Raw genomic sequence first — 72,089 nt, 5'->3', positions numbered from 1 at the left:
TTAATTCAATGAAGTTCCTTACCTGCTGATCATCCTCAAAAACTTGCCAATTTGTGATATTATCCGGTATAACTGGTCTATGGCGAACCTCCACTTCATAGCTTTCAGAAGAATGCTGAGGAATAATAAAGAGACTGGCTGAAACAACAAGAGAATCTGCAATAGAGTTTTGATCTCTAGTTTTGATGCTGAAGGAATAGGATTGAAATTTTTCCAACATCTCCAACACTAAATTTCTGTATGCTCTCATCCTAGCATCCTTAGTTTGATATGTACCTTCTACTTGTTTAATTACCAATTCAGAATCTCCACAAACAACAATGTTTTTAGCTTTCAACTTTATCAAGGTTTCCAAACCTAAAACCAGAGATTCGTACTCAGCCATATTGTTGGTACAATCAAAGTTTAATTTGTATGAGAGAAACTTACTTTCTTCAGTTGGACTAGTGATCCAAATCCCAGCTCCTGCCCCTTCTTTTCCTGCTGATCCATCAAAGTATAATGACCAGCAGCCCATGATATCTCTTTCATCTCCTTGCTGCCCTTCTTGACATTGATTTTCTGCAGGTTCATCTTGTGATTCTTTTCCAACTGATTCATTGAAAAGGATAGCTGATCCAAGGCCAGTATCACATGAGTAAATAGGAAAATTCTGAGGCTTGTCTTTGCTGCTTACCATATAGGCCATCCTTGTTTCGCGATACAACCTTCTCTGTTCCCCAAACACTGGGATGGTAGCATATGTAAGATCCATCTGCATTGTGCCCTTGATTTTTGCTGCCCATGACCTTGAAAGAAGCATCCCAAACTTTGGTGGAATGTCTGCAACAACAATGTCCATAACAGTTGTTTTTGCTGGAATTTGTGTGAGCCCCACAACAACATCTTTTATCAAACCAATGCAATGGACTCTTTTTGAATCAAAGGAAAATAAATCCTTATATGGCCTAGTTACCTCTAACCCCAACCTTTCCATGATTACCTTAGGCATGAGATTATGTGATGCCCCTGAGTCTAACATAGCATTATGTAGAGTCATCTCATGAATGCTAATGCTTATGTAAAAAGGGGGAAACTCTTCATTTTGTTCATCCTCTAGTCTTGGACCCAAACAGATAATAGGATTATCCTCTTGTACATTTAGGATATCAGCCACTCCTGGTTGTGAATTAAGCATCTCCACAATTTTGCTTCTGTATTTATCTACCTTGAGAATTTCATTAAAAGGGACTGATATCTTAATTTTTGCAATCTCATTCTCAAGATTAAAAACAGAAGTAGTCTTGTCAATTTCTTTAGGAGGAGGAAGAATTTGAATATCCTTTTTGACAAGAGGAGACTCATCCTTACCTTCAACCGCCTTTGATTTTTCCTTTTTATCTTCAGCTGTCTTTGAGATATTCTTCTTGGGCTGTGGTTTATTTGCTGTAATAGGAACATCTCTGTTCCTAAGATTGTACTGCTTTTGCATCTCAAAGATAGCGTGCTGATAGCCCTTTAAAAAATCTGAAGGTTCTTCTCCTGATTTCATCATGCTGGACTCATCGTGTTCCTCCTTATTCAAGAAAATTCCTGACATTTCTTCATCAAAACAATGAATTGATTCCTCAGGGACTTCAGGCTCATCTTCTTCCTCTTCATCTACCAAATTTTGTTGGAAGGGAGGTCTCACTAGAGGATCTGCCTGCTGATTTCTGTTGTCTCTTGGCCTTTGCTGATTCTGAGGTCTTCTGAACTGAGGGTTCCTGAATTGAGGTCCTTGTTGTGCTGGAGGGGCAGAAGCATTCCCAAGAGCTAGTCAGTCCATCAATTTCTCCATGGTTTTCATCATTGTTTCAAACTTGTCTTCTTGAGCAGAAGTAGAAGGTTTCTCTTCTTCCTTTAGCTTAGTCTTTGCCATCTTTGATTTCTTAGCAGCAAGCATGTTCACCTCCACTTTAATTGCATCATTTTGCATGTCAGCAAGAGAGGCAGACTCTCTCTCTGAGTAAAAGTGAAAAATCTGAATCAAATGATTCAGCATATCTCAACTGTGCCAAAGCTCCAGGAGGTTTCAAATGAGCTGGAATGGAATTGTATATTTTAGTAAACCTCTTAGAGAAGTTTTGGACAGTTTCCTCTGGAGCTCTCCTAAGATTGTTGTATTTAGTAAGGGCTTGGACATGGTTGGTTCTGTTTCCCCATTTCCTTAGAAAGCTGTCTTCAAATTCAGCCCAACTATGAATGCTTCCGACTCTAAGGGCTTTAAACCATTTTCTGACTTCCCCAATGAAAGTTTGAGCAAACAATCTTAGTTTTACATCTTCGTCATCCACTTCTTCCCTGTCAACAAAATCATTGAACCTATCCACGTGTTCCTCTGCTGTAATATCTTCATCTCCTCCCCATGTTGGAATTCTGGCAGCATATTTGCTAGGAAGATCATGTAAAACAACAGGAAGAGCTAGAGGAGCATACCTAACAGGTATAGCCATAATGAATGGAGGAGCAGTAACAACAGGTATTGTATGACCGGTGGAACCAGAACTAGTATGAGATAGTGTCTGAGGACTATTAGGACTAGCAGAGGCAGAAGATAAAGTATTGGTCCGAAAAGGACTATTTGGACTTTGCAAACCACTGACAAAGGAACTCCAATTTGGGAGAGGTAAACCAGTTTTGGACTTGAGCAAAACCTCAAAAGGATCAAGTTCTTTGAGTTGATTCAAGTCTTCTTCCTCTAATAATAATTCTGAAGTAACAACCTCCCAAAACTCTTCCTTATCCTTTTGTGACACTAAAGATGAAGTATCAATGCCTCTTTTTTGTAAATCTAAAATAATTCCAATAAGCTCTTCTTCGTTTTCAGACCTCAACAATACCTCATGAATTTTATCATCAACAATTTTATCTTCAGGACTTCTAGAAAATTCAGGGAACAAAGATTTTGATACAGATGAAGTACCTAGTATATCAGGAAATCTTTGCTTGCTCCTTGAGATGGTGTTCGGATTATCCACAGGAGTAGGTGGATTTGGGTCAGGATTACTCCTTGTATATCTTCCTCTCGAAGCCACTTTTTTTAACTTTAAGATTGTATGGAGTCACCAAGGTAGAATGCAGCCTCGAAAACCATCTGAGCTCCTGCTACCTTCAGAAGTTCAGCTTCATATTTTCGGGAATGAGTAATCTTCAGACTCCCGGCAGACGCACCAAAATGTTATCTCAAAATCAGACCCTGATAGGCTGCTGGTCAGGTTGACTCTAAGTAACTATTTCAAACCTACTTTAGGCTGAGGCTTAGCCTCCTCAACCTGAGAGGGCTCTCTCTAGATGGGTTAATGATTTTGATTAAGATAAGATGGCTAACTCTTGTAGAACAACTATGACAAATATGAATGCTGGAAACATATTAAACAACTATCCATTGGGCCTATGGAGTCAACAACACCTCAACATAACAAAGATCTTGACCTTACATGGAAGTCAGGGCATTCAACATTTGAATATTCAGAACATACATTCATATAGAACCACACAGTTTATAGATGCATATAGGAAATCAGAGCACATTCAGTGAATTCTGAGTGATTATACATCAATACCACTGCAAACAAAACTAAGGAAAGGACAGCATCACACATTCTGAATATAAGAAATCCTTCATGAATCGTGAGAAGTAAAATCAAAATTATATTACTGAAATGAGTCTTTACATAAGCCAAATACAAGCTGTGTCATAAAATTTTCCAACCCTCATTACATTACTGTTTCAGCTATATATAGAATTCTTATTCTAACTAATCGAGATTCCTCCTCCAGCATGAGGGGAATTCGATAACTACCTCTAATGACACCTATCAACTATTTAACTAACTAATAAATACAACAAAGTGCTGACTGGAGTTTTTTAGAGTTCTAAATCCACTATGACTCTAACTCCATTTTACATGCATGATGGCTTTAATTACAATGATCCTCGTTCTTTGACATCTGCTCCCCTTTAGTTTGGCTGTAATGGATGTTCAAAGCTCCATGTTTGATCTTTAATGACACATCCTTTCCAATACCCTGAAATGTATGAAACTGTCCCTGTGTATCGGTCTTTAGTCTGCCTTAACATGTCCGGATCCAACGAAGTATATCCTTTATCTTTTAATTACCCCAAAATGGAGCAAACTGCCACGTCTTTGATGTGCTGTCCACCGTTTGCATACGTGAAAGCCAAAACTTTTGCAAACTGTAACTGTTTCACATATCCTGAAGTGTGATAAATATGAAGTTGGATTCGAATACATATTATCTCCATGTGTCTTGACCTGGTTAACTATTAGATAGCTTCAGATGATGCCTTGCATTCCCTTTAGGCGTTTCCTTTTCAAAATTCCCGCTCATAATTCAAACTGTTCGATTTACATTAAAATCATCACTTTCAGCAGTTTCGTAGCGCGCTACGAAACTGCTGAGTTATTTAAAACAGTTTGCCTTTGACCTGAGATCTTTATCAACCGAATATTTGATTGCCAAAAACTCCCTTCGACTTTCCACATGTTGAACAGGGATTTATATTTCCTCAGAAAGATAAGATTAAGCAAATTTGTCAAAATTTTGGAAACAAAACCTTACTTGAAATAAAAACTTATTTAGCAGGTAGCTGGCTTAGCTGTGCCTTCAGGTCTTCAATTTGTTTCCTCATAGCCTTATTCCCAGCTCTCAATTGCATATTGATTCTTCTTATGTACTTGGCTTCTTTGATTGCTGGTACTGTCCATGTGTGAAATTGTGAATGGCCATCAACCACTGAATTCAGCTGAGCTTCTACAACAGCATTCCCTTTCCATAGGGTTTTATAATATTTTGCATGTATGGCTGCATGTTTTCTAGCGACTTTCCTCAATTTAGCAATTTCATACTTAGCTGATTCCAATTGTCTCTGTATGGCTGCTATATTATCTTCTTGAGATGCAATGACTGTTTTGCCCGTGTCTTTTTGTATCTCTTCCCCTGTTTCCTCTGTTCTTGGCAGTGTCTCCTGTACTTGCTGGAATCTCCTTGTCATAGGTCTTCTAGGTTTGAAAACGAACTCTTCAGCTGGCACATCAAATCTAAGCCTTTTTGAGGCCTTGGATTTCTTGGTGCTTTCCTGTTCTGACTGCATCAATTCGATTTGAATTGGTAGAGACTGCTCAATTTCAATAGCCTGCAATAAATCATTTAAACTTGCCTTGGACAATGGACTTTCTTCAACTGCTATAGCTTTACCTTTTTCCTTCATTATTTGACTTCTTGTTCTTACCCTTGAGACTGCTTCAGATGTGCTTGTTTCAGGTACATTCTTTTTACCCTGAGCCTTTTCCTTAATTGATTGCTGAGCTTGATCTTGGATGATGAGTGGCTTCAGTGGCTTCACTGGTTTTCTTACTTGTGATCTTACTTGTGACTTTGTAACTCTTTTAGCTCTTGCTTCTGTTTGAAGCTCAGCTATTGTAAAATCCCTGGAAGGTTGGGGAGTGAGGCCAGTCTGGCTTTCGAAACCAGCCATAAAAATGAATGAACTCCAATCCCTGTCTATCTTTTGAAGCGCATCTAAAACCAGTAATTTGATCAAACCATGATGAAACAAAGAGGTTTTAGAATCCTCTTTCCTCAGCTGTACCTTATCACACATCTTACTCAAACTACGGAAAAGATAAAACGGCAAGTCTATGGAGACCTTCCCGGTGAAATGCAAAAGTAGTTTGAAATGGTAAGAATAAACCTTGTTATACCTTCCTTCACAAGTCAAATATTTCTGTATGCAGGTGAGTAAGAGAGCATAATGTTCTTTGACATAATTCCTGGGCACTCCCCTACTTAAATCTTCATTTACATAATCATCCTTCAAAAACTCCTTACAAGGATTCATGTCAAATTTGAAGTTTTTGAACCATTCCACTTGTCCCCTTGAGATCTCTGTCACAGCAGATATCACCTCTGGAGAAACCTGCACTTCTAACATAGCTACCTTTGAATTCAAACCAGTGAAGTTAAGTGCAAATTCCTTAGTTACCTGTGCATGTCCTCCTTGTAACTTTTTGCAAAAGTTCCAGCACCCAACATTTTTAAATGCTTTCTTCACCTCTTCATTTCTCAGCGTTATATCCAGTCCTTCAGGTTCAGTCCTTAGAGGTTTACCGGATTTGTGCTCTTTTTTCTCCATTGATTCTTTCAGATCTTCATAAACAATGACTACCAGCTCCGGTTGGAATTGTGACTCGGCCTCGCTTGATTATCAGCCTTGCTTGAATTTTGAAATTTTCCGTTTAAAACCGTTCAAGATATAATCTTGCGGATTTGTCATTCATGCAAGACTTAAGGCCATCATTAAGGTTTATGCACGGTGAAATTTCTTGGGAATGATAATACATGCGTATCAATAGATCTAGTGGTGGTAATAGTGGCAATGAGCGTTAAAATGTGATAAGAGAGATATATGAACTGACATGAGAAGACATGGCTGATGACTCACCTAACGGACTTGACATTTCGGGAAAGATTCGCTGCGGAAGTACGAATCCATGATTTCGCAGCGCTGTTAGTTTTAAATTTTAATGATGCGCTGCGAAACTGCCTAATCATGATGCGTTGCGAAACTGCTTAATCATGATTGCGCTGCGAAACTGGCGAATTGGAATTGTGCTGCGAAATTACTAAAGACATGGTGGCTCACATAAGACACAGAGGTGGCTACAAAACAATGATGGGTAGAGGGGAACCAATGGGAGTTGAGAATGACTTGAGTTAAAAACTCTTTAAAACTCCAAATCCTAAGGGAAGAAAATTAAAACTAAATTAAACTAACACAGACCTTTGTCATCGGGCTAGGATAGAAAATTATATGCATCAAATTTTTAGTTCTAAGTGATAACAGAGGTGACAAATTATGACCTAAAAAACTCAAAGTTGTAGAATACCAAGGGCCAGTTCCATTGATGGCTGCATCCATACTTTGTTGTCTATTGACATGGATCTTCAGATGTATTTCCATACTGTTCTTTGAAACATTTATGTTCTGAGTATGGGAATTCCTACCTCAGTGATGATATTATATATTGCATTGTAAAATTTGTCTAATTGTTTCAGGTCTCCGACTGTAGTCTCTAATCCAAACCTTAACATGATAAAGCACTCTAGTCATTAAAATATGTCTTATGACTTTGCACTTTAAGGGGCAATTTGTTACACATCATTTTGTCACATTAGGAAAATGGCCATCGATTTGTATCTCTTGCTATCCACACATGTGTTTCGGAGCATTACCTTGCAAAGTTTGAAACTAAATCATCCCAAAGAAAGTGGAATTTCTAGATCCTATGGTACAAAATCTTGATTTTGACTATGTTCATAGTTACCTAGTTGATTCATGTGCATACGCAGGGAAGACCATTATTATCTGCGTAGAAGTATGTACTGTCTTCCACTATGACCTACGAACATGACTTAAAGTACGTAAAAATAAAAAGTAAAGTCTAGAAGCATTGTTAGTAGAATCTATCCCAACCAACAAGCTTCGAATGAGTGCCTATTCAGTGTTGATCCCTCCCATCATGGAGTAACTCCCCTTCCTTTGTGGAACCTCTATCCCACTAATAGTGGATCTCATCCCTTGGAGAATGGATCCATAAATTCTCATCCTTGGCCTATAAATCCATTACAGGTCTGAGGATTGAAGGAGGACTGTTGGAAGTAGGTTTATGCTATTGAGATTAGATTGGAAGGCTTGTCTTGTAAGGGAGAGGGTTGGAGATTGCATAAATGTCTTGCTATATCAAGGCTACATGGTTGTAAGGATTTTCTCTAGTTTTATGAATATAAGCAATTTTATTTCTTAGTTACATCTCTATTGATTTGATTTGCAGGATTACTTGATCAACTACATGAGTTTTGGTTGCATAATTGATCAATTTGCATGTATTATTGGTTAATTAGTTCATTATATTTTTGATTATATGTCATATGCTTTGATCTCTTGTTTGTATCTGTCTTTGTAGATCTCTTTCAAAATATTGAGGAGAAGTTGTTGGGAGTGACGAGAGGACATTTTGAGCATCAAAGAGCGAGTGATCAAAAGCTTTGAGGGACTTCATCAATCAGTTTGCTAAACCGGTAAGAGGCCTCTTTCATTCCATTGCTTTCAAACGATCAAAACTTAGAGAAATGTAGAAATTACTATGTGTTTGTTACTATAGTTCTTAGAAGTCTAGGGAGATCACTCTTGTCTGCAAGAGGGATTTTTCCTCATAAAAAGTTGGTGACTCTACTGGGGACTCATTTCAATGTTTGACTTTTTCCTTGTTTGATCTTTTACACCTGCTGCACAAGCCTTACTTGAGTGTCTGGAAAGTTTAAAAGTTTGGATTTTGGGCTGGATTTGCTTTATTTTTATTTTTTCTTGAATTTCCCTGTTGTACACACTTTTACTTAGGCACAGTGCGTAGATCTGTTCACTTACCTCTTAGCAATAGAGCGCATGTGCATTGGTTTACTCCACAGCCCGCGCACATGCCTGGAACTTTTGAATAACTCACTTGTTTCCTTTTCAAATCCATTTTTTTGTTTTTTATTGTTGTTTTACACCCGTTAGAACCTTTTGTGTGTATTTTTCAATCTAATTGAATGTTATTTTGGTTTTTTGCTTGTGATTGGTCTTATTTTGCAAATTAGGGTTGAGTCTTGCCTTATGAATGATTGACCTATCAAGAGAGATATTTGTTGGTCCTATTGAATTGACTGTCTATCTTTCTTCTATCAATTAAATCAAGTTTTAGGTCCATATTGCTCTTTTGAAAAAGTTTATTCTGAGTGTCAAAGTGAACGATTTACAAGATTAGGTTTATTTTACGAAAATCCTTCGTATACTAGTTTTGGAATGAAAAATCATTTTTTGTCTATTTGTTGGAAGTGTTCATGAACTGAATTAGTTACTGCAAGAAAAGTAGTAGTATTCAATTAGGGAAAAAAACATTTTTAGTCATCTTTGGTTTCTTGTTGCATTGTTCGAATTTTTTAGTGCTTGTATGAAAAGAGATATTTTTTTGTTTACTTGTATTATTGGGCAAAGTGAAGATTTGAAATTGTTTTCAATATTTGGGTGATTTGAAATTGGTTAGTTGCATTTTAGGGAAAATGTTATAATGGGGTTTTGAGTTTATGTTTATATTTTAGTTGAAAAAGTGAAAAAACTCTTTCCCTACCTTAGATATATTTTCATTGAAACAAGAAGATCATATCATCATTTTCGATTGCATTAGGATTGCGTCAAGTCATAATTTCATCAAGTTTCACATCCATTACCTTTGTGTAACAACAACTATTAAAATAAAATCTAATTAAAATCAATTTACAAAGTTTTATTCTTAGGGATATTTTCCACCTACAATAGATTAAGTGTAGGGCTTTGGAATAGGGAAGTGAGTAAACTTTCCAAAGCTGCAAACAAACACTAGAATCTTGCAATAGGTTGATAAATCTACTTATTTCAGTTTTGCTCTGGGAAGCTCTCCTTACAAAGGATTCAAGCACGAGATTATATCAAACCCGGTGAAGTGACCGTACCCACTTCATTGGCTATGGTAGAGTGATTTACACGTATTTCAATGTTGGAAATAATACTGAGAGGGGGGTGAATCAGTATTATCTAGCAATTTACCAAATCTTCCTTATTTGATCTTTTGAAATATTCTTGCATATCAGTACCATAAAACAATGAGCATGAATAAAGAAAATAGACAGTCACACCAAAGAACACAAGATGTAAGGTGGAAACCCAATGCGGGAGAAAAACCACCTGCTGCAATATGTCTCTATCTTCTTTCAAGAAATTCTTTTTACAATGATTTTGTACTGGTGCAGTCCTTTACCAGCACGCAGGCTGCAACCTGCAAAGAGCTACAACTCTTTCTCGTTTTCCAGTTTCTCCTGGAAGGGAGCTACAACCCCCTACTTCTTTTCATGAAGAATCAAATGATCAACAAGTATACAACAGATACAGTCTACTACAGATATCAGATCAGTAATTACATAAACAACCCAGAACACCTTATGAACAGAAATATACAGTCAACAGATCATCTTAAGACAGGGACGCATATTTTCTTTCTGTGGCCTGCGACTGGACGCAGTATACCTTATGCTGTTCTGCGTGCCGACGCACTGTTCCTCTTTGCTTTTCTGCGACCGACGCTCCCAGAAACACTATCGCGCCGCGTCTTTCGCTTCAGAGACGCACCCAATACCACAGTCGCGCCGCGTCCTTTGCCTCAGAGACGCACCTGAGTCTTTACTGTACTGCGTCCCGGCGCACTTTCCCTTCACTGAATCTGCGTCCCTTCAGATATAGAAGATAAGAGGACTTCAGAACCAACCCAAATACTCAGATCCACAGATCTGATCATGCGCCATATAGATCGTAGTCCATTAGAAGATTTGCCCTTATAGATTTGGACTAGATCTCACCAAGAGATGTTCAACCAAGATGATGCTTAATCCAAATGAACTCCTTTGCTTTATATAGGCAAGCTTCTCCCCAAAGCGTGGAACAAAACCACGAGCCGACACCATAGAAACACAAAACCGTTGGCTAGATACCACACAAGAAACCCCCACGTGCTTTTCTCTGCCTTGAAATGAGTGCACTGGGCGGACGCACCTCCTGAACGGCTGGCCTGCGTCCCTGGACGCGGGTTCTGTAGGGTATACCTGCGGGGACGCACTTGCTGAACATATTTCCTGCGTCCTTCTTGATTTACCACCTGAATGAGTTTGCCATCAAGGACAACACCTGAATCATAATGCCAACAAACTCCCCCTTTGGACTTGATGGCAACCACATAATCTTCAGCTTCATCATTCTCCCCCTTTGACATCAAGGGCAAAGGGTATGCCCCCCCTATGCTCATACTTCTCCAGATCTGTAACCAGAAATCCATCATGAAGGAGACAGAGACATATTGCAGCTTATTTCCAAGATCTCCTTCTCCATAATGCCAACAATGCATTATGTGCTCCCCCTGAGCCTATACCATCAATAGGAAGATGATCAACAGTGAGATGATGCATCAACAACCCCCAGCTTTTGCCTGAGGTATTCAAAAGTGTCCCTGGGCAATGGTTTGGTGAAAATATCAGCAACTTGTTCCTTAGAAGGAACATACTCCAGCTTGACCTTCTGTTCAAGTACTTGTTCCCGGAGAAAATGGTACTTGATTGGTATGTGCTTGGTTTTTGAATGCATAACCGGATTCTTTGAGATGCTGATTGCACTTGTGTTGTCACATAAGATAGGAATAGGAGGTGTACAAGTGATTTGATAATCCTGCAAAGTCTGCATCATCCAAAGAAGTTGGGTGCAACAAGATGCAGCAGCAACATATTCCGCTTCAGCTGTAGACAAGGCAATTGAACTCTGTTTCTTGCTGAACCAAGATACCAGTCTGGGACCCATAAAGAATGCACCACCACTTGTGCTTTTCCTGTCATCCACGCTTCCGGCCCAATCTGCATCTGTATAAGCATGAAGAGTGAGATCTGTATCTCTAGGATACCATAGGCCATAATTTTGAGTCCCTTGAAGATATTTGAAGATTCTCTTCACTGCTTGAAGATGAGTCTCCTTTGGATTTGCCTGAAACCTTCCAACTATTCCAACTGCATGCATGATGTCTGGTCGGGTACCTGTCAAATATAGTAGACTTCCAATCATAGATCTGTAGGTTGGTTGATGTACTGCTGCAGATTCGTCATTTGCACTGAGACTACATCCTGTGACCATGGGTGTACATACTGGTTTTGCATCTTCCATGCCATATTTCTTCAAAATCTGCTTGAGATACTTGGTTTGAGATAAAAGGATTCCTCCTTTCTTTTGTTGGATTTGCAAACCAAGGAAGTATGTCAGTTCTCCTAGCAAGGACATCTCAAATTCTTTCTGCATGACCGAGGCAAAGCTTTGACTCATAGCTTCTTCATTACTGCCAAAAATAATGTCATCTACATACACAACAAGTATTAGTAATTTGTCATTTTCAACTTTTATATAAAGATTGCTATCTGCTGAACCTTTTGAAAAACCTTGTTGATGAAGATATTTGTCCAACCGGTAGTACCAAGCCCTTGGAGCTTGTTTGAGACCATAGAGAGCCTTTTTTAATCGGCATACAAGATTTGGATCGTTTCCAAGAATGAAACCATCTGGCTATTCAATGTACACTTCTTCATCCAAGTCTCCATTCAGAAAGGCTGATTTCACATCCATTTGAAATACTTTGAAGTTCTGACAACTTGAGAGAGCAAGAAACATTCGGATGGCCTCGAGTCTTGCAACAGGAGCAAAAGTTTCTTCAAAGTCTATTCCTTCTTGCTGTGCATACCCTTTACAAACAAGTCTGGCTTTGTTTCTAATTACTTCTCCATTTTCATTCAATTTATTTTTGAAAACCCATTTTGTTCCGATAACATTCTTATCCTTTGGTCTAGGAACCAGCTCCCAAGTGTTGTTCTTTTCGATTTGCTCAAGTTCTTCATCCATTGCTTTCACCCAACATTCATCTTTGCATGCCTCTTTCACATTTTGTGGTTCAGTAGAGGAGAGTAATGCCAAATAACTTGAAGCTTCTGCAACTGTTCTTCTAGTTTGTATACCTGCTTCTTTTTGTCCCATGATCTGAGATTCTGGATGATTCTTTTGAACATATCTGGATGGAGTCTTTTCTTCTATTCTTGTTCTTTCTTCTGCTTCTTCGTGAGGTCCTTCTTGAGATTGTTCTTGCGGTTCTTCTTCTTCATCATTCTGTCTTTGAGGGTAGCTTTCATCTTCTTCAATGTCTTCACGATGTATTTGCCTAGGAATGTATCCCTTCTCATCAACCACTACATCAATGCTGTCAACAATTCTGCCAAGTCTTTTATTGTAGCATTTGTATGCTTTGCTATGTGGAGAGTAGCCAAGAAGAATTCCTTCATCTGCTCTAGGATCAAGTTTGCCAAGCTGCTCCTCAGTATTCTTGATATAGCATTTGCTCCCAAAGATTTTGAAGTGCTTTACCGAAGGAGTTTTACCACTCCAGAGCTCATGAGGAGTTTGAGTGCTGTTCACTCGGACATTTGTCTTGTTGAGAATAATAACTGCCGCATGTGCAGCTTCACCCCAGAAGGTTGCAGGAGTTCCTGATTCATCAAGCATAGCACGAGCCATTTGCTGGATTGTTCTGTTCATTCTTTCCACTACTCCATTTTGCTGAGGAGTTCTAGCTGTAGAAAATTCTCTCCTTATCCCATGTTCATCACAGAAATCGAAAAATTCATTTGAAGTAAATTCTCCACCTCTATCGGATCTGAGGCACTTAATCTTGTGACCTGATTCATTTTCAACCAAGGCTTTGAAGGATTTGAATTTTTCGAAAGCTTCATCTTTGTGCTTCATAAGTCCTAACCAAACAAACCTGGAGAAATCGTCAATAAATAATATCAAGTATTCCTCTCCTCTAGGTGTTCTTTTTCTGAATGGTCCACATACATCTGTATGTACTAGCTCAAGAGGCATGCTGGCTGATCCTTCTTTCTCTGGAAAGTTAGTTTTGGTCTGTTTTCCAAACTGACATGATCTGCATATGGTGTTGTCAGGAATTTTGATATCTGGAAGATCGCGAACTGCCTGATATTTGCAAGCTTTCCTTATTTGTGAGAAGCTTAGATGTCCCAACCTTCGATGCCATAACCAGTGCTCTTCATCCTTGCTTAGATAGCATTGTTGTTGTTCTTCATCAAAAATGTATAGATTATTTGGAGTTCTTTTTCCTTTGAGAACTGTTTTACCTGTATCAAGATCACGAACAAGACATCCATTTGATCTGAATATAACCTCGGTTCTTTGATCACACATCTGGCTTACACTTAGAAGATTATGCTTTAGTCCATCAACAAACAAAACATTTCCAGCCTTAACATCTTCTTTTAAAGGAGCAATACCTTTTCCTTTTATAGTTGCAGGAGTATCATTTCCAAAAGAGACTTTCTTTCCCTTTTCTAAATTAGAATAAGATTCAAGTTTTTCTTTATCACCTGTCATATGCTTTGAACATCCACTGTCAATGTACCATAGATTTTCTTGTCCTTCTGCATAGAATGCTATCCCACATCTTTCTGTTTGAGGTTCCTTTATTTTCCATGTTTTGGTGCCTGAGGTTTGTTCCCTTTTTTGTTCTTGTACCTTTCTTTCAGGAAACCTGCTTCTGCATTCAAAATCTTCATGTCCAAAATTATTGCAAATAGAGCATTCAACTTCATTTTCAAGAGCTGAAAAATTGTTATAGGTCCTTTTTGTAATCCCTGTCATACTTCTTTGTTTTTGAGCTTCCCTAGTCATGATTGTTTTATACGCAACACATTGAGCTGCTTTGTGACCAAAGTTATGGCAAGAAAAGCATTGTCCATTGAAGAAGTTTCTGCGATTATTGAATCTACCAGCCAACTGATTGTAATTTCTATTTTCATCTATTCTTGAACCAAATTGGGAAGATTTTACCTGTGGCTGGTTGTGGCTTTTGTTCACCCTTAAGCTGGATTGCCCCTGATAGTTTCTGTTTGACGTTTGTCCCTGCTTTACCTGATGATCTTCCTTGTGCTCTTGCTCATTTCTTCTCGCTGCATCAAGATAACTTTTTGAAGTGGATGCTTGAGAAGTTTCTCCATTATAGCCCAGACCTGTCTTATTTAGTGGAGACCGCTGCACACTGATAATCTCATTCAACGTTTCAGATCCTTTGACAAACTTGAGATTAATAGTTTTTGTTTTCTCAATTTCTTTTCTAAGACCAACAATTTCACCTTCTAATTTTTCAAGATGTTTTTCCTTTTCATCAATCTGAAATTGTAGAGTATCAATAATCATGTTCTTTTCTTCTATACATCTCTTGAGTCTAGTAATTTCATCATAAAGGTTATCCACATCTACAGCATCCTCATAATCATCATCTTCAAATGCCATTAACAATCTATATTTGTTACCTTGTTCATCTTCATCACTGTTTGATAAGCCATCACTATCTTCATGGGTGTAGTAGCTTTTCTTATTTGTACCCTGTTTCTTGTTCCATCTAACTGGTTCCTTTCCTTTATCCTTATAAGAGCATTTTGCAGCATAATGACCTACTCTTCCACAAGCAAAACATTTGAAAGGTAGCTTACCTCTGAACCTTCCAGAACCCCTTTGAAGATTTCTGACAAAATTTGATTCTTCTTCCTCTTCTTCTGGAACATGACTTGCTTCATAGTGATCTTCTTTGCCTGATGCTTTAAAAGCAGCTTCCCTTCTATCTGATGGACCTCCCTTTCTCATTTCATAAGCAGTTAGAATTCCATGCAGCTGAGACATAGTGAGAACACGGAGATTTTCCTTTTCTTCTACTGCAGATACTTTAGATTCAAACTTGGGGGATAAAGATCTTAGAATCTTTTGAACTACTATAGTCTCTTTTATTTCTTCACCCAAATTTTTCATACAATTAACAATCTCATCTACCCGAAGAAAATAATTAGCCACACTTTCATCATTATACATCTTGAGAGTCTCATATTGAATCCTGAGAGTTTGAAGTTTAGCTTCTTTTACCTGTTCATCTCCTTCATAGCTAGTGATCATTTTGTCCCATATCTCTTTTGCTGATTTGAAGTGCATGACCTTCATGAACTCTGTTTGAGATATACTTCCTAATAGAGTACTGACTGCTTTTGCATTTGTTTCATACTGCTTTTTCTCAGCTGGATCTGTAGGAGTAACTGAAGGAAAGGCATAGCCTGATTCTACAATGTTCCAAACTTCTGTACCAAGAGATTGAAGATATGCAGTAACTCTTACCTTCCAATAATTGAAGTTTGTCCCATCGAAGACGGGTGGCCTGATTGATGCTTCTCTCTCGTAGTTGCTCATGATGAACGATCTACCTTCAAGCGATCAAGCTGTTCTGAAGGACCTGCTCTGATACCAATTGTTGGAAATAATACTGAGAGGGGGGTGAATCAGTATTATCTAGCAATTTACCAAATCTTCCTTATTTGATCTTTTGAAATATTCTTGCATATCAGTACCATAAAACAATGAGCATGAATAAAGAAAATAGACAGTCACACCAAAGAACACAAGATGTAAGGTGGAAACCCAATGCGGGAGAAAAACCACCTGCTGCAATATGTCTCTATCTTCTTTCAAGAAATTCTTTTTACATTGATTTTGTACTGGTGCAGTCCTTTACCAGCACGCAGGCTGCAACCTGCAAAGAGCTACAACTCTTTCTCGTTTTCCAGTTTCTCCTGGAAGGGATCTACAACCCCCTACTTCTTTTCATGAAGAATCAAATGATCAACAAGTATACAACAGATACAGTCTACTACAGATATCAGATCAGTAATTACATAAACAACCCAGAACACCTTATGAACAGAAATATACAGTCAACAGATCATCTTAAGACAGGGATGCATATTTTCTTTCTGTGGCCTGCGACTGGACGCAGTATACCTTATGCTGTTCTGCGTGCCGACGCACTGTTCCTCTTTGCTTTTCTGGGACCGACGCTCCCAGAAACACTATCGCGCCGCGTCTTTCGCTTCAGAGACGCACCCAATACCACAGTCGCGCCGCGTCCTTTGCCTCAGAGACGCACCCGAGTCTTTACTGTACTGCGTCCCGGCGCACTTTCCCTTCACTGAATCTGCGTCCCTTCAGATATAGAAGATAAGAGGACTTCAGAACCAACCCAAATACTCAGATCCACAGATCTGATCATGCGCCATATAGATCGTAGTCCATTAGAAGATTTGCCCTTATAGATTTGGACTAGATCTCACCAAGAGATGTTCAACCAAGATGATGCTTAATCCAAATGAACTCCTTTGCTTTATATAGGCAAGCTTCTCCCCAAAGCGTGGAACAAAACCACGAGCCGACACCATAGAAACACAAAACCGTCGGCTAGATACCACACAAGAAACCCCCACGTGCTTTTCTCTACCTTGAAATGAGTGCACTGGGCGGACGCACCTCCTGAACGGCTGGCCTGCGTCCCTGGACGCGGGTTCTGTAGGGTATACCTGCGGGGACGCACTTGCTGAACATATTTCCTGCGTCCTTCTTGATTTACCACCTGAATGAGTTTGCCATCAAGGACAACACCTGAATCATAATGCCAACATTCAATAGTGCCAAAAGGTACTTGGGGTCACTTGAAAGTAAACCTCCAATTAAACTTATTGAGGAGATTTCAAGGGGATTGAGATTTGCTACTCTGACCTTGCGTGTACATCTTATGAATATCCCCCTAGGTATAATTGTTGTAGTTTGTAACCTCAGCAACCATAATCCTAGGGCTATTACTCGAGGTGACGATAGAGGGAAGGTCCTGCTATACCTAGAACAAACATTGACTAGATCCACTTGGATTTTTCGAGGGTAATCTTCGCTAGAGATGGCATAAGTGAAGTTACTTGCACTAGATCGTTTCATTAAGCAGGTTGTCAGTGTAACTGGTTCCAATCGCTCATATCTACAACCACTTTTCACTTTAATTTATATGATGTTGGATTTCATTACTAACTAGTGATTTCATTGTGAAAAGCTTATTTGCATGGTTTGAATCCTTAGATTTTTTAGCGTGTGTTAATTGTTTGATCTTACTTTTTAAATACCTTAGGAATGGATTGTGAATATTGTTTAATTTTGTGATAAATTTTAATCTTGGCTGAATCACCAAGTTAATGACATAGAAATCGAGGTCAACCACCATCTCTCGATCCATAGTACGAATCTAGCTATGCTAGTGAATGTCTCAAAGTCGAACATGTTAGAAACCACTTGATTACTAGTCAATGATGAGAACTGTTAACAAGCGCGAGATAAACCACCAATAATGACAATGGATATCAAGGTAATTCCAGTACAATCTATTAAGTGTGAATATATGATTTGATGTCGAACACTCATAGAATGATGAGACCTGTAGTCGAAGGCAAGAAACCTACCATTAAGGCATGCAGGCCTCAAGGTACTGAAGGTCTCTAGATCAACTTCCTAGATAATGAGCTGAAGTAGATAGGAAGCGACCTGTCGCAGGAGGGCCTACGAAACGAAACTCATGTCAAGTTTTTAAGAACAACAATTTAGAGTAATTCAAGACTGACTTAGGGATGGTCGATGCAACTAAAGGTGAAGACTGGCAAAGTAATTTTGATTGAGGTTGAACTTCTCTTGAACATATAAGAGGCACGACATGATGACTTGGAAAATTTTGACTTTAAAAATAAAACCCAACCCAACTGAAGACTTTCAATGAGGTATGGTCAATTGAGTAACAAATGGATTTCCCAACCTGGACACAAAAGTGATGGAGTGTCATGTTCAAGAGCGACATATTGCCTTTTACAAATGCAAAACAAAGATTCTTTCTCACTTTTCCCCCACCATTACTGGAAATTACCTCTTTATTTTTTACAAGCTTGAGGAGGATAACATATGTTTGTCTTGTAAGCTCATCCTTCAGACGAGTCCTCCAAAGTATTTTTAACGAACCCTAAGAAGGAGCGATTCAGTCTCGTCATGCTTAATGAGTCCTATAATGTTTACTTTTTAAGAGTCCAGTAGATGGGTAACTCGATGTTGTTTTCATGTTTAAAGAGTTTGAAAAGACACGAAAAGAAAACTCCTTCAGTTCTTTTATTGTAAAATTTTAACGAGCCTGAAGAAAGTAAAGATAAATGTTTTTCAGTTTTAGGGAGTTAGAAGAAAAACGTAAGTAAAATCCACAATGTTCTTTTTCATAAATTTAGTCCCTCAAGCCCAAAAAGGATAAAATAATGCAAGAGAGAACTCTTTTTACCATGATTGGTCAAAGTATACCTTTTTCGTAAATAGTCCGGTTCAATCCGTAAAAGGGGTGAACTTATAGTAAAAGGATGATTGTTCATTTACTTTTACGAGTTTGAACAACAAAGTACTCGACAATCTTCTTGTTTTTAAGGAGTCTAAAAAGGGCATAAAGAGGGCTCCATGGTTTCAATTTTTCACAAGTTTTAATGAGTTTGAAAAAGTGATGAAATGTACTCAGTACCAAAATGATTTGTTTATGTAATTATCCTATAACTTGCACACTTAAACTCGAAATAATTATCTCTGCTGAAAATAAAATTAAAACATTTATAAAATTAGACTAAAAAAAGTTCATAGGTACAAAATGATATTCAATTAGCCCTAAAAACTTATAAAAAGTCCAAAAAAATAAAAACTTTTCACCATTTGAATTTTTACACTTTTGAGAGAGATAAAAGTAATTTTTTACTAGAAACTTACGAACTTGATTCTGGGCCAACTATTGGATGAAATTGCAAGTTGCTTTCACTAGGTAAATGCTGTATCTGAGCTATTCATTTTCATGTTAATTTTTAGCTTTTAATAGCAAATTTTGGTTTTTTGGGGAGGGTTTTTTAAAATGTTTTTTGCCCTCGTTGTCCACAGGTACCCTTCATCAAGCCTGCACACACCAACATAATTTCTAATTCTATGTGCGCAATTTCAAGGAAATAAACTACGCACGTGTGCACTGTGCATTAAAGCTGGCTACACACAGTGCTGAGGGCAAGAAAAAACAAATGAAAACGCCCCAATTTTTTTCTAAATCTCTCCATATTTGTTTCTAATGATATCTAATGTTTAATTGCATGCTTTTGAAACATAAACATGGAATGGAGAGAGTGTGAGCATGAAGAACAAGATATACTTGCTCTCAATGACCAAGCAACCATACAAACCGTGGAAAATTATGGATTATACAAGTTTTTCACCATTTTGGGCATGAGGGCCCAATTAGACTTGCTTGAATGGATGGTAGGCAAGTTGAATAACTATGAAGAATGTTTCATAGTCGAAGATCACAGACTTTCCATCAATGCTGATGATATTTAATTCCAGAGTGGGCTTCCACATTGTGGCGACCAAATCAACTTGTATGGCCATAGGCGTGGTGGCGAGACCAATGCTACCTATTTGATACAATATAGTACTGATGGGGCTACTCTAAAAGATGGCCAAATTGATATCAAGACCATATCTTAGATTCCTTTGAAAGCCATCGGGTTTACTACTGCACGGTTATGTGGTAGTGCAACTTTACATTTTCTCACTAAGGCTCAGATGCAGACTACTATGGATGCCTTAATGGTACCATATTTAAGTGGTGTGAGTATGTAGTTTCCAACTTGAAGGGGAAACTAACCAAGGTCAGAACGAGCATATTAAAAAGCTTTTGGTATGGTGCCTTCGTTGTTTTGTTTGCTTTGGATAAGATTCCTCTTCTGGATCCATAGGTATCTATAAAGAGAGGAGGGCCTCATGACACTCACATGCTAAAAAGGGGTACACTTATGGCATGCCATGGAGGTGGCGAAGGACCAATAGTCAGGTTTACTGCTGACTTCTTTGAGTGGCGGGAAAGCTAGATGATCATGATTGAGGACTTTCCATATGTAGGGATGGACTACACAGGAGATCTAAACATGCCACTGCCTCATGGGATGTAGTGGGGTGCTATAGGTAAAACTTCACATTTTGGATGATTTTAATATTTTCATTTTTTTTGTTATTTTTGGCATCCAAATAATTATTAGAAATGATCACGCAGATGTGGCCCCAGTGAGACCAACTGGATTACGCAGATATAACTGGAATGGTGAGCAGCCAGTTGCCCCCATAGTACAGAAACCGGATGTGGCAGAGACATTGACATAGATATATAAAAACCTTAAGAGGTTGACTCTAAACATTCCAAATGATGCTATAAATGACTCGCCTCTCCGCTACCAGAGGCATACTGTAGGATTTCCCGGTCCTATTAGCCATTTGCTATGACGAGTAGCACCTTCTATTGTATGCTACAATTATCACCATCATGCGTATTGAATAGTCTGAGGGATAAATTTTTTATTTTTGATGATGTATCAACATGTTTGGAAAATAAAAGCCATGGGACCTCATGTCATTGGATGAGATTTTTGTAAAAGCCACACTTATTTACAAATTTTTTCTAATGAAAAACCTACTACTTCTGTTTCTAATTATCTCGTACAATATGTGAATGAATATTGCATTGATTTCTTTACAAATGTTTTACAAGTTCTAATTTAACACATAATTAGCTAATGCATCTATTAATGTGTTTAAATTTCTCAGAATATGTTGATACTTAATGTAATCAAATTCTCATTCCAAGAGATGAAACCACAAAAACATCCTTAACATAGAAGCACTTCTAACTTAATAAAAACCATTCAAATGTAATAACATGAGTTGTGGATCTAACCTAACTATCATTCGACGAATGAAAAATGTAATGGCATCAAATAATAGCTCAATCACTGTGCTATATTTTGTAATATGGTTTGTTGTTCGACCAAGGCATATCCCATGAATAGAAACTAACTCATTTACGGGCAAATATATGACTCAAGCTACGGAAGACAAATTCCGAGTACTATGACTAGCACCATCAACAAAGCCAATGTACTTATTTACAATTTTTTTCTAATGAAAAACCTACTACTTCTGTTTCTAATTATCTCGTACAATATGTGAATGAATATTGCATTGATTTCTTTACAAATGTTTTACAAGTTCTAATTTAACACATAATTAGCTAATGCATCTATTAATGTGTTTAAATTTCTCAGAATATGTTGATACTTAATGTAATCAAATTCTCATTCCAAGAGATGAAACCACAAAAACATCCTTAACATAGAAGCACTTCTAACTTAATAAAAACCATTCAAATGTAATAACATGAGTTGTGGATCTAACCTAACTATCATTCGACGAATGAAAAATGTAATGGCATCAAATAATAGCTCAATCACTGTGATATATTTTGTAATATGGTTTGTTGTTCGACCAAGGCATATCCCATGAATAGAAACTAACTCATTTACGGGAAAATATATGACTCAAGCTACGGAAGACAAATTCCGAGTACTATGACTAGCACCATCAACAAAGCCAATGTAAGTCTGGGGGAATATCGACATCTGCAAATTAGGTGTAACACAAGATAAGTAGGAGAAGTAGCGAAAAACCGCAAAATCGCTAAAAGTTGTCATATGAAAAATTATGGTATAGTAATATACAAATGTTTCACCAATAAATATAAGCATAATATTTCTTTAGGTAAAGACTATTTCTGGGCTTTCCCAAAGGAATTACATTATAATCCACTAGTTCATAGGCCCCTTTTTCCAGTGCACGTTTTACAATATAAGAGCCATGCCACATAGGCCCGAATTTTCCAGCGTCTAACTTATTGTGATCTTGATCATAGAACAAGACTAAATCACTTTTTGTATATGAATGGGGTTTGACATTTTGATCATACTGTGCATTAAATCGTTTCTTTTGGGCCTCGCTAGCTAATGCAACATCATGACGAGTCTCATCGAGATGTGCTATGTACAGAAACTGTTCCTCTTTAGTAGAAGTAGCTAGTAATAATTAAATTTCCAGTTTCAAAGATATCTCACATTCAATCAGTAGAACTGGTTCCATGCCATAGACAAGCTAGAAAGGAGTAAAACCAGTTGATTTTTTTGTTGTAGTGCAATATGCCCACAAGGATGGATATAAAATTAGATTCCATTCCTGTTTATGCATCCCGATAATCTGTTTAATCATGGTGGTTAAAACCTTGTTAACAACTTCCACTTGGCCATTTTCCTGCGAGTAATATGGGGTAGAACTGTCATGACGCAGGCCTAGCTTGGTGGTAAGATCAATCATCATATGGTTTCGAAAATGGCTACCATGGTCCATGATGATAGCTTGAGGTACTATGAACCGAGCAATTACATGATTGAACACAAAAATGGATGTTGTTTCACTGTCATCCTTGTATGTAGGCATCACCTCGACCCAGTTGGTAAAATAATCTACCGCAATGATAATATACCCATGCCCCCTGTCTGAGTGAGGGTTACTTGTAAGAAAGTCAATGCCCCATTTAGCGAAAGGACTGAAAACAATGATTGGGTGAAGAGGAGCCAGATGTGCACAATTTTTTCGATCATAAATTTGACAATTATGGCATGTCCGTACCATAGTTATATAATCTTTAAACATAGAAGGCTAGAAATTCCCTACATGCATGATCTTTTGAGTAGTGAAAAATCCTTACACATGACCGCCACAAGCTCCATAATGGAAGTCATTTAATTCATTTTCGGCTTTTTCTTGAGTTTAACATCATTGGGAAATAGAATCGGCACCACAGCGATAAAGCGTGCCGCCAACAATATTGTATTGTTGTGATTGATACCGAATTCAACGATGATCAGTTCGACTCAGTTCAGGATGAAATGTCATGGTATGGAGATAAATGATGATATCTTTGTACGGGGGATATAAAGTACTGATTAGAAAAAGAGATTCACCAGGAAGATAATCCTCTGCCACGTCTTCATTTTCAGTACAAGGAAAGTCACACAATAAATCAGCGAAAACTAATGATTTCCTAGATTTGGATTTAATGAATGCCAATCGAATTCCTGTCGGATTACTATCCATTTGGAATACTTGCCCCCCAAACAATTGTCTAGTAATAATGTAGATCATGGGGTTGAAATAAAAAATTACAGTGGTTTTGCGCAATAAAATGTAGTGACGGAAACATTGTAAAACTTGAACAACTGCCAAGGCCAGTTTCTCCACATGTGCATATTTTGATTAAGTTTTGGTCAAATTATGACATAGGTAATATATCACATGCTCTTCATTCGATTCATCTTCCTGAACTAGGACCATACCAATGGTGGCATCGAACGCTGCTAAGTATAAAAAGTAATCTCGGTGATAATCGGGAGGATGCAACAACGGTGTATGGGTCAACGCATATTTAAGTGCATCAAAGGATTTTTGAGCCACTTCATCCTAGATAAATGGGATGCCCTTTTTAAAAAGTTGAGTAAAACCCTTAGTCAACTCTGTATAGTTCTGGATAAATCGATGTAGAAAATTTTCTTTCCCTTACAAACTTTGGAGTTGGCATAGATTGGAAGGAGGACGTAAATTCAAGATAGCCTCAACCTTCAATGGATCGACAAGAATGACTTCCTTTGACACAAGGAACCATAACAATCAACTAGATTGCACACAGAAAACACACTTATGTGGATTCAAGCGAATATTGTAATGACGACATCTGATGAAAATTGCTCTCAAATGCATTGGATGGTCTTCCCATCTCAGTGAATGAGCTAACAAGTCATCCAAATACGGTTGCACAATATGCTTCATATCATGAAATGCATAAGACATAGCCCGTTGAAAATTTCACCTACACTCTTTAGAGCGAATGGGAGCTTTCAATAGGAAAAAGTACCCCATGGGCAAATGAATGCGGTTTTATGTTGATTGGCTGGGAGTATGTTGATTTTATTGTAGCTAGAAAATCTGTCCATAAATGAAAATATTTCATTTCCGGCACATTTGTTGATGATTTGATTAATATAGGGAGTAGGATAATTGTATTTTGGACAATCCTTATTGATGTCCCTATATTCGACACATACTCTAATGGTTCCCTATTTCTTGTTAACAGACATGATATTGGATACCCAATTAGTTAAGGGAATCGGGTAGATGAAACCTGCTTTGGGTAGTTTCTTGACCTTAGCTTTAATTGCAACAACATTTCATGGATGCACTAGACGTAATCTTTGTCTGACAGGATTGGCATCCGTGTAATTCTTGATTTCATGTATTAGAATGATTCAATCAATTCCTAGCATTTCCTCATAGGACCAGGAAAAATGTCGCGAAATTATTGAAATAGGGCCTTAAATGTTCGAATTTCTTCGATTGAGCATGGGGCACCTATGTGAATATTTTCAACGATCCGAGTTTTAACTGAGATGTCAATGGAGATGGTCGTAGATATATTCCCCAAATTTATTTTAGATTCAGATTTAAATACTGAAATGGGTGATTCTGGACTATTTACTATCTCAGATGAAAATATATTCGAAAAATCATTCTTGATTTTATCAGGGCTAGGTAGAAAAGATGAACGATGATGGTGATCATTCAATGGAATTTCATCAAAAGTCATAACCTCCAGGATACTTTCGTTAGTTGGAAACGTATGATTGAAAGGATTAGAGAATGAAACTGGTTCTAACCAAGGAAAAGGATAATAATATTCACTGATTGTATCCACTCGATCAATATCTGAAGATGCTATGTTGAAAAATGATTGTACTGCCTCATAAGTCGATTCAAAAGGGCTGAAAGGCATCTCACTACCATAGGAGGATAACTCAGACTCTAAAGACACTATCATGTTTAGAAGGAAAATTTAGTGGAGGCATCATAAAGGTTCCCATCAATGATGAGTATTTGAGTAAACAAACACCAATATCTCCATAAGAAGAATTCATTTTTCTGACAAAAGGTATGCTACCCGCAGAGTTAGGGTCTAAAGTGTAGTAAGACAACTAGTTTACTTTGACAATTTTTTCCTTATGAGGAAATTGTATCATTCGAAATAGTGATGAGACCACTACTGACATAACATAGGTCCAAATTCGACAAAATAAAAGGTTGTAATCTAGCTGAGCATCCACAACTTCAACTTCGATTGTGACCATTTTTCCCTCTATCTCTATTGGAAAATTGTTCAGGATCCCATATGGATGAAAACCTCTTCCATCAAAGGCTTTTAGAGTGGTAGGAGATTGATTAATGGTTGGAGAACCTAAATCTTTCCAACAATAAATCGACATAATGCACATAGAAGCTCCTTGATCAACAACTGTATGAAAAACTCATCTAGTTTTAACAAAAAATGGGATCTGGATATAGGACACCTAATGGTCCCTAGGGTGAATAATGGAGAACCTCCTCACACTAGTGAAGGCTCCAAGTCTGGCACTGAGAGTGAAATTGAAAGAAATGCTAACCGAATAATATTTCACACCCCTCAGGGCTAACCATAGAAATCCCCTAGACTGTATGGTCCAATCTCCCTTGGGTATCTGAGGTCCGCTTCATGACATGCCTCGACACCCTGAGAAACATATTCCAAAATTTGACCCTAAGAAAGGAACCATAGCCAAAGACCATATCAGTAATTTTTACCTAGCCTTGCAAATGATGAGGGTGCAACATGATGATGTCACTTGTAGGCTTTTCCCTTACACCCTTGAGAATAAAGCAACCACATGGTATCACTCCTTTCCTACGGATTTCATACGGAATTGGGATGAGTTCTGAAAGACTCTTCTTGAAAAGTTCGCTGAAGATAAGACACCGTCTATGCTCCTCACTGAATTAAGTACGTTAAAGTTCCATAAGAAAGAAAAGGTTAAATATTTCAACCAGTTATGCCCCAACATCTTGAACAATTTCCCAGCTGATGTGGCCCTTGATGATTCAATTACTGTTAACTATTATACCAAGACTCTACCACATAATATCACTGTGTTTGTGAAGTGGGAAGAAAAGGCTACTCTAGTTGAAAACTTTGCAGAAGATGTCGATGCAGAAAAAAATTTAATTTTTATAGGAGCACTTGAGCATGACACCCGTGAAATCTATTGCTCAAATCCCACTTCTACAAAGTAAGAAAGCCATGCAACCTTTCCTAGGCAAAATCAACTTTATTCACAAGTTTATTTCTGATTTTTCTTAGATAGTCAAACCATTGAAAAATATGATAAAGAAGGACACAGATTAAAATGGAAACAAAAAGAGAAGGAACTGTTTGACCGTATCAACAAGGCCATTACTGAAGCTCCCTCTCTTTACAACCTTGACTTCAGCAAGGATTTCATTTTGTGTACCTTCGCTTCAGATTTTTCCTTAGTAGTTGTGCTGACACAAAAAGATAATAACAGTGACAAGAGTCCCATATCCTTGATGAGTATCAATTTGCAAGGCATAGAGCTCAACTACCCAAACATGGACAAACATGCATACGCAATCTACAAAGTTATTAAACACATATGGTCATATATCTTGAATAATCATGTGACAATGTTTGTACCTCACCCAATGATTAGATAGTTATTCATCCAATAGGAATTAGGAGAAAGAAGAGCTAACTGGATGAACTACCTCTAGGAATATGAATTGGAGTTCGAGCCTGCTCAAATGGTCAAAGGAGACAGGTTATGTAAACTGGCCACTGAAGCTACTGACCATCCGAACGAGAAATTTGAAGGATGTAATCATGAGATCGAAATGTACCAGAATGTCTTCACATCAGCACATGAATCCTCATCTTGGTATATAGATATGAAGTAGTATTTAGGACAAGGGGCCTTGCCTCCTACCTTTTCCATGAAATAGAAAAGAGTTGTAAGGCTTAAAGCTACATCTTATCAGTTGGTACAAGGTAATCCATTTCGTAAACACCACAATGGTGTATTTCTCATGTGATTAGAACCTGAGGAAGCAAAAACGGTGTTGAAGGAAATATATGATAGGCCAATAGGTGGCCATTATGCTAGTGATAATACAACACATAAAATCACGAGGGCTAGTTTCTATTGGCCCACCCTGTTTAAAGACACCCATGCATATGCGCCAAAATGCTCAATTTTTCAGAAATGTGCCGGAAGGGAATCTCGGTCAGATACACCACACCAGTCTATCACAGTAGAAGAACCTTTTCAATAGTGGGGACTAGATGTCATTGGATGTATCATGCCACGTTCATTAACATAACATAGGTACATACTCACAACTATAAACTAGTTCACAAGGTGGGTGGAAGTTGTTCCTTTACATCAAATCAATGACCAAGAGGTAATTTGTTTCATTAATCAGAACATCATAACGAGGTTCGGTGTTAATATTTCAAGTTGTATGATTTTGCTGTGGAAAATAGTATTGTTTTAAAACATTTAGCTAATTATTACCCCCAAGGAAATGGCTTAGCAGAGTCTACCAACAAGAACCTAATCCGTATTATTAAGAAAACCTTACTGTCACACCAAAGGAACTGGCACAACACCTTAACCAATGCCCTGTGGGTTGACTGTGTCACTCCTAAACCATCTCTCAGGACTTCCCCTTATTTCCTGGCATACGGGAAAGTAGCAATATTGCCGCCAAACTTTTACTTACCTGCCCTCCAATTGTCGCAAGAGTCTCAGGGTACACCCTGTCCTACTATACAAAACCGAATTAACACACTGCTCAAATTTAAGGAAGAGAGATAAAAGGGTAGAGATAATTTTTTCATAGACCAAAACCGAATAGGGAGATGGCTCGATAAGAAATCAGTAGGCATTAATGAATTTAATGTTGGTGATCTAGTCCTTAAATGGGACAAAGCACATGAGTACAAATGCAAGCACACAAAATTTCAAGCCTTGTGGATTGGACTATTTCAAGTTAAAGAGAAAATTGGCCAACACACCTACCATTTACAAACTCTAGAGGGAAGGGTTGAGCCCCTTCCCATGAATGGCCATGAACTTAAGTTTTACTTCACCTAACATCTCTCATAGTTCTCCCCTACCCCTGAAACATAGTTTTATTTTTGATTCCTTGTCATTTCTGGATTTAAATCCTAGTTTCATCTTCACACTTTCCATTTCAAACTTGCATCTAATTCTGTTTTCCTTAGGTCATTTATGTCATGATAGTTTAGTTCATGAATAAAGGTTTTAGCCTAAATAAATAATTCTTGAACATCACTCAAATTAAATTCCCTCTAGATTTGTGGTAACTCCTATGCCCATGGTTGAACTGTACTCTTATCTATGCTCGCTCGTGATTATCTCTAAAGTCACAACCAAGGTGAGATATGGAGACCTACCTTAGTGGGGAACTTTGATTATCCAAGGCACCCTATCTTTAGCAGTACAACCCTTGATCTTGACTTGGCTATATAGCTTGGAAAAATGGTTCATACCCACTGGCTCAAAAAGGGGGAGAGGAAAACCTTAATGAGTAACACACATTTTGGTAAAACAATAAAGTCTCTGAAAACCAGAAACAACATTTGTTGCACGTAAAATAGTCGGGATCCCTCATCCACCCTGAAAAAGAAATTCCTAATAAATAAATGCCAATGATCATACGAGAAATAAAGTTAAATAAAGGGTAAAGGATTGAGAAAGGGTTCCTGCACAAAGAGTTGAAGCAATGACTCTATCGAGGTACTGTCTAAGCTCACTGGTAGTGGAGAAACGTTTATGATTTCTACGAAGTGACTCCATTGGGGTACCATCTAGGCTTGCTGGTAGCGGAGAAACATCAGAGACTTATAACTACAATCTTGAAACCTTTAGAACTTATATTTCATTATTTAGACCCCTATTTCGAGTGATTGGGAACATTCTTTGTTTGTGTGATTGATAATCTAAGTCAAAGAAATGAGGTGCTTCTGATCAATACTAAGGGTAACATGGAGAGGTCAGTGGGACCTATGAGTTTGGGAAAATACATCACAAAGATCAAATGCACTCTAATTCAAGGGAAAGCAAAGATACTGAGGTTCTACCAGTGAATCTCCAATTGTTGTAGTTGCTACAACAACCCTAATATTTGACCTTTTCAAAATTTTGGAGCCCCCTGATTAAACTTCTATCTTTTGTCTACACCTTATTTAGTTTCCACATCATGACATTAGGTTAAGTTTCCTTAGGCACCAGAGAAAAGTTCAAGTTAAAAAATGTGAAGTTTAACTCTCACAAAGGTCACAAGTTGCAAAGATAGACCCCACCTAATGTTTAGAATTGTGATTTGCGACCCCCTTTTTCTCTGTTGGTCCAAATCGCTAAGTCGTAAGATTGTAGGGTTACAAAACTCAAAATACAAAACTACATGAATTTTTGACCCTAGGACCTACTAACTATGCTGATCACTAAGTGTAGTTAGTAAATCACATGGTAGACATGTACCCAACCTCCTATTCCGCGACCTAGACTACCTTGTGACTTCAAAGACCTCAAGACTTCAAAGTCACATGGTCGCAAGGTTGCAAAATTTTCAAGCCTAAATTTAGCGATGTCCTCTACCATGTGACCTTGCGATCTCCTAGGCTCCTTCACATGTGACCAAATTATAAATAAATCCCTTGGCCCATAGTTCATTTGTTCAGATGATCAGAGTGCTCAATGATAGAGGGACTTGACAACTAAGTAGGAACGCAACTCCTCTCTAGGTAGGTGTATTTTCACCTCCCTTGCAATCATTCCTCCTGCCATGTGTCTGCCTCTGACCACCAACCCCGCATATTCCTCCTTTGGTAGGGTTTATCTTCCCCTTTGGGTCATTTCCAAGCTCATTTCACCCTAAAACCCTCTAGACTCATTATCTATCTGTTTAACGTCCCATTTTTGAGCACTAAGCCTAATTTGAAGCCCAACTCCCTTACCCTCAACTTTCATTGTTACCTAAGCCTCCTGGGATCCAATTTTCCACCTCAGGCTACCAAAGTTCCATTCAAGCCTCTAAAGGAACAAAGTCACACATAAAAAAGCACAAAAGGTCTAAATTGTGACCTTGTGACCTACAACAAAACATGACTTTGAGACCCCCACTCATTCCATGACCTTGCAACCTATCTCATAACATGACCATGCGACCTATCTCACGTCGTGACCTTGCGACCTCAAACTCTATCCAACAGTTTAGTTGCCAAGTCATTGTTTTTCTTCCCTTAGGTCTTATGACCCTTATATTTGTGCGAACTGCGACCTAGCCTCCAGACCAAGTTTTAAGTTTAAATATCTCATCTCATCCCTCTTATTTCAGAGTTCAATTCAAGGTCATTCTTCTGATTAATATTATTTATGTTGTCGCTCTCATCTTGGGATTTCTTGTTTGAAATTCTAAGTGACATTGATCTAGACTTTATATCAATATCATATTATCTAGAGAGATGGCGCCCCTAGTGGTCAAGTCTTCTAACAAAAGTGCCGAGAGAAGTGTCCAAGAAGTTCCAGAAGAACCACCTTCACTGATATACCAGGAAATGACATGCAACTTAAACAAGACCGCCAAGCTCTCCTGGTTCGCTATATACTCCGGATTTTCAAAGACAAACATTCCACAGGACAAGGAGGACTTCAAAGTATATATTGATGTCAAGAGGTCCTGGCTGCATAAAATAGTCACGCATCTACAAGTCTTCCCATGCGCAGAAACCATCGTCTAGATACTACAGAACACATATACAAAATGATGGGTTATAAGGAGCCACATAGGTGAAGATTTTGATTCTTTTACTACTACAGATGTTGCTTCTTACTACAAACTACCAAAGAAAGAGGATACTTTCAACACTAGATGGATGTTAGATTTCCAAATGTCAACTAAAGACATCCTAAAATCATGGTGGCAAGAACCCTCCAAATTTTAGGTCAATATTGATCATATTTATAGAATGGAGGGCCTTAGGAAGGTCTACAAGCTAATGGATGCAATGATGAACCGTTTATATGGAAGGTTAGATATTGACACCTTCCTTGGGGCTTGGGCTCCTATCATGTACATGGTGGCTACTATGGGAACCATTTTTAACAGGCCAAGCATTCTGGCTTCAGCTTTAAAGACCAATATATAGGCAACCAAGAACTCACAGAAGGACTAGCCATCATAACTTTATATGGAATCATATCTCTTAGATGCAGTGTGTGAAATATGTCATTTCGACAATTGGAGCCATAAATGGAACCTCGAGGCAACAGAGGCTTTGCACCTTCACTACAAGATCTTCTGGGATCCAAGATATAAGAGTATGTATGAAGTCACCTCTGATTCATTCTTCATTACATTATACCAACTACTCTTCGGACAAGACGCTCCATTAATTTCCAAGAGAGATAGGGAAATAATCATCAGATTGGTCGACTAGTTCCCCATTCAAGAAGGCACCTTCATCATAATTTTTGGCTCATACAAGCCTCCTCATGCTCTTCCCAGACTAGTGATGGATAGGCCTCTCATGCAAGAGGTTTGGTATTAGATGACCATGGGATTATCTAAATAATTACACAGAGGGAAGAACAAGCCTTGACCAAATTTCCATTTAAGTATTAGAGCCTATACCCTTAGAAGTATTAAATAAGCTGAGACAAAAGCCGAAGAAATGAAAGAATACTACTTTGTAGACTTGAGTCAATGAATATATGAACCAACGGGGATTGTGGCAACCCACTGTAAGAAAGTAGGTTTTAATTGGTCATATGCACATAGGAAGCATTGCTATGAAGATAAAGTAAGGAATTGGTATAATGCTACCAGGGAGTTAGGACCAAATGAATAGGAGGAAACGGAGGATGAGAAGGAAGAACAATCTCAAGAAAACATAAGCCTGCAAGATAGGACAACAATGCTGAAAAGGAAGAAAGAACAACAAAAGGCAAGGGGGAAGCAGAAAAAGCATAAGAGAAATGAACCAGAAGACCCATAAAATGAGAAATAGGGAGATGAGGATGAATAAACCTTAGAAGAAAGAAATGCAACTCTCATCAAGAAAAAGTAGGAGATAAGGAGAAAAAGGGAAGAGGAGTTGAAACAATCATAGAATTCAAGAGGCCTGTAGCCCGAGGATTCCCAATAATAATAACATGAATAGGAAAAGAAGAGGAAGCAAGAGGAGGAAGAAAGATTGAAGAAGGAAGAAGAATAAAGAAAGAGATAGGAGGCCAAGCAAAAGAAAAAGAAGGAATAAGAAGAATACAGGAAGAGGTAAGAAAAGGAAGAGCTAGAGAAAAAGCAAAAGGAAGAAGAATATCTTAGAAGAAAACAAGAGGAAGAGGAAAAATAGAAGAAAATGGTTGAAAAAGAACATAAAAGAAATTATGAAGAAGATAAAATAAGGCAGGAAGAAGAGGAAATGAAGAAACAAAAAGAGGAGCCCAGTAAGAAAGTTGAGCTCAACCTCCAAAAACAAAAACAAGGATCCGAGATGCCGATTGGTATCCCTCCATTGGATGTCCCTCCATCCACCCCAATTATCAGCGGACACCTTCCACTCAAGGAACTGGCAATTCTATATGAAGAAGAGGAGGAGGTCCTAGATCTGACCAGATTGAATTTTGATCAAGTCAACTACAAGATTATGTAGGAGAGGAGAAAGTGTTATGCCAAGAATCCCACTAAACCTTTATCTGTAACCACAGAAAATGAGATTGTCTTGGACACCACTTTGAACCTTGAAATGATTTCTTTGACCAAGAATTCCTTTTTGACGACGATGAAGTTAAATTTAAGTAGGTTGAGTAAAAAAATTTTGTAACTTCAAGGCAAGATCTATGCTTGTGAGAAAAGAGCCACGAAAGCAAAAGAGGATAGAAGGATGGTAGAAGAAGAGAACAAATCTCTATGACTAACCTACTCCAGTACAAAATAATTTAAATAATATATCGAGGAAGAGGTAGCAACCTGGGAGGAAGCCATGAATTTAGTATATGAAGAGATGTTAAAGTTTCATCAAACTGTATCACCCTTTCCAGTCGTACAAGATGAGACCAAAGAGAAGACAACCATGCTAAAATAAACCATCGTAGCTATCAACAACATACATGAGTGGACTTCCAAATATCCAAATTCCCCAACAATTCTCCCTATGAAAGATTGGATAACTGCCCAAAATGACAAAGACCAAATTTGTATCATGATCTAGTCATGGGATAAGTTAGCAAAGGGCGTGGATTGAATCCTAGCCTCGTATAAACATTTTCTCAGTGGATTGGAATTGATGGTTGAGGTACACAAAGTCCCTTCTATCAGAGCTGTCGAGTAAGTGAGGAATCAAGAATAAGTTCTCAAAGAAATCAAGACATTTATTGATCCTCTCAAACATGCCTCTACCATGGAGAACTTGTAGGAGAAGAAAGGGACAATTACTTAGTACATAGTAGAACCAGTAAGGATATACACCAAGCTGGTGATTTAGAAAATTAGGTCAGGGTCAAGAAGAACAATTTAATACCAATGTCTTAGAATGTCTTCATAGACACAGGGAGGAACAACAAAAGGTGGTTGAAGTGGTAGCTGAATACAAGATCTGGCGTACATACCTTATACAGGAATTATATGTGGATGTTTCAGAATTAACTATTTTTAAATTATTAGGATAAAACCATTTTGTGCATAGTAAGATAGAGACTAGAATTGAGTAGAGTCTCATAGGAATGTGAAAGGTCACAGGGTAGTTCAAGAGTCACCATTTTATATAAATATACCCTCATGATAGACTATAAATAATTTTAGCTTTGGACTCATTCTGTTGTATATGGTTTTGAGAACTCAAGATCTTCTAGTGAATGCAAGAAGTAATTGTCTATTTCCACTTATGGATTTGATGGAGATCTTGTATAATGGTGCCGTGAATATTCTTAGCCTAATGAATTGAAAGTTACTATGAGATTTGGCATACTGTCTCTTCATGTGCCTTCATGTGTTGTGGGATTTCTCTTACAACGAATGGATGATATATGATATGCTTACTATATGCTTATGTTGGTAAAATTTTTATTGATGTTTGCATTATATTATTATGGACTTTGTGCTCACTTATGGCTTACATGGTTAACAATCATGAACTTATTCATGATTGGTAAATTTATCTCTTATGTATGCATGGATCTTATTTGAACTTTTTCTAACAATTCTTTTCTTAGGATTCATGCGCTGAAGTTATGTTTTTGGTATTCATGGTATCTATTCTATTGGGTGTTCATAAATTATTTACTTGCATTTGTTAAAGTTTCGTTTGTTATCTCTTAATTCACACTTCATTTATCTGAGGTGAACCTTAACCAAACGAGATGGCAGTCATGCCTACACACCAGATGGGAATCCTAAACCAAACAATGTAGAGTCTGATTGGGGTTCTACACCAGGGAGATCCCCTAGCTATTGGTGGTACATTCCATATCATCAACATAATCCTCATTTCGTATGCTATTAGGGAGCCAAGTAATTGATCCATTGTTAGTTCTGTAACATTGTACATTTCGTCAGTGGCTGATACCTTCAAATTAAATTTAGGAAGTAGAGATATTAGTACTTTTTGAACTATTGTAGGCTCCTTAATTTTTTCACCTAGGCCCTTCATAACATTAAAAATTTCATCCACTCTAAGAAAGAACTTAGCTACATCTACATCTTCATTCATTCTTAAAGACTCAAATTACATTCTACAAACCTGAAATTTAGACAATTTTACTTTACATCTCCTTCATGAATGTTTTTCAGTTTATCCAACATTTATTTGGAAGTATTATAGTGCATTAATTTTATAAATTCATATTCACTTAGTCCACTAAGGATGGAATTCATGGATTTTGGATTGAATTTAAAATCAAAATTATCTTATTTGTTACCTATTACCAGTGGCTCTTCATAGCCATTCTCCACTACTTCCCAAACATCTCACCAAGTGAAATTAGATATGAATTCATCCTTATTTTCCAGAAGGTATAATTTGTTCTATTGCACAAAGGTACTTTATTTTTTGAAAATCTTTATTGACTCGCCATTCTTATGCACTAGATCTTCCATCCAACTGTTAGACTGATACAGAAGGAACCTGCTCTAATACCAATTGACGAATACTTGGAAATTATTGAGAGGGGTGGTGAATCAATGATTTTGTCTTTCAAATGACCAAATTCAAATTAATTTAGCATCTTATAATCTTTTTTTCTTTTGTAGTTAGAAGAATTATATATGTATTCAACTCTTAATCTTTTATTTTGTAGTAAGAAAATTTGCATATGCATTCAACATATAACAATGAATTCAAAAGAATTGACACAAGCAAGATATTCAACATTCAACACATGAAGACACGATATATAAGGGGAAACCCATAAAGGGAAAAACCACCAATTTTGGATGAAGTGATGTGAAGGCAAGCTCCTACTTCCTCTTTTACATAATTTTTTTTGTAGGCTTCTACCTACAAGCGGATTCTACCTCAAATTTCTTCTACAAGCTGCAACTTGTTGGGAGGATTTTACTCCCCCTTATGTAGGCACCAACCTGCTCTTTTTCAGGCTTCTACTTCAAAGGATATAACAATTCCTTGAAAAAAATACAAATACAATTTGTTGATTACCTAGTCTTTGTATTTGTTCTAAGTTTTGTTTTTTTCCTCTTTCTAACTTCTCATCCTTTGCATTTCCTTCTCAATTCTGCAACACTTCCACTCTTCTTTCTCATTCTCTTTTTACAAGGAAATTCATGAACTTCTTCCCTCATAATTCAATTCTATAAATAAATATCATTCAAAAATGCATCTTTTTATATACAAGGTTTGTTGACTGTTATTATTCGATGCAAGAATCTGAAGTGAAAGTTTGCCTCTTTCTATTCTAAGTCTCTTTATGGTCTACCTCTTCATTTCTGAATTTGAAGATCAATTGAAGAAAAATAGATTTTGTAATAAAAAATAATATAATCCAATAACAATGATTGCACTATATGGTTTAGAAATGTACATTCAACACATATTATTGCACTATATAGTACCTTTTTTCATATGTAAACTCAACATATAATATTCAATGGAAATGTCAAGTTCTTTAGATCTTGTTCTCAAGTTCTCATGTGCCATGTATTTACTTTGTTTATAAGACAAACTTTGTTATTGGAACACACATTGTATCATTGGATCAACCTTCATTAGATCAAACTTACACATCACTTTAATCAGCCTTAATTAGATCAACCTTGAATCACTAGAATTAGTCTTCAATTAACAACATAGCCATTTGACATCAATGCCAACAGTACCAACAAAATGATCTCTAAGCTTGCTTGGCCTTATTTAGATGTATCATTTTAGGGTTTGGCCTATTTATAGAACAAAAGATTTGTTCTTAATTTTATGTCTCTTTTCTTTCTCATTTGGATGCTATGAGATGGATATATATATATGTGTGTGTGTGTGTGTGTGTGTGTGTGTTTCTAAGGAGCCCTTAACTGGTTCCGACTTGAGAAGAATGATGATATTGTTTATGAAGATACATGGTTGTATTGAAGCCAACCTGATGAAAATGAACTGACCTATTTTACATGAGGCGTAGAACAATTTAAAAAAATCAATTTTTCCCTTCATATAATCTCCTTTCAATGTTGACAAATTTAGGCTAATTCAAGTCACAAATTTGACCTTATTTTAGGGGCTACATTGAAGTGATAAGGTCATAATATTTTGGGGCAAAGGATTTGGTGTTAAACCCATCTTTGGGGAATAAAACTTCAAAAAATAATATCTCTCCAACCAAAGGGACCCACAGGTTGTTCCACCTATCAAATGAAATGGTTTGATAAGAGCTACTAATATAGGGTATCCTTACATCCAAATTTGTTGAAGCGTGCATGCAAATCATCAAACAAATGATGAATCATTCACCCTTTGACATCAATGATGAATTCTTCCAACATAAAAGCTCGATATACTCTGAATGACCAATTTCACCAATACTAGTCTTCCTCCCTAAGAAAGAAGCCAATTGACCCATACTGATATCCTCACTTCCACCTTTTTAACCATCCAAAATCATTCCAACAACTTATATGCATTAAATGAAATCCCAAATATCTAAAATCATTTTGAAAATCAACTAGATTAAAAGGAAAGATGACTTGCAAGTGAGCTTTGATTGTCGATGCTACGTTCCAGTGAGATACAATCAACTTATCATCATTGATCAACATTCATGTTGCTTGTTTAAATTATTATAGAATATTATGCTTTAAATTGATGCTCATAATTGACCCGTCCAATAATTTCAATATATCATCGACAAATAGAATATGTGTTAAGGTGGATCAATCTACCACCTTTACACCTTTCAAAATACCTTGACCTACTATTTGTTTGATCAATTTGCTAAAATTCTTTGCCATAGGCAAAAAAATGGGGGGAGACAAGGGACAACATTTCTTAAACCCCTCGAGGCTTTGAAGAAAGGAGATGAACTTCCATTAATCAAGACATAAAAAGAGGTTTTTGATACACATACCATTAACCAATTGATAAAATTAGGGTGCAACCCCATCTTAGGAAGACAAAGTTTGATGAAAGACTAGTGTTAACACCGAAAAATTGTACACCTACTAGTACAATCCAGAAGACATTAAAAGTGTCCAGCAAAATGCATAGGTGGACTGTTATAGACAATTTTGTGCCTTACAGCAACAGGCATGAATTGTCAATAATCCAAGGGATCCAAAGTCCCTAAACATGATGTTCCTACCCCTAGAGGAACAAGGTCAGCAAACCAACAGCTCTCAGATCAGTTCTCCACCTGAAAACACTCAAAAACAAGCAATCCTGAAATCAAAGCAGGTGCTCCACTAGGCTTCTGCGCTGAAACTCAACTCCTCCATGGTGTACCTGCGTTGCAAAGCAAGTGGAACAAAGGCCACCTGCGCTGAGCGAGATGGGACAAGTGGCACACTGAGTCATTGCTCTGGAATCTTCCAAAAATGACACTTGGATCAGGGATTTCGCCTTGTGATGAGTCAGAGGCTCTGTTTCTCCAAGTGGAAGCAAGGTTCTCCAAGTGGACTCAAGAACTGAAGATCAACTGAAGAGAGAGAGGACACAAGGCAGCTACACATCAGTTGCAAGCTGACTCATCCTTTCTCAATTCATCTATATATTGAGCTCTCTCCTATGAGCTCAGGAGGCTGGAATTTTGTGCAAAGTAATGATATGCTGTTGGTTTCACTATAGAACTATTGGGTGATTGCTTGAAGGAGGTGAAGAGGAGAAATTCTTTCTGCTGGGAGGTGTTGCTGGATTGGGGCCTTCAATGGTTGTAACTCTCTCAGAACTTTACTTCTTCATTAATAAAAGCTATTGAGGTTCTTCTATATGCACTTGTTTCAATGATGTGTTGTGATAATTGTATATTTGATTTATGCTAATCCTTGAATCAGTTATGATTGCATGCTTCTTGTAGTTTCCTTCTTTGTTATTTTGCAGGATCTCATTGTAGCTGGGCCAGCAAAAGAGCAAGGAGCTGGGAGCAAGCAGCGAAGAGAAGAGTTTGGATTCGACATTAAGCGCAAGGCAACGGTTAGTGCATTTCCTCATTCTCTCTTGCTTTCGTAAAGAAGTAAACCTTAAGTAGTTTTCTTTACAGTTGTTGCTGAGGTACTATCACCCTTAGAGTGGGATAGGGTCATCCGAATCGGATACTTTTCCCTACAACAAACTGGCGACTCCGCTGGGGATCGTATCTGTTTGATTGTTTGTAGTATTTTGCTATTCATCTCCTGAACAAAAGAGTACCAAATCGAAAAGCTTTTGACTATATCAAAAGCGAAGTAGAGGGCAGCTACTCTAGCTCATTTCTGAGCACGTTCATAATTTGAAGAGCTGACCTACAAGGATCCTTGTAAGCTCTTAGTGATAGCTTTTCATCCTCCTAATCATCCCTTTGTGTGTACTTGACTGATTGCTTCTGATTTGAGCAAAAACTGTGCATTTTTTAGAAAATTGTGACCCGGAAACTGAGAAAACGCAACTTTCGTTTTCCAAAGTAGGTAGTACACAGGCTACCTGCTTTGCAACACAGGTCCCGAAGGGGCTACCTGCGCTGAGAGCCAGATTGGCTGTGCAGCACCTGCGTTGGCCCAATTTTGCCTTGTGCATTTGGGGTTTCCTCCCTTTTTCTTGCCTGTTTTCACTATAGATTTGGCTGCCAGTTACCAGTCTTGTGCCTATTCTGAAACCAACCTTACTTGCCATCATTCCGCCTCTATTATATAACGAAATTGTACTTGTTCTTTTGTATTTCTTACATCATTTACAATTTCCCATAACGAAAGTGAACTAGTCTTGCTTTGGCCTCTTAGATCTGAACCTGTGTTAGGCATTTTGCTGGTCTAAAGAGTTAGCTTGTTTACTGTCCATAGCTGATTAGTCTTTTTACTTTCGTCATTATGGTTTGATTTCATGTATTTCCAGTGATTAAACAAGTAAATCTTAAGGTGTCTTTTGATTTTGGACAAGCTTGTTTGTTTTCGCTTTAAATCGAAATCAAAGTTATATAACAACTTTCTTTTTGTAATACATCAACATTAAGAAAGGGAAAAGACAATACATGCATTGTGCATTTTGCATTTGACTGTTTGCATGCTGATTTAAGAAATTTTGCATTAGTGTGTGCTCTATGATCTGTGTGAAAAGATTTGCCTTTCTTCTCCTGAGTAGTTAAGATTTTCAAAGTTGAAAGATTGAAAAGTTTTCTTCTCATCTTAGACTGCATTCAGGAATTTGTTACATACATCTCGTGGTGATCCTTAAAGGCAAACTGCTAAGCAAGATCAACATTAAAATAAATCCAATTTACTTAACAACGCTTTGAAACATAACGCAAACACATAGAGGTCTAGGTAGAGACGTGTTCCGGCGTCGTTAAACGTAGTGACCGTCGATCTCTACGAAGGTGGGTGATTCCTCTTGAGAGTCGGTGGCACTAATACGGACTTGTGCTCCCACGTACCGTCGTGTATATATTGGGAGACCCCTATAGGAACAAAGCCTTTATCCATAGGAAGCCGTGTCGGCCGCCCTACTGATCGCGATGCAGTGAACACAGCATTCACGAAGATCGACCACCCGTACCGTAAAACGTATTCTGTGGTTTCGCGAAAAGTTTGGCACACCCTCTGCCTAGAACTCCAGGGAAGTTTCTTTTGGCCTTTTTCAAACTCTATAACTGAAAAAGTCCATCCGAGCATTTGTCACTTCGGGCTCGTTAAAACATCGAAGGAGACTAGAGTCATCTTTAGCTTTTTCTCGACTCTTAAAACATGAAAAAGCAAAGTTGTGTCTAAAGCGTCGTTAATAAAATTTATTTTAATCGGAACATAATCACCTGTTATTCCCACGTTGATCTTTCAGTTGAAAAGTATGGAGCCCACCAACCAAGGAAGTAACCTTGGCGGAAGTCCCAATCCCTTCTCCTCTTGGGGAGATGTTGGTGCGCCTCATATGGCCACATTGTCACTTCCAGGATTGACAATTGGCCTACCTGTGTGGCTCTTTTCAACTAATGTAGTTCAGATCGCCACTAATCCTGAGCAGTCGAATCAACAGTCAGACCAGTCTAGAACTACCCCCCAGCCTTCCACTTCTTACAATTCTTCCTCTGATCCTTCATCTTCGCAAGGTAGAGCCGGCAAAAGTCAGCCTCCCATGGACAAGAAGGAAAAGAAGAAGAGAGAAAAGAAGCAGAAGGGGCCTATGGCGAAGGCGACTGGGGGCAAGCAAAAGACATTTGACAAAAATCCACGCACTGCACCGACCGGGCCTAAATCGCCATGTGTCATTTGCAAAGGGACCCACTTCCATCGTGATTGTCCTTGTATTCCCCGGATACTAAGGGACTGGTCCCCCAGGTTGCACAATCCGGTAGCATCAACCTCTGGTAGTCATGTTGATTGCAGTCCGTCAACTAGCGAGAGTGAAGGACGAAAAGGGAGACCAAGATCACCCTGTATGTTGTGTGAAGGCGATCACGCCATCCACCGATGTCCATTCTTAGATGAGGTGAAGAGAGTTTTGGAAGATCGTCCGGTATCACCGTTACAACTTCCTCCTGGATACCAAAAACTCGTGCCTAATCCCTCGATAGTTGAAAATCTAGCTGGCCCGCTCAAGTGGTCAGCTGAAGTGTTAGTCATTGAGAATGAACCTGCTGAATCCAGACCAGACGAAAGTCTAAAGGTCGAAATGGCAGTTGACCCGGTTCTCCCTTCAGAGGTTTCATCCTCAAATGACTCCGTCATTGAAGACCCATCTTCAAATGACACCCTCACTGAAGAGGATAAGGATGACACCATCCAGATTCTTTTCATCAACACAGACTCTGATGAGCATCAGGGCAATGCGCCCATTCCTTTATCGCAGGAAGGAACATCGTCAGGGTCGTATCCGGCCGTGTATTCGGTCCCACCACCAAGCAACCTAGTTGTATCCTTTGATTGGAATCAACTAGGCAGACCCCGGTTACCAGCCAGTATCCCATTCAGAATCATCGTCCAAATCTACAGAATGGTGATGGCTGGAACTATCATTGATGAAGGGGCATCTGTGAGTATCCTTTCCTCTATTGCTTGGAAAGCACTGGGTTCCCCGGCGCTTTTACCTGAGATGAGAAATCTATCGGGTTTTGATAAAGGAACCAGTCGCCCGTTAGGGATTCTCCCCAATGTTCCAGTTACATTGAAGGGGAAGACAGTTCATATGAACGTCATGGTCGTCCAGGGACCCTTGGTTTATAACTTACTCCTTGGACGAGACTATATATATTGCATGGAGGTGATAGTGTCCTCACTCTTCAGAGTTATGTGTTTTCCGCACGAAGGAAGAATGGTCAAGCTCGTAGACCAACTTTCATTTCCAGGATCGCGCATCGCAAATAGTCAAATACCATCCCTTAACGGTTTATTCACTCAAGGAATGCCTCCACCCCCAGTTCTACTTCCCGATGAATGCGAGTGATTCGAAAAGATGTAACTGGGACCCAGGGGGCATGCACCCTGGCCTGCCTTGGGCAGAGAAAACCTTGGGTATAAAGTTAATTTCCGCAGAAGAATGGGACTAGTCCGTACCCCGTCCGAAGGAAGGAAGAGAGGGTTGTTCTAGGATAAAGTTCTTTTGTCAAAGTTATGTGAGCGAAATAATCGGCTCCCTTTGTCTAAGAAATAGGCTCTCCTGAGGAAGGAGATCCATTTGTGGCGGCAAGTAGCCACCATCTTTGAAGGCAAGCCTCACCCATTAAAACATATGTTTTAAAGGATAAGTAGGGGCAGCCTCCAAAGAAAGAGATGAAATTGCTGCAACAAGTAGTCACCATCCTTAGCAACCTAATAATAGACATCGCCGGGAAAAAGAGTTTAGTTTGCGGCAGCGAACAAAACCATTTTTCGGATAATAAGTAAGAGGCAAACCTCCCTCCGTAACGCCGATGTTTTATCTGTTGCGATATTGCAAAAATCAAAAAGTGAACTGATGGGAAGACAAGTACCGTCGGCACCGAAAAATAACGAGAAGACAAGTATCGTTAAAAATATAGCAAGACGACAAGTAGAAAAACAGAGGTGGGACAGAGGAGGGGTAGCCTTGAAATTATACTTTATACCTGGGGGCATGCGAACCTTTTGGAGTGCAAGCACGGGACGACTATTTATTTTTTTAAATTTTTAGGTCCTCCCTTTAAACCTGTAGGTCTAACCCGTTAAACTCGTAGGATTAGCCATTTCCAGCTTGCATAAAGAAAGGATGTGGGGCAAAAGTTAAAACTTGCCAAATCGGAGTAACTAGTGAGGTATAGCTCCTTAAATATGACTACCTCACCTGAGGCATTCCTTGTATTAAGACTGGTATATTCGAGCAGTTTTAGCAATGTTCATGCTCGTTAAAAAATAAACACAAGTTTCGAGCAGTTTTAGTACATAGTTCATGCTCGTTAAAAAATAAACATAAGTTGTGAGCAATCTTCCCCTAGAGTTCAAGCTCATCCAGAAAAAATGAACCGGTAAATAACCTTGGTAAATGTAACCTTTGACAGCCATATTAAAGCCCTTGGTCGTGTTCTTGCAGTCTCACCTCCATCCGTTCATTTGGCCAATCGTTCATCTCCATATGTTTGTTTACCCATTTTGAGGAACAGCTGCGAAGAGTGATTTCACTTAGCCATCCTTGTGACACTGCCGTGATTGGAAAATTCCAACCTGTACCTGGAATCTGCTGCTATCCCTGTTCATCACTCGTTCCTCAAAAGACGAGTCTTCTTTGAGCTCTTTTCACTGACTCGTAAAATATGAAAAGTTTGCCGAGTTTTGGCCTTCCAGCTCGTTAAACGACCGGAAGAGCTATCCCTTCTCTAAATTTTAATCTTTTTGGACCTGAGGGATTATTGCACAAAAAGATCGAGCGCTTGTTTTGTTCGGCTCGTTAAAGCAATCGAAAATTCATCCCTTCTGTATTGTTTTATACTTTTTCGGACTTAAGGGATTAGATGACGAAAAAGGAATTTTGGAGTTGACTTTATGTACCTTTTCAGACTCTCTAAAAATGAAAAGGACCGAGTTATCCTTGTCGTTAGACTCGTTAAATTCATTAAATAGTGACAAACTTGTCTTTAGACGAGAACGAGTTTCCCTATCGCTAGGCTCGTTAAAACATAGCGATGGGCTTGCCCGAAGGGCAGGTTATAGAACAAGCATATGTTATCCTCCTCAAGCTTGATAAAAATAAAGAGGTACTGGTCAGCAATGACTAGGGAAAAATTGGGAGAACCTCACAGCTTTAATGGTAGCAAGTCACTCTTGAACATGACACTTTGTCCTCCGTATCACATCGGGTTGGGTTGTTTCATTCACCGGTCTCATCACCATGGTCCTCGCCACACCATCCACATTTGGGGTAATGCTACCAATCCATCACATCAGTGTCGTTATATGTTCAAGAGATGTTGTTCTGCAAAGAGTCAACCGTGTCCCATCCACTGCCATACATTGTCCTTCATCCATTTCATGACCGCCACCCTGAATCATACATCACAGTTTGTTTTCACCTCATCACAATCACTAGCTCCGTTCCGTGTCACTGATGTGGGATTCATTAAGGCCCTCCTTTGACGGATCGCTCCTTGTCGACATCAGCTCATTATCCAAGGAGTTGATCTAGGAACAACCCCTTCAGTACTTTGAAGCTTGCATGCCTCAATGGCAAGTTTCTCACTTCCGGCGACAGGTATACATTAATGACCTTTGACCAGAAGATTTTGCATGGTGGTCGACGCCAAGTCCTTTATTCCCACCATGTGAATTGTACTGCCGTGCCTTGAAGGTCATCATCCTTATCGGTGATTCCTCTCGCGCTTGTTAACGGTTTACATTATTGACCGGTAATCAAGCGATGTCTTTCCATGTTCGACTCCAAGAAATTCTCACATGGATCGACTTGTACATCGAGTGAAGATCGGAAGAGATTGAAGACCCTGGATCTAGTTTCATCCATCCGGGCTGCGATATATATTCAGGATATAAAGACATTTGATATGTACATCATTGCAGCAGATGATCATCCTTCTCAAAGGATGATAATTTCAGCAGAGAATTATCAGTCTATTATCAGACGATCGTCTGTGCTATGTACCAAAATGAATTTATAAAGCTGAGCATGGGAATGCCCGCCTCAGCTAGATCATGAAAAAGAATGAAAAATAATGTATTGTATTGTATCTTATTACAGGACACTTCTCAGCAGATTGAATGAACTTCGGATCCTCCTAATAAAGCATTTCACCCGATAAACGACCTCATACTTTAGGGGGCATCTGTTATAGACAATTTTGTGCCTTACAGCATCAGGCATGAATTGTCAATAATCCAAGGGATCCAAAGTCCCTAAACATGATGTTCCTACCCCTAGAGGAACAAGGTCAGCAAACCAACAGCTCTCAGATCAGTTCTCCACCTGAAAACACTCAAAAACAAGCAATCCTGAAATCAAAGCAGGTGCTCCACTAGGCTTCTGCGCTGAAACTCAACTCCTCCATGGTGTACCTGCGTTGCAAAGCAAGTGGAACAAAGGCCACCTGCGCTGAGCGAGATGGGACAAGTGGCACACTGAGTCATTGCTCTGGAATCTTCCAAAAATGACACTTGGATCAGGGATTTCGCCTTGTGATGAGTCAGAGGCTCTGTTTCTCCAAGTGGAAGCAAGGTTCTCCAAGTGGACTCAAGAACTGAAGATCAACTGAAGAGAGAGAGGACACAAGGCAGCTACACATCAGTTGCAAGCTGACTCATCCTTTCTCAATTCATCTATATATTGAGCTCTCTCCTATGAGCTCAGGAGGCTGGAATTTTGTGCAAAGTAATGATATGCTGTTGGTTTCACTATAGAACTATTGGGTGATTGCTTGAAGGAGGTGAAGAGGAGAAATTCTTTCTGCTGGGAGGTGTTGCTGGATTGGGGCCTTCAATGGTTGTAACTCTCTCAGAACTTTACTTCTTCATTAATAAAAGCTATTGAGGTTCTTCTATATGCACTTGTTTCAATGATGTGTTGTGATAATTGTATATTTGATTTATGCTAATCCTTGAATCAGTTATGATTGCATGCTTCTTGTAGTTTCCTTCTTTGTTATTTTGCAGGATCTCATTGTAGCTGGGCCAGCAAAAGAGCAAGGAGCTAGGAGCAAGCAGCGAAGAGAAGAGTTTGGATTCGACATTAAGCGCAAGGCAATGGTTAGTGCATTTCCCATTCTCTCTTGCTTTCGTAAAGAAGTAAACCTTAAGTAGTTTTCTTTACAGTTGTTGCTGAGGTACTATCACCCTTAGAGTGGGATAGGGTCATCCGAATCAGATACTTTTCCCTACAACATGGACATTTTTCCATCTGAATACATTATAAAGATTAAAAAATCAAAGGTTCTCCTAAGGTCCAAAGTTTATAAAGGAAGACAATTAAGTTTGTGTGTATATTTCTTCTATAAACACGTGCGCACGAAATATCCTCAAAAATCTACACGGTTGTACAAAATATGACTCAGCAGTCTAAGACCACTCCACACACTTGGAGATGATTTCTTGATATGATATCGGCCTAGTACAACCGAATTCGAGTCACCTTGGAGAAGTGCAGCCCTCAATGGAATCCTCTTGTCCTACTCATGTGTCTTTATCATACATGTACCAAGAGAGGGAAGAGGGATTCAAAAAACTCTATATAAACAGGTCATGGGAGAGCCAAAAGAAGAGACATTGTTATGCTGGCCAAATTGCTTGTAAGCAAACCACCATTTCATTGTTGAAACCAAGGAAGTGAAGAGCACTAGCATGTTGGCCAAATTGCTTCTAAGCAACCCAACATCTTAGTGAGTGAAGAGGAATCCACCCTTTGGAGAGTCTTCACACTTCTTTGAGAGAGAGGAGAAACTTGCAAAGATATTGAGGAAAGGAAACCCCCTTGCTGAGTATTTTTTAGCTCCCTAGCTCAAGGAATTCTCTTCAAGTGTTTTAGTATTCTGATTGTATTCAACCTCTACCACCAACAATCAATAAAGGGAGATTTTTCCATATATTATTGATGTGTTTGCTCCATTTGAGAATTGTTTTGTTCATGCACCTCTTTGTTTAAGTTTATGTTTATGTATGCATTGTATCCATTATTTACAATGTTGTGTTTATTTAAGTCTGTCCACTAACAACACCAATTTTGACTGTGATCCTTTGCAGGTAACAATCCACTGCTAAGGGGCTATTTTTTGGTACACTTGTGCTCCAAAAACACTACAACAAGAATGGAGACCATATTGATCTTCTTTCATTAATCAAGATATTGTTTGTAAGACCTTCTCTCTGCATAAAAATCCTTCAAGGCGCTCCTCACCTCCCTGGATTTTTTACAGTCCCCTTGGATCTGTTCTGAGCGCATGGAAGTGAAGAATTTTCAGAATTTTCTTACCTGCGTGTTTTTTTCTCTGACAGATGTGAAGAACATGTCTATTTCTACAAAAAACATGAAGCGCACATCTGTTTCTACCAAACATGTGCGAAAGACAGAAAAACAACAAAAAAGCCTTGTATTTTTCAGTTTTCTCAAGTGATTGGAAACCTCTGGTGAATTGCCTTCACCTCTTCATTCTGTGTTTTCTATTAAGTACCCTTGGTTGCTTGAATGAACCCTAATTCATCAAGCAATTAGATATTTTTATTTATTTATTTTATTTATTTGCAACAAATACCCACATAGCTTAATTAGGAGGAAACTAAGTGGCCATATTCCAAATATGTTTTCAAACTATTTCTCTTAATTTTTTGCAAATCATATTAGCTTAATTAGTGAAGTAAGTAAGTGGCCCATTATCCATGAATCTTACTACTAAATAAAACATTTTTTTGGGACTAGGAGAAAATGTTAGTAGAGAAAGTGAGTAATCCCCACTTCCCTTGCGTATCCTAGACAAACCTAGGATTGCATATGAAAACCTTCTTGAAAATATTTGATTTCCATATCCCTTATTAAACTCCACATAGTTTAATAGGAAAAAGAAAGTGACCCATAATCCACGAATACATTTCTTTTTCCTTGCAAGGAACAACCAACACCTAGTGTAATTAAAAGGATATTGAAAAGGATCATCACATATCCAAATCTTATCACACTTGTATTCTCACTTGCATCACACACTAAGCCTCCATACACTTTGTACTCAAAGATCATCCATCTTTTGGATCTTTGGTTACTTAGTCTATTTTGGCTTACAAAGTCACCCCATAAGTGAAATAAGCCTCTTTAAAAACAACCATAACTTGAAGAAATTAAATTTCCCTACAGGTGCTGCCAAAAAATTTATAGTTCAGGTTAGAACCATTGGGGGTAGGAATCCCATAAGCTGGCATGGTCATGTTTCACCATTGAAACATAGTTGTTGACTTTCTAGGGAGCTTAAAATCCTTTCAACCATCCCATGGAAAAGAAAACCTGAGCATGGAATATACCCGATTTAGAGGGGGTTCGGCTTAGGCCCAATGCATGCAGTACTCTTTGGGGCTATCTGACCGATCTAGTGCTCGGTACTGGTAACCGATTACGAAGAAGCTAAATAATTGAATGCTCACGTGGGATGAAGGTACTTAGTGAGCAAATCTAGGGCATCCTTCCCTATAGGTGACGGTGTAGGAAACACTTAACCCTCATTAACATTACCTTGGTTGATTCCTCGGCTGTTGGAAGGCGTCGCTAGTTATTTCGAGACATCACCCCAGGACCCATCAGAGGTTATCTCCACAAGGCCCAGTTACTTTGAGAGTGGATAGGATGATTAGGTCTTCATAGGACTCTTTATTGTACGCCACAAACAAAAACCCCTTTTTTGTTTGTTTGGTCACATAGTTTAATTAAAGGAAAATAAACCATTTATATTTTAACTTTTCTTTATGTATGTGATCCAATTGTATTAATATTTATCTCCTTCTCTCACCAAACAAAAAGTAGTGCACAATCTAAATCGACACCATAGAGGACCCCACAGCTCCCCGTCGATCTAGGCATTTTTTAAACCTCCTCCCATTGTCGGGAGGTGTACCAGGACTCCCACCATTTAGGTGGAGAGGATGTCACTCAGCCACCATTATTGGATCTTCCTTTATTGGTGCATATTTTCTTGGAACTCCTCCTCAGCAAGGTACACCCTTCACCACTCCTGAAGGATCCCCACACGCTACCCCCTTTGGGAGCACACGCACTTCTCCTTCGGACAGTCCCCAAGATACCCATCAGGGTAATCCTCTCGTGACATCCCCACAAAGGAATCCATTGCATATAGCTGTCTAGAATTGTTTTGCGATGGCAGGTAATGCATAGATCCTGTTTTTAGCTTCATTAAATCTCCTAGACTTAAGCAATCTCACAAATGACCCGATCGAACATGGACAAAATTGGCCATCTATGCCCACAATGCTCCTTTAAGATATTCCAAAATTTGAGGGAAAGCATGGCGAAGACCCAGGGAACCACATCATGGCGTTTCACTTGTGGTGTTCGTCTAATAGTATCATAGAAGATACTATTAGATTAAGGCTATTTCAATGCACCCTAATAGGGCCCACCATGAAGTGGTATATAGACCAGTCCTCTGCGTCTCACGGAACGTTTAGCTCATTAGCTAATGCATTCCTTACTTTCTTCCAACTCCCAGTCCATGATGATTCCCGGTTGGAACTTCTAACCAACTTCAAACAAACACAAGCTATGCACATCTCAGACCATATCCATGAATGGCGGAAACACCACAACTTGTGCAAAACTGACTTTGAAGATAATGCCCTCTTGGACATTTTCTTGAGATCTCTCACCTCCGAAATCTCAAAAGACGTGGCTAAAACATTCCCAAAAAGCGAGGAATAAGCCATCAGTAAAACCCAACAATTGGATCTGATTTACAACTAGTCGGGGTACATTTACCATGTGCTCCTAGATGCCATGCCCCGGTAACCTTATCGAGAAACAACAGGCACATCCAATACTACTAATGGACTAATTGGGGCCCTATCGCAAAGACATCACAATAGTAGTTTCCAATACCCTATGTATCCAGTTAATGGCCCATCTTATGATGCGGCACCACCATTAGAAAATATAAGGTATTATAATGGTCATCCAACACCTATGCAGAATATAGGCAATAGGGTTAACCAACACTAGCCCCTGCAAGGAGGCTCGTATCATCCCCCATAGGGAAATCAATACTCCTCTTGGAGTACGGATAAAACTTCTGCTCCCCCGAACCAGTACATTAACTAGGGATAGGAGAAGTAATATTCTCCTTTCCCAACAGCGCAACAAAATGTCTCGCCAAAGCAAAGCAATGCATGGGTAAATCTAGTGCAACCATCTCTTGCTTCAACACATCAATCAGAAGAAAAACAGAATTCACTTAATCATTCTAACAGTGCTAGGAAAAAACTGAAAAATAAGCCAAAGGGAGAGCCCAAGCAGGGAGGCAACAATCAACAAAGACCCCCAAGGGCACCAGGAAGGGACAACACTAAACGAAACCAAAACTAGGGTACAACCAATAACAACTCACAGAAACAAGGCAAGAACACTAGTCTTAGGACTAATCATGCATGTGAAATCTGCGAGGAGTACAACCATTATACCCATCACTATCCTCAACTTCCTGATTTAAAAGGGATACAAGATAGTAGAGGGAAAAATGGCCAACTAAATGCAATCATGCATGAACCCTTCCCCCATCAGGGAATTGTTAAAACACAACAACCAACTTCCCAAACTCACCCATCTGGAGGGAACATCAACAATACTCCTAACCATGATATCTTCATGAAAGGAGAGGGTATCCTCTTACAAACGAGGAATAAAACTTATGAGGCTCCCCCAGAGCCCAATCTATCCACCTCGGCTACGGCCATATCTACTAGACCATTGACCATTACGTGACCTCCCATAGATGTCATGCCAAAAATGGTTAAAGGACCTTTACGGAGTGTAGGGCCTAATTCAAAAGCTGCCCATAGTTGTAGCATAGTCGATGAATTAACTCAATCACCATCAATTATGTCAGCACTTGAAGTCCTGTATACGTGCCCAACCTAGTGGAAAGCCCTACTTTCCACTTTAGGCGCAATTGACCCATCTGATTCTTGCCTCATGGTCTTTGACTTGGACAAAGATACTCCACGGTTACCCTCAACCATCGCTTTCCAAATCCCTATCTTAGTCTAGAATATCAATATCCATCATTGCATCATTGACGAAGGGGCTTCCACATGCATCATGTCCAAATCCATTTGGAAAAAATTAGGATCCCCTGAACTTAAGCCTTTTGACATAACACTCAGAGCATACGACAGACACCCTTCTGCTCCCGTCGGTCTATACCCTAGCGTGCCAGTTAAGTTGGCTGGAAAAACTGTGTTAATAGACATTGAAGTAGTCAACGCCCAGTTGGATTACAACCTCCTACTAGGCCAAAGTTATATGTATGAAATGCTCACAGTCGCCTCATCGGTGTTCAGAATCATGATGTTCCCCCAGATGGGAAGGTCATTACCATTGATCAACTCACGTACTATGAAAATACAACTTTACCCACACCAGATGGTGTGTTTCCCTTAGTATCCCAAGAGGTGGTCACTACTTACATTGAGCTCAAACCAGGCCAGTTTAAGCTATCAAACCTCCTAAGAACATTCCCAGGAGACCCTCCGGTAATAAAATATCTTGTCCCAAATACCAGAGCATCGGTTTGCATGATGACTTCATCAAACACCACCCAAACACCAGAATCAGTTCCAAACACCTCACCCCCTGCAACTGAAGAATTCAAGTCTTTACCTCCCGCAATTATGCAAACCCCCTTCTTATGGTGCCCACCTGGGTTAGTCTCACACCAAGCCATGGAAACCCTCACATTACCAAATATGACTCTCGCAATACCAGTTTGGTACCTAATCCCCATGACTGTGTCAGCTGAGTCAAGACACATGTAGGAAGGGAGCTTCCCTGTACCTTTGTTTTAGAGGAACACACCTACTCAAAACCATTTGACACCTACCACAATTGGAGCTGCTAGAAAAGCAAAACAAAATGATAAAAAAGGAGAAACTTTCAATGCCTCCAAACCTGTACAAGCCTGCACATTATGCGAGGAATTCAAGCACCCAACTCATATATGCCCTGAAATAGATGAGTTAAAAACAATCATGAATGCCTCTAAACCATTAGTAACCCCAACTCCACCAAAAGGAGTGAAAGTCATACCCTTGTGTAACAAGGGAGTATGCACCAACCATGCGTGCGCCATATGCGATAAATATGGACACTATTAGCTCTACTACATATTGATGATACTTGAGGATAAAAAACAAGCTCGGTCCTTGGTTATGTTCAAAGGAGGCCTATACTGGTCATTTTCACCTTCCCCCTTTACCTCTCTAACCCTCCCTTCATCTCCGTTTCCCATGCTTTTTGGTTGAAAAACCATATAAAAGGCCCTGGCTCTTAAGCCCCGAGTGCTAAACCCTATACCCCATAAACCCGTGCCCATATGACTACGCACCTTGACAAACTCTCACTGCCGTAACATCAGCTATTGATCTCCGCCACCCCGATCCAACGGTTCCCCGTCACATCCTATGGTAAACCTGCACGATGGTTTCCCCGCCGTCCGATCATCCCCGCCACGATTGGACGACGTTCACTCTCCCCGTGCCCGTAATCCGATGTGATGGTAACGCGCGATGGAGGGTGGTTTTCCCCTCTCCCCCGCTGCCACATGTCACACTTTGAATGGGATCATGCTCCGCTATCCTTTTACCGCTCGACGATCAATAGCAGTGCGATCAAAACCGCTTACCACTCAAACCCATATTCCTACCTGTTAACCACCGCGTGCTTCCGCTGCCCGACGACCGTTGGATCTGTCCACTCTGGATCTAACGAACCACATTCATTCCGCCCTCGCTTTTCTTGATAGCCATGCCAAGCCATCTTTGCCGTCTATTCTACCGATCCGATGGCCAATCTTTCTCCTTCAACCAACTCGTCTATTTGCCATGCCGTCCACGTCCCTTGACTGTTCTGTGCACCCGAAGGACGAAGGTGGCCAATTTTCCAGTATTGTTTGCAGTTGCTCCTTAACCACCATATTTAACAAATAGTATGGCCGAGAAGGAAAATGACAGAGCTCGAGCAGATAACTGCATTTAACAGTTATGGAGCTTCATCCTATACGACACTCCAGTTGCGAAAAGATCAGATTCACCCCCTAAAGCAAGAAAATGCACTCAGAGACTCAACCTAGCAACTAAATGCAGTTGGTGGCCAATTATGGCCCCTCCATACTTAGAATGGCTGAGTGCCTTTGTATTGAAACTCTATATATACCCAGAAACAAGATGTAATCAGGGTTGATGGTTGATGTTTTGGTGTAAGGTTTAAATTCTGGAGACTGTAACTATTTTGACACTTGCAGCGTCTCGTCTTCATTTTCAGCTAATACAAGCTTCTTTTGTTGTTAATTGCTCACTTTCCATTTATCTTCTCTTCTAAGTTGTGCATGATATGCTGTATGCTTGAACTCCTAATGTTTAGCATTAGAGTAGCTGTCATCCTAGCTCTGTGTTAAAATCTGGTATGTATCATTGCAAAAGTCATTCAGGTTTCTCTCCATCTAGTGCCAGAGAGATGTCATCCTGTCTATGCATTGGTAGATTAGATTTGCAGACTTCTTTACTGGCTGCAGTAGGCCATCACATGGTCTTGTGCATCTGCTGGTGTGGTCAGGATTCTCCATAATCACCCAATCCTTAAACTGTGAGTAATTGGTGGTCTAAAGCCTTGTATTCTGGGGGTGTTCACGCATATTTGAAGTTAAGCAAAATAGAAGTGGTTATCTGGCTTGAATAAGCATCATTCCCTCCATTCATCCATTTGCAACAATAAGTTGAATTTGTATGTTCCTAGGCATCTCCGAGCTACAACCTAGGAGAGTTTCTTGGGGTGATAACATTAATTGGCGCCATTGCCAGGGAGAGGAGATTGAAGCTCAGCTTCCCTAGGAGAACGACATAGTTCCAGCTTTGATGATAGACAAATCCTGGACACATTTCTGGTTGTAATCATCTATCTGGCGACTCTACTGGAGGACCAACCTAGTGGCGACTCCACATTATAGTTCTGGCTCAGTTTGTGAGGCATACTCGGAGAAATCCTCAGGAATCACCAACTAACCCAGTGCCTGACCCTGAGAAGATTGCTAAGCAAAGGAAAACATCATAGAAAGGAGCATCAAGATCAGGTAAGCCTAAAAAATCTTATGTATCTCTGTGAGAGAAGATTATAGTTGAGAATATACAGTTTGAAGATATAGAGCCCAACATTGTTAGTGAAGAAATACCCTTAGAGATTCATAAAGCTCCTTGTTCATCCAGTTCCCCTTTGGATCTCAGTCCAAAGAAAGTCCCTCATACTCCTTTGTTTCTGTCATCCATTTCACTGCTCCCTACTATTCAAACTGCCATTATCCTTCCACCCACCCTAGTGATGGCAGGCCAGCAAGCACCCACAAAGATGGAAAGAATCATAGCTGCTAGGTATGGACCCCTGGTCTTGCCTATTCCTTTGAATGCCATGCCTGCAGGAGAGTATCAGAAATATATGCCTAAGTTCATTGGTACAGAGGGAGTAACAACTGAAGAACACCTTGAATCTTTTTATAGTTATGCTGATAACCTAGATATCAGTGAAGATGATGTGTGGATGAGAGTTTTTGTCCAGAGCCTTGATGGAGAGGCTAGAAAATGGTTCAGATAATTGTCCCCTAGGTCCATAGCAGACATTGAAGCCTTATATGATGTCGTTTTTAAAGCATTGGGGAGATAAGAAAGACCTACTCTATTACCATACCGAGTTTGGAAACCTCAAGAGGGAGAATGGGGAATCATTGCCTGATTTTAATAAAAGATTTAACCGTATGTATAGTAAGATACCAGCTGATGTAAAGCCTACCCCCACCTCTGCCAAACTCACCTTTTCCAATGCTTTTGACTCTGATTTCTGCCTACTTTTAAGAGAAAGGAGATGTGCCACTCTAGCTGAAATGCAAGATGCAACTTTAGAGGTGGAATCTAATATCATGGCTGCAGAAAAGTTCAAAAGTCATGCTGATAGAAGGAGGCAGAGAGGTGAGGCTTCTTCTTCCTCCGCTTCATCTTCAGAACCTAAATTAGGCAAAATGACTAAAATGATAGAGTCATTGGCTGCTGAGATATCTAAGTTGAAGGTTGAGTAGAGTTCTGGAAAGGCAAGGATTCCAAACACATTTGCTCCAAGAAACCCAAATCCATTCAGAAGAGCAAATGAGCAATTACAGATCATTCATAGAGGTAAAGAAGCCGGTGAAGAGCAAAGAGTGAAGGCTCCCTTCCAGAATGTAGTCATGGAAGAGGAGCAATTTGAAGAAGAGGATAAAATTCATTGCATGGAAGATAAAGGCAGTGCTGCCTTTTTGACATTGGCTGCCTATGAAGAATCATTACTCCAAGACCAAGCCAGTCAAGAGTGGGACAGAGAGGTTGTTCTGTAGACTGGTGAACAACAAAGATATAATCTAAGGTCAAAAGGAAACAATGTTAAGGAGAATCCTGCCCAAAGAGCCGCTGTCTCAACATAGCAACAGAATATCAGACAGAAGAAGCCAGCAGCTGATCCAGTCATCCTCAAAGCACTAGCTCAAGAGGTAAGAGGTCCTGATAAGTCTCCTTCCCCTTTCATCTTTGAATCAGAAGTCCATAAGTTAAAAATATCTGTACCCCTGTTAGAGCTTGTAAAGAGTGAAGTTTTTAGAAATCCTATCCTTGATGCTCTTGAGCTGAAAGCCTCACAAGCCTCCACCGACTACGTCAATTTGCAAGATGATAAGCCTGCAGTTGTTCTTAGCCCAATGATTGAACCTGCTGATAATAACTCCCCATCATTCTATGTCTCCTTGACCATTCATGACAAAACTCTCCATAATTGCCTGCTAGACACAGGGGCCAGCCACAATTTGATGCCAAAAGCTGTCATGGAAGAGTTAGGCCTTGATATTACCAGACCATATCATGATTTATTTTCATTTGATTCGAGAAAGGTAAAATGCCTAGGATTAATCAAAGACCTAGCCATTACCCTAACTTAGCTGCCCATGAAGAGCATGATGATGGACATTGTGGTAGCAGACGTCCCTCCCAAGTTTGGCATGCTGCTGTCCAGAGGGTGGATTAAGAGACTAGGTGGGACATTACAAAATGATTTATCTTACGCCACTGTCCTAGCTTTTGGAGGGGAAAGCAGGAGATTGTATAGAGAAGCACATCTGGCCTACATCATCAGTGATGAGAAGAATCCTTCTAATCATCCCATTTATGCTGTGGATACCGCTTTTGGAGCATGTATCCTCCAAATTGAAGAATCCCAGAAGGTCTCATTGTAGCTTAAGAAACCAATAGTCCAGGCCAAGGGAGAGCAAGGAAGTCAGGTTTGGGAGATGTTCTTTAATGGAGCATGTTCTAGAGAGACTGCAGGAGTAGGGGTGGTGCTGATATCTCCAGAACAATAAAGTACACATCTATCTTTTAAGCTGGCTTTCCAAGTCACAAACAATATAGTAGAGTATGAGGCTCTAATATTGGGCCTTAACGTAGCTAAAGACCGAGAAATCAGAAACATAAAGTTGTTTAGAGATGCTGATCTCATCATTCAACAAGTAAACAAAACATTTCAAGAAAAGTACCCAAGGCTGAAAGCATATAGAGATGAGGTATGGAGACTCAAATATTCTTTTGATAATTTTTGTATCTCATATATTCCTAGAGTAAAAAATCAGCTTGCCGATTCCCTTGCTGTGTCTGCTAGCATGTTTATCCCTCCCATGCCTCCCAAACTAGTTTATGAAGTTCAGATGAAATATAGACCATCCTTACCTGATAATGTCCAGCATTGGAAAGTTTTTGAAGATGATGATGAAGTGAATAGGTTTCTACAATTCATTGATGAATTCTATGAAATGCAAATTAATCAAGAAAATGAAGCCTTGGAAGAAAATCTCCAGTCCTAGCTTAGAAACGAAATCGGCAAAAATAACATTGTCCAATTATCTAGCAATCATATACCTAAAGTCCTAGTTCCTTTAGAGAAGTTGTTTGACCAGAATGATGTCCCTTATAAAGCTGCCAAAAAGGAAGACCAATCTGCAGTCTATAGGCATAATATAGGGAGTCCAGATCATCCAAGGTATATAAATCTGTCCACTCATCTATCTGCTGCCCAAAGTTTTGAGTACTGCAATTTAATGAAGCAATTTACTGATGTCTTTGCTTGGGAATATAGTGACTTGAAAACATATGACAAAAATATCATTCAACATAAAATCCCTTTAGAGAAGGATACCATCCCTTTCAAGCAAAAACTGAGACCAATAAATCCTTTGCTCCTCCCGCTGATTGAAAAGGAAATCAAGAAGTTACTGGCTGCAAAAATCATAGTCCCCCTCAGATATTCAAAATGGGTAGCCTACTTGGTGGTGGTGAGGAAGAAAAGTGGAGAAATCAGGCTCTGCATTGATTTCAGAAACTTAAACAAATGCTCTAAGAAAGACAATTACCCTCTACCCAAGATGGAGCATTTTCTGCAGAAAGTCTCGAGAGCCAAAGTAATGTCTTTCCTGGATGGAGTTTCAGGGTATAACCAGGTTTCTGTACATCCAGATGATCAAGAGAAGACTTCATTCACCACTCCTTGGGGCACTTTTATGTATTCCAAGATGCCTTTTGGGTTGATGAATGCTAGAGCCACCTTTCAGAGAGCTATGGATATAGCATTTGTGGGAGAGAAGGATAAGTTTTTCCTTGTCTACCTTGATGATATAACAGTGTACTCCAGCAACCATCAAGACCATTTGCAGCATTTGAAGAAAGTGTTCCTGAAGTGCAGAAGGTTTGGGATTTCAGTGAATCCTAAAAAGTCACAGTTTGCTTTAGAAGAAGGCAAGTTGTTAGGACATGTTGTTTCTGCTGCAGGTGTTAGAATCGACCTAGAAAGAGTAAGGGAAATATAGACCTTGTCTATCCCGAGATCAAAGAAGGATATCCAGTCCTTTCTGGGCAAGATAAATTTTGTAGGGAGGTTTATCCCAAATTTTGTAAAACTTGTAAAACACATTACCTCCATGTTGAAAGAGGGGTCAGACGTCAAATGGAATGATGCAACAAGAAAATCTTTTGAATCCATCAAAAGGGCTATTATGGAATCTCCTACTTTAATCAACCCAGATTACAGCAAGGAATTCCATATTTTTTCATTTGCCTCTGATGACACCCTTGCAGCAGTTTTGATGCAAGCAAATGAGGAAGGCTCAAAGCATCCGGTGGCATATTTCAGCAAAACCTTAAGGGATGCTGAGCTGAGGTATGATATCATTGAGAAACAAGGATATGCTCTTACAAAGTCTTTGAAAGCCTTCAGAATTTACATTCTGCATTCCAAGTTAATTGCATATGTACCCTCTGCTTCAGTAAAAGATGTTCTAACACAGCCAGATGCTGACGGAAGAAGGGCTAAATGGATTGCAAAGCTTATTGAATTTAACATAGAACTGAAGCCCACCAAGCTTGTCAGAGGTCAGGGCCTTGCCAGATTAATGGCTGAAGAAAATTGCAAAATGTTGGACATTAATATGATAAGCATAAATTCAAAAGACAGTAACGTAGTAGAAGAAACAGCTGAACCAGGAAAAAATCAGTCATTGGCAGAAAATATAGCTTCTTGTGAATGGTATTTTGTCACCGCTCAATTCTTGTTGAAGCTAGAAATTCCTCCAGGCCTTAGTTCAAGCCAAGCCAGAACTATCAAGCTCAAGGTAGCCAAATATTACATTCATGAAAATCTGCTCTACTGGAGGGACCCCTTGTTGTAGGGAAAAGTATCCGACTCGGATGACCCTAACCCACTCTAAGTGTGACAGTTCCTTAGCAACAACTGTAAAACAAACTACTGAAGGTTTACTTCTTTATGAAAGCAAAAGAGGATGGAGAAAGCACTAACCGTTGCCTTGCGCTTAATGTCGAATCCAAACTCTCCTCTTTGGCCGCTTGTTCCTAGCTCTTTGTCCTTCTGCTCACCCAGCTAAAATGAGATCCTGCACAATGACAAAGAAGGAAACTACAAGAGGCATGCAATCATAACTGGTTCATGGATTAGTGTAAACCAAACATGCAATCATCACAATATATAACTGAAACAAGAGCACATAGAAGAACCTCAATAGCTTTTATTAATGAAGAAATAAAGGTTCTGAGAGGATTACAACCATTGCAGGCTCCAACCCAGCAACACCTCCCAGCAGAAAGAATTGCTCTTCTTCACCTCTCTCAAACAATCACCCAATAACTCAAGAATGAAACCAACAGCATATCATTACTTTGCACCAAATTCCAGCCCCCTGAGCTCATAGAAGAGAGCTCAATATATAGATGAATTGAGAAAGGATGAGTCAGCTTGCAACTGATGTGTAGCTGCCTTGTGTCCTCTCTCTCTTCAGTTAATCTTCAGTTGATCTTCAGTTCTTGAGTCCACTTGGTGAACCTTGCTTCCACTTGGAGAAACAAAGCCTCTGACTCATCACAAGGCGAAATACCTGACCCAAGTGTCATTTTTGGAAGATTCCAAAGCAATGACTCACTGTGCCACATGTCCAAACTCGCCCAACGCAGATGGGCTTTGTTCTACCTGCTTTGCAACGCAGGTACACCATGGAGCAGTTGTGTTTCAGCGCAGAAGCCTAGTGGAGCACCTGCTTTGATTTCAGGATTGCTTGTTTTTGAGTGTTTTTAGGTGAAGAACTGATCTGAGAGCTGTTGGTTTGCTGACCTTGTTCCTCTAGGGGTAGGAACATCATGTTTAGGGAACTTTGGATCCCTTGGATTATTGACAATTCATGCTTATTGCTGTAAGGCACAAAATTGTCTATAACAGATGCCCCCTAAAGTATGAGGTCGTTTATCGGGTGAAATGCTTTATTGAGAGGATCCGAAGTTCATTCAATCTGCTGAGAAGTGTCCTGTAATAAGATACAATACAATACATTATTTTTCATACATTTTTCATGATCTAGCTGAGGCGGGCATTCCCATGCTCAACTTTATAAATACATTTTGGTACATAGAACAGACGATCGTCTGATGTAGACTGATATTCCTCTGCCGAAATTATCATCCTTTGAGAAGGATGATCATCTGTTGTAATGATGTACATATCAAATGTCTTTATGTCTTGAATATATATCGCAGCCCGGATGGATGAAACTAGATCCGGGGTCTTCAAACTCTTCCGATCTTCACTCGATGTACAAGTCGATCCATGTGAGAATTTCTTGAAGTCGAACATGGAAAGACATCGCTTGATTACCGGTCAATGATGTAAACCGTTAACAAGCGCGAGAGGAATCACCGATAAGGATGATGACCCTCAAGGTACGACAGTACAATCTACATGGTGGGAATAAAGGACTTGGCGTCGACCACCATGCAAAATCTTCTGGTCGAAGGTCATTGATGTATACCTGTCGCCGGAAGTGAGAAACTTGCCATTGAGGCATGCAAGCTTCAAAGTACTGAGGGGGGTGTTCCTAGATCAACTCCTTGGATAATGAGCTGATGTCGACAAGGAGCGATCCGTCAAAGGAGGGCCTTAATGAATCCCACATCAGTGACACGGAACGGAGCTAGTGATTATGATGAGGTGAAAACAAACTGTGATGTATGATTCAGGGTGGCGGTCATGAAGTGGATGAAGGATAATGTATGGCAGTGGGTGGAACACGGTTGACTCTTTACAGAACCACATCTCTTGAACATATAACGACACTGATGTGATGGATTGGTAGCATTACCCCAATGGTGGATGGTGTGGCGAGGACCATGATTCTGCGACCGGTGAATGAAACAACCCAACCCGATGTGCTACGGAGGACAAAGTGTCATGTTCAAGAGCGACTTGCTACCATTAATGCTGTGAGGTTCTCCCAATTTTTCCCCAGTCATTGCTGACCAGTACCTCTTTATTTTTGTCAAGCTTGAGGAGGATAACATATGCTTGTTCTATAACCTGCCCTTCGGGCAAGCCCATCGCTATGTTTTAACGAGCCTAGCGATAGGGAAACTCATTCTCGTCTAAAGACAAGTTTGTCGCTATTTAATCATTTTAACGAGTCTAACGACAAGGAAAACTCGGTCCTTTTCATTTTTAGAGAGTCTGAAAAGGTACGAAAAGTTAACTCCAAAATTCCTTTTTCGTCATCTAATCCCTTAAGTCCGAAAAAGTTTAAAACAATACAGAAGGGATGAATTTTCGGTTGCTTTAACGAGCTGAACAAACAAGCGCTCGATCTTTTTGTGCAATAATCCCTCAGGTCCAAAAAGATTAAAATCTAGAGGAGGGATAGCTTTCCGGTCGCTTTAACGAGCTGGAAGGCCAAAACTCGGCAAACTTTTCATATTTTACGAGTCAGTGAAAAGAGCTCAAAGAAGACTCGTCTTTTGAGGAACGAGTGATGAACAGGGATAGCAGCAGATTCCAGGTACAGGTTGGAATTCTCCAATCACGGCAGTGTCACAAGGATGGCTAAGTGAAATCACTCTTCGCAGCTGTTCCTCAAAATGGGTAAACAAACATATGGAGGTGAACGATTGGCCAAATGAACAGATGGAGGTGATGGCATATAAACACGACCAAGGGCTTTTAATATGGCTTTCAAAGGTTACATTTCTCGAGGTTGTTTACCGGTTCATTTTTCTGGATGAGCTTGAACTGCTAGGGAAAGATTGCTCACAATTTACGTTTATTTTTTAACGAGCATGAACTTCTGCACAAAAACTGCTCGATGATTGCTTTTATTTTTTAACGAGCATGAACATTGCTAAAACTGCTCGAATTATACCAGTCTTAATACAAGGAATGCTTTAGGTGAGGTAATCTTATTTAAGGAGCGATACCTCACTAATTACTCCAAATTGGCAGGTTTTAACTTTTGCCCTTCATCCTTTCTTTATGCAAGCTAGAAACGGCTAATCCTACGAGTTTAACGGGTTAGACCTACAGGTTTAAAGGGAGGACCTAAAAATTTAAAAAATAAATAGTCGTCCCATGCTTGCACTCCAAAAGGTTTTCATGCCCCCAGGTATAAAGTATAATTTCGAGATTCTGCCATCTCTTACTTATTATCCGAAAAATGGTTTTGTTTGCTGCCGCAAACTAAACTCTCTTTTCGGCGATGTCTATCATTAGGTTGCTAAGGATGGTGACTACTTGTTGTAGCAATTTCATCTCTTTCTTTGAAGACTGCCCCTACTTATCCTTCAAAACAGCTTGTTTTAATGGGTGAGGCTTGACATTCAAAGATGGTGGCTTCTTGCTGCCACAAATAGACCCCCTCCTTAGGAGAGCCCACTTCTTTAGACAAAGGGAGCGATTGCTTCGCTCACATAACTTTAACAAAAGAATTTTATCCTAGAACAACCCTCTCTTCCTCTGCCGGACGGGGTACGGACTAGTCCATCCTTCTGCGGAAATTAACTTTATACCTAAGGTTTTCTCTGCCGGAGGCAGGCCAGGGTGCATGCCCCCTGGGTCCCAGTTCTTTCTTTCCGAATTACTCGCATTCATCGGGAAGTAGAACCGGGGGCGGTGGCATTCCTTGAGCGAATAAACCGTTAAGGGATGGTATTTGACTATTTGCAATGCGTGATCCTGGAAATGAAAGTTGGTCTACTAGCTGGACCATTCTTCCTTCGTGCGGAAAACACATGACTCTAAAGAGTGAGGACACTATTGCCTCCATGCAATATATATAGTCTCGTCCAAGGAGTAAGTTATATGCCAAGGGTCCCTGGACGACCATGATGTTCATGCGAACTGTTTTCCCTTTCAATGTAACCGGAACATTGGGGAGAATCCCTAACGGGTGACTGGTTCCTTTATCAAAACCTGATAGATTTCTCATCTCAGGTAAAAGCGCCGGGCAACCCAGTGCTTTCCAAGCAACAGAGGAAAGGATACTCACAGATGCCCCTTCATCAATGATAGTTCCAGCCATCACCATTCTGTAGATTTGGACTATGATTCTGAATGGGATACTGGCTGGTAACCGGGGTCTGCCTAGTTGATTCCAATCAAAGGATACAACTAGGTTGCTTGGTGGTGGGACCGAATATACGGCCGGATACGACCCTGACGATGTTCCTTCCTGCGATAAAGGAATGGGCGCATTGCCCTGATGCTCATCAGAGTCTGTGTTGATGAAAAGAATATGGACGGTGTCATCCTTATCCTCTTCAGTGAGGGTGTCATTTGAAGATGGGTCTTCAATGACGGAGTCATTGGACGATGAAACCTCTGAAGGAAGAACCGGGTCAACTGCCGTTTCGACCTTTAGACTTTCGTCTGGTCTGGATTCAGTAGGTTCATTCTCAATGACCGACACTTCAGCTGACCACTTGGGCGGGTCAGCTGGATTTTCAACTATCGAGGGATTAGGCGCGAGTTTTTGGTATCCAGGAGGAAGTCGTAACGGTGAAACCGGACGATCTTCCAAAACTCTCTTTGCCTCATCTAAGAATGGACATCTATGGATGGCATGCTCGCCTTCACACAATATACAGGGTGATCTTGGTCTCCCTCTTCGTCCTTCACTCTCGCTAGTTGACGGACTGCAATCAACATGACTGCCAGAGGTTGATGCTACCGGATTGTGCAATCTTGGAGACCAGTCCCTTAGTATCCGGGGAATACAAGGACAATCACGATGGAAGTGGGCCCCTTCGCAAATGACACACGGCGATTTAGGCCCGGTCGGTGCAGTGTGTGGGTTTTTGTCGGCTGTCTTTTGCTTGCCCCCAGTCGCCTTCGCCATAGGTTCCTTCTGCTTCTTTTCTCTCTTCTTCCTTTCCTTCTTCTCCTTGGGAGGCTGACTTTTGCCAGCTCTACCTTGCGAAGATGAAGGATCAGAGGAAGTATTGTAAGAAGTGGAAGGCTGGTGGGTAGTCCTAGACTGGTCTGACTGTTGATTCGACTGCTCAGGATTAGTGGCGATCTGGACTACATTAGTTGAAAAGAGCCATACAGGTAGGCCAATTGTCAATCCTGGAAGTGACAATGTTGCCATATGAGGCGCACCAACATCTCCCCAAGAGGAGAAGGGATTTGGACTTCCGCCAAGGTTGCCTCCTTGGTTGGTGGGCTCCATACTTTTCAACTGAAAGATCAACGTGGGAATAACAGGTGATTTTGTTCCGCTTAAAATAAATTTTATTAACGACGCTTTTAGACACAAACTTGCTTTTTCATGTTTTAAGAGTCGAGAAAAAGCTAAAGATGACTCTAGTCGCCTTCGATGTTTTAACGAGCCCGAAGTGACAAATGCTCGGATGGACTTTTTCAGTTATAGAGTTTGAAAAAAGGCCAAAAGAAACTGCTCTGGAGTTCTAGGCAGAGGGTGTGCCAAACTTTTCGCGAAACCACAGAATACGTTTTACGGTACGGGTGGTCGATCTTCGTGAATGCTGTGTTCACTGCATCGCGATCAGTAGGGCGGTCGACACGGCTTCCTATGGATAAAGGATAATTGCCTATAGGGGTCTCCCAATATATACGCGACGGTACGTGGGAGCACAAGTCCGTATTAGTGCCACTGACTCTCAGGAGGAATCACCCACCTTCGTAGAGATCGACAGTCACTATGTTTAACGACGCCGGAACACGTCTCTACCTAGACCTCTATGTGTTTGCGTTATGTTACAAAGCGTTGTTATGTAAATTGGATTTATTTTAATGTTGATCTTGCTTATCAGTTTTCCTTTAAGGATCACCACGAGATGTATATAACAAATTCCTGAATGCAGTCTAAGATGAGAAGCAAACTTTTCAATCTTTCAACTTTGAAAACCTTAACTACTGAGGGAAAAGAAAGGCAAATCTTTTCACACAGATCATAGAGCACACACTAAAATGCAAATTTTTCTAAATCGTCAAGTACACAGTCAAATGCAAAATGCACAATGCATGTATTTTCTTTTCCCTTTCTTAATGTGGATGGATACAAAAAGAAAGTGGTTATATAACTTTGATTTCGATTTAAAGCGAAAGTAAACAAGCTTGTCCAAAATCAAAAGACACCTTAAGATTCACTTGCTTAATCACTGGAAATACATGAAATCAAACCATACGAACGAAAGTAAAACGACTAACCAGCTATGGACAGCAAACAAGCTAACTCTTTAGACCAGCAAAACGCCTAACACAGGTTCAGATCTAAGAGGCCTAAAGCATGACTAGTTTACTTTTCGTTATGGGAAATTGTAAATGAGTAAGAAATACAAAGAACAAGTACAATTTCGTTATATAACAGAGGCGGAATGATGGCAAGTAATATTGGTTTCAAAACAGGCACAAGACTGACACCTAGCAGCAAAACTAAGTGAAAACAGGCAAGAGAAAGGAGGAAACCCCAAATGCACTAAGCAAATTTGGGTCAACGCAGGCTCTGCACAGTCAAACTGGCTCTCAGCGCAGGTAGCTAGTTCGGGACCTGCGTTGCAAAGCAGGTAGCCTGTGTACTACCTGCTTTGGAAAACGAGAGTTGCGTTTTCACAGTTTCTGGGTCATAATTTTCTCAAAAATGCACGATTTTTGCTCAAATCAGAAGCATTCAGTCAAGCATACTCAAAGGGATGATTTAGAAGGTACAAAGCTATCACTAAGAGCTTACAAGGATCTTTGTAGATCAGCTCTTCAAATCATGAATCTGCTCAGAAAATGAGCAAGAGTAGCTGCCCTCTACTTCGCTTTTGATATAGTCAAAAGCTTTTCGATTTGGTACTCTTTTCTTCAGGAAATGAATAGCAAAGATACTACAAACACAATCAAACGGATACGATCCCCAGTGGAGTCACCAGTTTGTTGTAGGGAAAAGTATCCGACTCGGATGACCCTAACCCACTCTAAGGGTGACAGTTCCTTAGCAACAACTGTAAAACAAACTACTGAAGGTTTACTTCTTTATGAAAGCAAAAGAGGATGGAGAAAGCACTAACCGTTGCCTTGCGCTTAATGTCGAATCCGAACTCTCCTCTTTGGCCGCTTGTTCCTAGCTCTTTGTCCTTCTGCTCGCCCAGCTACAATGAGATCCTGCACAATGACAAAGAAGGAAACTACAAGAGGCATGCAATCATAACTGGTTCATGGATTAGTGTAAACCAAACATGCAATCATCACAATATATAACTGAAACAGGAGCACATAGAAGAACCTCAATAGCTTTTATTAATGAAGAAATAAAGGTTCTGAGAGGATTACAACCATTGCAGGCTCCAACCCAGCAACACCTCCCAGCAGAAAGAATTGCTCTTCTTCACCTCTCTCAAACAATCACCCAATAACTCAAGAATGAAACCAACAGCATATCATTACTTTGCACCAAATTCCAGCCCCCTGAGCTCATAGGAGAGAGCTCAATATATAGATGAATTGAGAAAGGATGAGTCAGCTTGCAACTGATGTGTAGCTGCCTTGTGTCCTCTCTCTCTTCAGTTAATCTTCAGTTGATCTTCAGTTCTTGAGTCCACTTGGTGAACCTTGCTTCCACTTGGAGAAACAAAGCCTCTGACTCATCACAAGGCGAAATACCTGACCCAAGTGTCATTTTTGGAAGATTCCAAAGAATGACTCACTGTGCCACATGTCCAAACTCGCCCAACGCAGATGGGCTTTGTTCTACCTGCTTTGCAACGCAGGTACACCATGGAGCAGTTGTGTTTCAGCGCAGAAGCCTAGTGGAGCACCTGCTTTGATTTCAGGATTGCTTGTTTTTGAGTGTTTTAAGGTGGAGAACTGATCTGAGAGCTGTTGGTTTGCTGACCTTGTTCCTCTAGGGGTAGGAACATCATGTTTAGGGAACTTTGGATCCCTTGGATTATTGACAATTCATGCTTATTGCTGTAAGGCACAAAATTGTCTATAACACCCCTCTAGAATTCTTTTTAGGTGTCTGGAAAAAGAACAATCCATTGAAGTCATGCAACAGTTTTATTCCAGCATATATGGAGGACATCACTATTGGAAAACTACAGCTCATAAAATCCTCAGAGTTGGGTACTATTGGCCCACATTATTTTCTGATGTCTTTTCATTTGTTAAATCTTGTGACAGGTGCCAAAGATTTGAAGGGAAGCAGCAATTGAAGTCCCTGCCCTTAAAACCCATATATGTTAGTGGCCCTTTTCAGCAGTGGGGCTTGGATTTCATTGGAGAAATCAATCTGCATTCCAGTGGCCAGCACAGATGGATATTAGTAGCCACAGATTACTTCACTAAATGGATTGAAGCCATCCCTACCAGAAAGGTTGATCACCATGTGGTCATGAAGTTCTTAGCAGAGAATATCTTCACTAGGTTTGGCTGTCCACCCAAATTAGTCATAGACAATGCAACAGCCTTCAGGGCAAAAGAATTGGTGGACATGTGTGACTCAATGGGCATTAAGCTAGTTCATTCCACCTCATACTACCCTCAAGGAAATGGTCTAGCAGAATCTTCTAACAAGAGCCTGATAAGGATAATTAAAAAGCTGTTGGAAGACAACAAAAAGAATTGGGATTCTAAGCTCAAGTATGCACTGTGGGCTGACAGAGTGACCACCAAGAAATCCACAGGGAATTCTCCATTTAAGCTGGTATATGGCACTGAAGCTGTATTCCCCATTCAGTTAACCCTTCCTGTGGCAAAATTCTTGCAACAAGAGCAGAATGAGGTAGAAAACATGGCAAAAATGATCAATAATTTAGTAGAGGTACATAAAATGAGAGAATAGCTGGTGGAAAGGTCTGCAACACATCGAAGAGAATTAAAGAAGCCTTTGAAAAAAGAGCAAAAATAGATAATTTTCAGGTTGGAGACTTGGTTCTTAAGTGGGATGCACTAAAAGAGAAGAAAGGCAACCATGGGAGGTTTGATGCTTTATGGGCAAGGCCTTTTATCATTTCTCAGATCCAGGGGAACAATATTTTCATACTGCAAAGTATGAAGGGAAGATAGTTTGTGTTGGCCCAGTTAACGGCTGATTTTTGAAAATGTATTCTGTTTAAGGTCTTCAAGCCTTAAAATTGTAAATATGTCATTTTATCAGTTTTAGGGTAGGCTCTGTTAGACTCCATGCCCAATGGAACACTAGGAAATTTTGCTAATACGGTTTTTGTAGGAAAGGCAATGATTTGTAGTTCTTGAGACCTCACAGGGAGGATCTCATCCCCAGAAGGAGCCAATGTTAACTCTGCTACCTATTGATGATATTTGAGGATCAGAAACAAGCTCGGTCCTTGGTTATGTTCAAAGGAGGTCTATACTGGTCATTTTCACCTTCCCCCTTTACCTCTCTAACCCTCCCTTCATCTCCGTTTCCCGTGATTTTTGGTTGAAAAACCATATAAAAGGCCCTGGCTCTTAAGCCTTGAGTGCTAAACCCCACACCCCATAAACCCGTGCCCATATGACTGCGCATCTTCACAAACTCTCACCGCCGTAACCTTAGCCGTTGATCTCCGCCACCTCGATCCAATGGTTCCCTGTCACATCCTATGGTAAACCTGCACGATGGTTTCCCTACCGTCCAATCATCCCTGCCACGATCAGACGGTGTTCGCTCTCCCCGCACCCGTAATCCGATGCGAAGTTAACGCGTGATGGAGGGTGTTTTTCCCCTCTCCCCTACTGCCACGCGTCACACTCTAAATGGGATCGTGTTCTGCTGTCCTTTTACCACCCGACGATCAACAACGGTGCGATCAAAATCGCTTACCACTTAAACCCATATTCCCGCCCGTTAACCACCACGCGCTTCCGCTGCCCGACGACTGTTGGATCTGCCCACTCTAGATCCAACGGCCCACATTCATTCCACCCTCGCTTTTCCCGATAGCCCCTGCCAAGCCATCTCCGCCGTCTATTCTACCGATCCGACAACCAATCTTGCTCCTTCAACCAACTCGTCTATTCGCCATGCCGTCCACATCCCTTGACTGTTCCGTGCACCCGAAGGACGAAGGTGGCCAGTTTTCCAGTACTGTTTGTAATTTCTCCTTAACCACCATATTTAACAAACAGTATGGCCGAGAAGGAAAAGGAAAGAGATCGAGCAGATAACTGCATTTAACAGTTATGGAGCTTCATCCTATATGGCACTCCAGCTGCCTGAGAGGAAAACAAAGCACAGGAAAAGATCTGATTCACCCACTGAAGCAAGCAAATGCACTCAGAGACTCAACCTAGCAACAAAATGCGATTGGTGACCAATTATGGCTCCTCCATACTTAGAATGTCCGAGTGCCTTTGTATAGAAACTCTATATATACCCAGAAACAAGATGTAATCAGGGTTGATGGTTGATGTTTTGGTTTAAGGTTCAACTTCTGGAGACTGTAACTATTTTGACACTTGTAGCGTCTCATCTTCATTTTCAACTAATACAAGCTTCTTTTGTTGTTAATTTCTCACTTTCCATTTATCTTCTCTTCTAAGCTGTGCCTGATATGTTGTATGCTTGAACTCCTGATGTTTAGCATTAGAGTAGCTGTCATCCTAGCTTTGTGTTAAAATTTGGTATGTATCATTGCATAAGTCATTCATGTTTCTCTTCATCTAGTGCCAGAGAGCTATCATCATGTCTGTGCATTGGTAGATTAGATTTGCAGACTTTTTTATTGGTTGCAGCCAACCATCACATGGTCTTGTGCATTTGCTGGTGTGGTCAGTATTCTCCATAATCACCCAATCCTTAAACTATGGGTAATTGGTGGTCTAAAGCCTTGTAGTCTGGGGGTGTTCATGCATGTCTGAAGTTAAGTGAAATAGAAGTGGTTATCTGGCTTGAATAAGCATCATTCCCTCCATTCATCCATTTGCAACAATAAGTTGAATTTGTATGTTCCCAGGCATCTCCGAGCTACAACCTAGGAGAGTTTCTTAGGGTGATAACAAACACTACACTCATCATTGTCTGAATATCCCTGAACTCCAAAAGACACTAAAAGGTCTCATCCAAACCAACAACAATGAGCCCATAGCGCCAACCCCGCCTCCACATAATAATACATGCCAAAACATATTCTACATACAAGAAGAGGCATCATCCAGCTTCGCACCTGCCTACAACACACGAAGGCGGAATAACCCATATTTCCACCCCTCTACTTTACCATGTGCTATATGTGATGACCCTACCCATTCGGTAGACAGGTGCCCAGAATTATGGACACGTTACCAAGTTCACTCCAACGCCCAGGAGGACCAAAGAAAGAGGTCTAGGAATCAATACCATATATGCACTATATGTGAGGAGAACCATCACAAAAGGAGGTTCCCTCACCTTCCTCAATTCCGCAAAACAATGAATTTCATATGTAACTTCGTAAAGGAAAATTACTATTTAATGGACTCAGATATGGAATCCACAGAACCCATTCCCCCGCTTGACAAAGAAGGATGCCTATATGTCCTATGTGTGTTTGAGGAGAAAAGATGTCTAGGCCCTCACTATTTCACCTCCCATCACCATCGTCAAGCTAGACCAGGCCAATAGCAATAAAAAACCACCCGACAAAGAAATTTTCCCATTACATGCACATTATGCGAAAAACCTAATCATTTGATCAATAAATGCCATGAACTTAGTAGATTCAATGATATATTCCTCTTAGTAGCCCAGATCCCCTATAAGCACCTCTCAAACCAAGAAAAAATTATGCGGTGTTATTGTTGCATATGCTCTCAATTCCACCACACAAGGAAGTGTCAATACCTTACGAAGCAGCACTAAAACCAACACACACAAACATGCCATGGCATAAAAAAACCTCAACCCAGAGATGGATACCTCCACAAAATATCCTATCCCAAAATAACTAGACCTCACCCCAGAGATAGATACCTCCACAAGATATCCTGGCACACAATGACAAAGAGGCATCAACATCCCATGCCATGAGTAGCACCGCCTCATACAATCTATGTGGTTAACGCCGAACCAGTCCAGAGAAACCATGTGCATGGCACAACAGAAGTTTGAAACCCTTTGGAAAGGCCCATACATCATCAAACATTGCCTCCGCAAGGGGGAATACATACTATTAGAGCCCGAAGGGACTTGTTAAAAAATATCATCAATGGCCTCTACCTCAAAAAATTTCACCCATAAAATGTTAGAGTAAGCATGTATGTACAATGAATTATTGTTTATGATGATCACCTCATCATAGATGTATTCCAAAAACTGCTCTCTCATCTCATGCAAACAGATGGATCTTCCGCCAACTTATCACCACGGGTTCACTGATGACGCATCTCGATGGTTGAAAAATCTCGTTGCTGCAACATGGGCCATATACTCTCTTGACCGAGCACCTCATCTCTTCAATGGAATTTGTATTAGGTCAACCACCAACAATCGAGCAGAATATGATGCCGTCATAGACCTCTTGGCCGATGCCCACCACCTAGGTATCCATCTCTCGCATGTATTCCTTAATTCCCATCATGTAGTATCCCATCTAAATAGGACGTTCCAAGTTCACGATCCATGCCTTTTTCACAAATATCTGCACGCACAAATGTTAGCTAGATCAAATCACATTTACACATATACCCAAAGATCAAAATCATATAGTTGATCACATCTAATCAAATCCTAGATTGGCATGCATCACACATATATAACCATCAAGATATATAAAAACATCAACACAAGATACATAAAGAAACACAAATGAAGAAACTGCTCTCTCATCTCATGCAAACAGATGGATCTTCCACCAACTTATCACCAAGGGTTCACTGATGACGCATCTCGATGGTCGAAAAATCTCGTTGCTGAAACATGGGCCATATACTCTCTTGACCGAGCACCTCATCTCTTCAATGGAATTTTTATTA

Source organism: Pinus tabuliformis, chromosome 9, assembly GCF_031772625.1.
Source record: "Pinus tabuliformis cultivar Carrire ecotype Pingquan chromosome 9, CPIR1, whole genome shotgun sequence".
NCBI classification, from domain to species: Eukaryota; Viridiplantae; Streptophyta; class Pinopsida; order Pinales; family Pinaceae; genus Pinus; species Pinus tabuliformis.
Note: the sequence above shows the minus strand (reverse complement) of the source record.